Genomic DNA, 72089 nt, shown 5'->3' with positions numbered 1-72089 from the left:
AACACAACCCACACAGCCTACAAAGCCAGAGCCTACGAGGGGCCAAGTCATCGAGAGCTAGTCGAACCAACTCGACTACAATCTCGTCGGATCCGACAAGTTCCATTGTTCCCTTTGTAACCTGTGTTTTCCACCATATAATCCCACATCAACTGGATTAGGTCTATTACCTATCAAGGGGCCTGAACCAGTATAAATCTCGTGTTTTGTTTGCTTGATATCGTACTACGTAGATCCTTGTACCAACATACCCCAATACCCTCTATATCCGGTCTATGGGTATCACCCGTCGATAGTGGTGCGCCAGGTAGGGGCACTTGGTACTCAAGGTTCTACTACTATGCCATCCAGCTTCGTCGACAACAACGTCAACACCAGCCTCAGCCAAGTACTCCCTGCTTCAACAATGCTGGTATGGACTCAAGTCGGTGAAATCGTCTTCCCGGTTTACACCACGACGCCGATCTCAACCGGTCCCCCAATGACTGGAAACGAGAACGCAGTGGCTACGAACCAAGGCGACCCCATGTCGAAAAATCCTCCCGCTGAGACGGAGAACGGAACATCGACGACATCCGAGCTCGAGAAGGATTCTGATGCGGCCAAAACTTGTTCTTCTGACATGAACCGCGAGCCGACAAAGATGACTTCTGAAGCCACAAGGTCCTGGTGTCCTATCCACAAAACCAGGAAACACACTCTGCAAGACTGCTGGGTTTTCCTCAACGTCCGTGCTGAGATTCGCGCCTGCAAAGAACGTGGAATTCAGCGTATTTCTCCAACTCGTGATGTCTATTGTCCTATTCACAAGACAAAGAATCACGACCTCTCGAGCTGCAAAGTCTTTCTCGGCGCCATGAAAGCTCCACCTCCTAAGTCATACGTCCCCATCAGGGATAACGGCAAGGAACAAGAAGCGACTCCAACTTCAGATCGATTCGTTGGGGTAATCAACATCGATCCTCACGAATCATCAGTCTTACACCTTCTCGAAGACTATGGGTCATCGACAACGAGCGCGCCGCGGGAGGTATTGGCTATCGAGGACGTTGGCACGTCAGCACACGCCAACGCAGAAGCGGGGAATCAATCGACTACTCCAGCCCAGCACATTAGGGCCGTTCAAGCTATACTGAGGGAAACTCCCTACGATCCCGTTCTGAACGATGACCTCGAGCGTTGGACAAAGCGACTACGGGAATCGGTGACCAACCTCAGCAACGCGTTTGAAGAAGCTGCTACCGCAGCACACCAGGAGCAGCCACCAACTAGCGATGCCAATGGTGAAGACCCGGAACGGAGAGAATCACCTCAACGAGCTACCCCTCTACCTCGCGGCACAGGCGATCTCCGAGATCAAATCAACGGCCGCCGAGAAGCACGATGCACATGAGACAATGTGAATCGCTCTCGACGTCATGTCTCTTCACGGCGCCATGATAACGGAAATCGAGGAGACCGCTCAAACGAGGACCGGGACCAGGACAACCACCATTATCACAACGATCGTGAACGACAGGTGCCAGACGATACTGGTCGTGGCCGCCGCCGTAACGACGACGATGATGGAGATCGACGCCGAGACAACAGCGGGAGACGACGACAGGATTCTCGAGATCTAGGCCGTCATCCTCATAATCATACGCCGGAACCAAGCGACCCATCGTCATCGTCATCATCCGCGTCCTCCTCATCATTAGACAGACATCCACGAAGGACACATGACCGCCGACAACCCACCGCCCCCAACGCTGGGTGTAGTGCTTTTGGTCGTTCCCTGCGTGATATCCGATGGCCTGAGAGATTCCGACCCGGAGCAATAGAAAAGTATGATGGGAGCATCGACCCAGAGGAGTTCCTTCAAGTCTACTTCACAGTACTCTATGCTGTCGGAGCAGACGACAACGCGTTAGCGAACTATTTACCAACCACGTTGAAGGGTTCTGCACGTTCATGGCTGATGCATCTTCCTCCCTACTCAATCTCTTCGTGGGTAGACCTGTGGCAACAATTTGTCGCCAATTTCCAAGGAACATACAAGCGCCACGCGATCGAAGACGACCTACACGTGTTGACACAGAACTCGGGTGAATCATTGAGGGAATATGTTCGACGTTTCAACGAGTGCAGAAACACAATTCCCGAAATCACCGACGCTTCTGTAATTCGCGCCTTCAAATCTGGTGTCAGAGATCGCTACACTACCCAGGAGTTGGCGACAAGACGCATCACAACCACTCGGAGATTGTTCGAGATTGTTGAGCGATGCGCCCACGCAGATGATGCGCTAAGACGCCAGAACGATAAGCCGAAGACCGGGGGAGAGAAGAAACCAGCCACGGACGCATCTGAGTCAAGCAAGAAGAAAAATTGCAAAAATGGGAAAAGGAAAGCTCAAGCGGAAGTCCTTGCAGCAGAATACGCGAACCCTCCCAAGTGCCCAGACCCACAAAGTAGTGACACAAAGAAAGCATGGTGCCCCATACACAAGACGGACAGACATTCTCTGGAAGATTGCCTTGTTTTCAAAAAGTCGCTCGAGAAGCACATAGCATTTGAAAAAGGCAAGCGAGTACGCGTCGTTGAGAAGAACGAGGAGACGGCTCCTCATTCGGCGGTTCCACAACGTACTCCTCCAAGCGAGAATACAAGAAAGTAGAACGTGAAGTCTGTTCGACATGGCAGGGGGCTGCACCCAAGATGAAGTGGTCTGAGCAGAAAATAGAGTTCTCAGAAGAAGACCACCCCAAGACCGCCGTTATCCCAGGACGATATCTGATCGTGGTCGAATCCACTATTCGGAACATCAAAGTAGCGCGAGTCCTCATCGACGGTGGCAGTTCAATCAATCTTCTTTTCACCAGCATTTTGGACGAGATGGGAATTCCGCAAAGCGAGTTGACACCAACTGATCAACCCTTCCATGGATTACTCCCCAATCATCGTCCAGACCTTTGGGCAAGATTACGTTGCCCGTAACTTTCGGCCAAGCTAACAACTTCCGAACAGAGCAGATCACCTTTGATGTCGCTGAATTCGATACAGCTTACAATGCCATCATCGGAAGAACTGCACTTGCGAAGTTCATGGCCGCGTCTCACTACGCATATCAAGTGCTTAAGATGCCGGGACCGAAGGGAACAATCACTATTCAGGGGAACGCAAAGCTAGCGGTGTAGTGCGACAAGCGGAGCCTCGACATGGTCGAGCAAATGCCCAGCCCACCCGCCACGACTGAGCCACCCAAGAAAGTGACCAAGACAAACAAGACGTCGAAACCTGACGGCGCCATCAAGATCGTTCCACTCTCCAGTGCCAACCCCGACAAGACCGTCAAGATTAGGGCGACACTAAACGAGAAATAGGAACTCGTGCTCATCACCTTCCTCCGCGATAATGCCGACGTGTTCTCTTGGCAGCCGTCCGACATGCCGGGGGTCCCCAGGGAGGTGATTGAGCACAAACTCATGGTGCAACCCGATGCCAAGCCAGTAAAGCAAAGACTGCGGAGATTTGCACCAGACCGAAAACAAGTCATACGAGAAGAGCTCGATAAACTTCTCAAAACTGGCTTCATCAGAGAAGTACTTCATCCAGAGTGACTAGCCAATCCAGTCATGGTGCGGAAGGCCAACGGAAAATGGAGAATGTGTGTCGACTTCACTGACCTCAATAAGGCATGTCCCAAGGATCACTTTCCTCTCCCTCGAATAGATCAACTGGTGGATTCAACAGCCGGCTGCGAGCTATTGAGCTTCCTCGACGCTTACTCTGGCTACCACCAAATCAGCATGACAAAAGAGGACGAAGAGAAAGCATTCATCACGCCGTTCGGGGTATTTTGCTATGTTAAGATGCCGTTCGGACTGATAACCACTGGGAATACTTTCTAGCGCACGGTCCAGGGAGCACTTAGCGACCAGCTCGGCAACAATGTCGAGGCTTACGTCGACGACATCGTTGTCAAGACCAAGACAGGCGACTCATTGATTGACGATATGAGGGAAACGTTCGACAATCTCCGACGATATCGCCTCATGCTCAATCCTGAGAAGTGCACGTTCGGAGTACCGTCGGGCAAGCTGCTCGGATTCCTTGTCTCTAGCAGAGGAATAGAAGCAAACCCCGAGAAGATCAAGGCAATCGAGAACATGAAGTTGCCCACAAGACTCAAGGAGGTACAAAAGCTAACCGGATGCATGGCAGCACTAAGCAGGTTCGTCGCTAGGATGGGAGAACGAGGACAACCTTTCTTCGCTCTATTGAAGAAACAAGACAAATTCGTATGGACACAGTAAGCCGAAGAGGCATTCATTGCACTCAAGCGCTACCTATCAAACCCCCTTGTACTTGTTGCTCCCCAACCTAATGAAGAATTATTCCTCTATATTGCCACCACGCCATATTCCGTTAGCACTTTCATTGTTGTCGAGAGAGAGAAAGTACAACGACCAGTCTATTACGTCAGCGAAGCTCTCCACGACGCAAAGACAAGATACCCACAGATCCAAAAGCTGCTTTACGTGGTCATCATGACATCATGGAAGCTGCACCACTACTTTCAAGCCCACAGAGTCACAGTTGTCTCCTCTTTCCCTCTTGGCGAAGTTGTGAGAAACAAAGACGTTGTCGGCCGCATTGCGAAATGGGTAGTCGAGCTAAGCCAGTTTGATGTCCACTGTGTGCCACGAACAGCCATCAAGTCCCAGGTACTCGCCGATTTCGTTGCCGATTGGACTATGCCAGATAACAAATCAGACAACCAAGGCGACAACGAAACATGGACAATGGCGTTCGATGGCGCACTCAACAGCCAAGGAGCAGGGGCATGATTTATCTTGACGTCTCCCTCCGAAGATCAATTCAAGCACGCAATCCACCTCAACTTCAGGGCGACCAATAACACAGCAGAATACGAAGGACCACTCGCCGGGATATGAGCTGTAGCTGCACTTGGGGCCAAGCGACTAATCGTCAAAGGGGACTCCGAGCTAGTCGCGAACCAGGTGCACAAAGATTATAAATGCTCTAACCCCGAGTTATCCAAGTATCTCGCAGAAGTTAGGAAGCTAGAGAAAAGGTTCGATGGGATCGAGGTCCGACACGTCTACCGCAAGGACAATGTCGAGCCAAACGACCTAGCACGACGTGCGTCCAGACGAGAACCGCTCGAGCCTAGTACTTTTCTCGACATCCTGACGAAGCCATCAGTGAAAGAGGTTAGCAGCGAAGTTAGCCCGGACACCCCCGACATTAGCTCGGAGGTCACCAAGGCAGAACGCGCCGTTGCTGACCTCGAAACCACAGACGACTGGCGCATCCCACTAATCAAATTCATCAACAGTGAGGAGTTGTCCGAGGACGATACAGAGGCCGAGAAAATAACCCGTAAAGCAAAGATCTACTGTATGGTCGACAACAATCTATAAAAGAAAGCGCCAAATGGGGTACTTCTCAAATACGTCTCGACCGACGACGGCAGACACCTCCTCCGCGACATACATGAAGGCATATGTGGGTCACACGCCGCCGGTCGGACATTGGTCGGGAAAGCTTTTCGACAAGGCTTTTTCTGGCCAACCGCCCTTAAAGATGCATGCGACATGGTCCAGCGATGTGAAGCCTGTCAATTCCACAGTAAACACACAAAGCTACCCGCGCAAGCGCTCCAGACTATCCCTCTGACTTGGCCATTCTCGTGCTGGGGGCTAGATATACTTGGACCATTCCCACGAGGACAGGGCGGCTACAGATTCCTATTCGTGGCGATCGACAAATTCACCAAATGGATCGAAGCAGTACCCACGGGGGAAATCAAGGCCGACAACGCCATCAGATTCATCAAAGGGATATTTCGCAGATACGGACTACCGCACCACATCATAACCGATAACGGCTCCCAGTTCATCAGCGCCGATTTCCAGGATTACTGCATCGGGCTGGGGGTCAAAATATGCTTCGCCTCGGTCTCTCACCCTCAAAGCAACGGACAAGTCGAGAGGGCAAACGGCATAGTACTACAAGGGATGAAAACCCGCGTCTATGACAGGCTCATGTCACACGACAAAAAGTGGGTTGAAGAACTCCCATCAGTACTATGGGCCGTACGCACCACACCGACAACGTCTAATAAGGAAACACCCTTCTTCCTCGTGTACGGCTCTGAGGCCATGCTCTCGGGCGAGCTACGACATCAGAGTACACGAGTAGAGAAGTACTCCGACGAGAACCAGGAGGAGCAGCGAGACATCGATGTAAATCTTCTCGAGGAGCATCGTGAACGAGTTGCCGTACGAGCAACCAGCTACCAACAGGCCCTCCGCCGTTATCACGAGAAGCGCATTCGAGCACGCATACTTTCGATCGGTGACTATGTCCTCCGACGAGTTCAAAGCCAAGCAGGGCGAAACAAACTCTCACCAAAATGGGAAGGACCTTACACGTTCACACAAGTCTTGCGGCCAGGCGCATTCAAAATCGCAGACGGCGACGGTCGCGAATTAGCAAATTCTTGGAACATTGACTAACTACGTAAATTCTATGTACGAGTCAATACCATCCGTACCTGTAAGACACCTTACAGTATCAATAAAGCCTATTTTTAGGCCCATATCACAATCAAAGTGTCTTCGCCCGATGATCCCTTACCCTGATGACACCTAGCGTTGAAACCTATCCTTATGTCTCTTTACGCCGTCTAGACAAGGCCTCCGAGGAACTTAAGGGATCTTCAGCTAGGGACGCCCAGAGCCGATAAGGCCTTGTCAGATCCTGTAGAGACGAAAAACCATGTAAGATCTGGTCGTGTAAGAGTTCTCGCCGTGCGTATTAACCAAGCCATGAAATCGGAAATCAACTTTCCAACTTCACGGCTGGGGGCTAGGATCAGAGCTTATTCAACCAAGGTGGGTCAAAGGTCCAAGAGCCTTATCCTTCGAGAAAATTCCTCCGATGACAAGACTGGGGGCTAGGGAGAGTGTACAACTCAAACGGCTGACTAAAGTTGTTAACTGAGAACGCACTCTTACACATGATATCCAGAGTAAGAGTCATTTGTCAAAGATAGATTTCTTTATTCACAAAATACTTCTTACAATTTTTACACAAATCTTTCGCTACATTACATCTTTTTCCTAAGATAATTGTCACAGGGTACGAATACTACCAAGAAGGCCAACGCCAATCCATAGACTGGAAGATCTTCTCGGCCAACGGCGACATCGACATCGCTAGATGGTCTATCTCCGTCGGAGTCCTCCGAGAACGAGCAAAACCCTCACGGAGAAATTCGAGGTCCAGGCGTGGGCGATGATCTCGTAGGCAAGCCAACACATGACCTCCGGCGTATCGGCTTGATCGACGACACTCCTGCTTCAAGGCCTTGTCGATACGCTTGCCGATGCCATCGAGCTGGGCACAGGCCCCGTTCAGCCATGAGATATACCCGGCCGCCGACTCCTCGGGATCTCCGCAGACTACTCGAAGCTCTCTGCATACTCTAGCCATGGACGTGCAGCAACTCTTGAAGTACGAGTTAAACCACACCTCACGACCTCGGAGCGTTTCCACAGCCTGCTCTTTCTTCACGGCTAGCATGGTTCTCTCAAGTTCCGCCACTTCAAACTTCGTCTTCCAGTATTGGATACGACGATCTTGGCTAGCAAGGGCACCCTCGAGATATGCTAAACATGATAACCACTAAGTCAAGCTATACACCTCTTTCGAGAACATGGCTAACCTAGTCGGGAGGGCATTAAGGGGTGAAGGGACTACCAACCTGAGGAAGTTGTCGCCATCCCTGCCTCCGCATCAAGGGTTTGATCCACATGGTCAGGCGAAACATGTGGTTCAAATTCGAGTACCGGAATTATCGCTAGTGACTCGGGCTGCCCGCGCTGCTGGACATCCTCGTCATCAGCATCTCTACAAAGGACAAAAGTTCCCGAGGTCAACATACAAGAGTAAACCAGGATGGTAATCGCACGCACGAAGGCGGTCAGAGTTCAAGTTTTACACATTATCTTGGAAATACAAGAAGTCCTACTCTTCAAAAAGGGGGAGAACAGACTCCCCCAGATCACCGACTTCTTCCATCACCTCCTTACGCGTGTCGCTGGCCGCCCCCTGATCCAAGATCTCGCGCAGATCGAGTTCAGGATGCGACAGCCTCACACACGTGAGGACAAGACACGCCCCGGTGTAGATCCCGTTCGACGTCTCCTCCGCGATCCTGGCTGCATGCTTGGAGGGGATCTCCCCCATTGCCGTCGCCAGTTCCGCGAGGGAGGAGGTCAGCGAGAACTCATCGGGATTCACTGGGATCGTGGACTTGATGCCGCACTCCCCGGCGAGCTGGTGGAGTCCAGTGTAGGTGACTCGCAACGAGCCCCGGATCTCGGACAGGTTGTTCCCGAGTTTCGATATGCGGTCCTCGAGCCCCTTCCGTTGTCGCTCGTTGCCGGCCACCAACTCCCTCATCTTCGTGATGTCTTCACGGGCTTCAACCAACTCGCGCACCAGTCGGTTAGCACGTGCGTTCGCCGTCGCTGCCTCCGACCTCGCCTCCGCAATCTCGCGGCCAATGCTGCGAGCACCAGCTTCGAGGAGGCGCCCCATCTCGACTTGGAGCTCCTCCCAGGTGAGGACGGTGCCCGGCAGATCACGATCTACCGCGGGATCACTGACTGGGCCGCTAGGCGTCGCCTCCTGGCTCCCAGCTGCGGGCACGACATCCGTCGTGGCCACGGCAGGCGACGCGCTGGAAGTCCCTCTGGACTTGGCTCGCGCAGCCCTCGCCCGCGCCTCCCTACGGGACAACCACGGGTCAGACAACGCTCGAATAAGGAAAATGAGAGTCTAAGATTTCATCTGCTTACTTCTCGCCGATCGTCACGATACGTTGTCGTCGTGGAGGTGGGGGAGACGCGTCCGAGGCCTGAAAGACAATCAATGCGAAGTAAGGCAAAATCTTTCTGGCTGCACGATCTGACGAACCAGATAAATTACCAAGGGGGTTGACGCCTTGCGACGATGTCCGCTTATAGACGAGAATTTCCTCGCCTTTGTCGGAACATTGCCACCGCTAGTGGTAGCAGCATCAGACGCCTCCTTGGCGACCTTCTCTTTCAGAGATGTCGCCACCTGATGGTCCGCGAGCGGACCAATGATTCAGTCAGAGGAAAAGCCTACGCTTAATCAAGTCATAAAGTGATTTCGAAAGGAAAATGCAGGATGCCTATCGAGTACACTTACGTTGATAGCTTCATCACGTTCAACCGCCCCCTTCTCACAAAGGGGCACGGGGATGTCACTCGCTGTAGTCGGACCACTGATCATCACCTGGCCGACGCGAAGCTCCATGGTTTCGCTGTTCTGACCTGTCAATCGAGAACCAACCTTCGCTAAGTCAAGAGGAATGCGAACATAAGCATGCCAAGATAAATGCGAGAAAGATACCCCGAGGAGAAACCCGGGTCGCGTCCTCCGGCCCGGAATAGTTATAAGCTGGATGGGCCCGAGCCTGGAGCGGCTGGATCCGCCTACCGATGAAGTCTGCAACGACTTGATATCCCGACAAGCCCCGAACTCGGAGATCATCAATGATGTCGATAAACGACTGAAGAGAGGGGGTCAAGGGGGGCTTGGCGGTCCAAGACGGGATCTTGTCCGTTTGATCTTCGGGAACAACGAAGACAGGGTTCGAGTCCTTGATCTCAAGATAAAACCACCTATTCCGCCACTTGCTGCGAGAAGCAGGGCACTGGAAGGGGATATAACGTGACTTCAGGCCATCCCGAAGTCGGAACCCGACGCAACCAGATACCCTGTTGGATTCCATCCAACGCAGCTCATAGTAGGAGTGAAAGAGATCAAGAAAAGGCTCTACCCCAATGTAGGCCTCGCAAAGATGGACAAAGATGCTAAGGAAGGCGATGGAATTGGGGTTCAAATGAAGAAGAGAAAGACCATAGAAATTCAAAACCAGGAGAAGAAACTCGGAAGGTGGAGGGAGAAAACCGCAGAGAACATAATCTTCGATCGCAACCATGCGACCCAAGATGGGCTGAGGATTAGTACCTCCTGCTTCCCTCTCCGTGGTTCCATGGCAAGGAAGGGCGCCGTCCTCCTGGAGCTTCTTCAACGTCACAGTGGTGGAAGCCGATTTGCCGAGGTCCATTGCTGATTGAGGATCGCCGAAAAACGAGCCTAAGTTGATGAACTAGGGTTTCTTGTGGCGGCGGAGAAGGCAAAGAGCGCTTGCAGCCGATGTGTGTTCAACAAGGTTGGCGGACTTCAAAATGGGCTCCCAAAATTCCTTTAAATAGGCGCACTACCGACGGTGCGAATTCCAAGGAACAAAGAGAGATGCCCGCCGGAAATTTCTGGGTTCGTTACGCGCGGCGGTTTTCTGGACTTCAGTTTGAAATTCGCTCGTGACCGTTGGACTTCAAGTGGCGTGCTCGACTACGGTCTATCTCCGCGGTCCTCGCACCGGGAATGACAACAATCTCAACACCCGAAGTCACAAATGGTTGCACGAGTTCATTTTAAGCAGAAGTCGGGGGCTACTGTCAGGGTTACGGGTTAGGCATACCCTCTACCCTTCGATATATGTTACATATCGGTATGGCATACCCACGCGCATGTGGATATTTCCTGTATATTCTAAGGAAAACTTTCACGAAATCTACAGATGGGAAGAATCCTACTCGGACAGGACTTGGTCGTTGACGTATCGTATAGGGTCTAATACCTCCGAATTCTACTTGGAGACCTCCAGATCTGCGATATAAAAGGGACCCCCCGGAGAGGGTTTAGGCCATCGAATCTCAGAGCCAACACAACCCACACAGCCTATGAAGCCGGAGCCTACGAGGAGCCAAGTCATCGAGAGCTAGTCGAACCAACTCGACTACAATTTCGTCGGATCCGACAAGTTCCATTGTTCCCTTTGTAACCTGTGTTTTCCACCATATAATCCCATATTAACTGGATTAGGGCTATTACCTATCAAGGGGCCTGAACCAGTATAAATCTCGTCTTTTGTGTGCTTGATGTCATACTACGTAGATCCTTGTACCAACGTACCCCAATACCCTTTATATCCGGTCTACGGGTATCACCCGTCGACAGATAGGGCTACTCAACAGTCAGGCTGGTAGATTCTACGAGTTGGATCGGATTTGGATCAGATTTGTGTTTTTCTAGACCCCGACGATCAGAGCGACATAAGGCAAGTAGTCTAACCGGTGGTGTCACAACGGTCCGACCGGTGGATAGGATTCGATCTAACCAGTGTTGGTCCAGCGGTTCAACCAACGACACTCCATCAAGTTAGAGCGTTCTTTTTATTAAAAAAATTGTTTTTTGTGTTACTACCGTTCACCTTCTATGCTAAGTTTGTTTCTTGTATTCGATCATACAACCCCTTTTTCTCAATTGATTTCCGGCACTCTCTCCTTTCTTTTCCCTCAATGTATCTTCCAGTGTTACTGTTTTTGATCCAATGGCATTCTAGCAAAGTATGGATGAAACAAGAACCCTAGTGGTATAACAACAATTAGACGAGATGTACTGGCAGATTGACAAATACAAGAACCCTACCTAGTGGCGCTTATGCAATATGCCCCCTAGTAAAATAATACGCAAGTTTTCAAAACAATATGGTCAAATTGTGTATGCCAGTCAATCGTGCTTTGTTCAATGTTGGTAGGACGTGAAAACGACGGAAACTATGCATGTAATGGTGGAGCTTCCAAAAGTATGAACAATGATTGTCCCACCTTTAAAAGGATGTATTTTAATTTTCAGGCAGCCAAATAATCCATTATACTATATTTTAACACAAATCATTTCATATTATTCACAAATATACGGAATTTTGCCACTTTTAGTACAAATTTAGTTAGCCCTGACAAGTGACACGTTGAACGATTCATTGGACGCCCGAGGCAATGTCTTCCTCCGTCTCGTTTTAAACGCAGCCATGAGTTTTCATGTCCAACTTTAATCGTCCGTCTTATTTGAAAACTTTTCTAAAAAATAAAAAACAAAAATATAAGTCACGCATAAAGTACTATTCATATTTTGTCATCTAACATTAATAAAAATACTACTCATAAAATATTTCAAATAAGATAGACGATCAAAATTAGACACGGAAACTCAAGGTTACGCTTAAAATAGGATAGAGGGAGTATAGTTTTTCTCCTTGGGATTTTAAAATCCTTCGTTTTGGTGGATAAATGAAATGGCACTAATAAATTCGTCTCGCAGTTTACGTACGGAATCTGTAATTTGTTTTGTTATTAGTCTATGTTTAATACTTCAAATGTATATTCATATACTTAAAAAATATTTTGGCACACGAACTAAACACGGCCTAAATTCCATTATATTTGTAAACGGAGGGAGTATTTACAATGGAATAGAAAAAACATCCACATACACATAACAACGTGAAGCCTCAAGTTAATTCTCTATATTCTAGCTCGTTCAACCAAACAGAATATTAGTTTTGTTACTTCATATAGAACGTGTTTCACGAACCTGAAACGTGGTTCCTAATTAATTCCAGTTTCGAATTGCTTGATGAACTATACGACCCTTCCGAGGAAAGCTTGTGATCCAAGCAGGTAGTGCTCTGCCCATATGCATGGTCTTCTACAACGTTCTAATGAGTGGCGATTTGACTTACTTGGTGAAGGTCATTTTCCTTGGTAAGCAGTGCATATATCCTGATTTAACAATGCTGTCACTCAAGTTAAAACCGGCCACCGAATACAAGCAAGCGCACTAGTTTCCTCAATTAGAGACTCCATAATTAAGCTGCACTTAGTTAAACATGTATTATATTTATCATAAAATTTTAAACTCCGGTTTGAGCAACCCCGGTTAGATTTTATACGGCACCGAAAACGAGAAAGTTCATTAGTGGTGACTAATGAACTATTAAATATTTTAAACATAAAAAATAGATCTATTTTATTTTCTTAATATATAAGGGTTTTCACAAAACACATCCGTTAACAGTTTAAAAAATGTGCTAACGAAACTTTGAATTGCTCAAAACAACTCAGCCTTACACACAGTACCACAACGGTATTATTGCTTCCTAACAACTTGGGTATGTCCTGTGAATTGCAGCAAATGAAATATACGTCCACCTATACCTTCAGCCATTGGCTGGTTTAACTTGAGTGACATGTTAGTGCAGTACATTGGAAATGTCACTAATATCCATTACTTGTGGTCTGCAATCCTTCAAAAACTAAAATAGCACAATGTTTCAACTTATGTGTTTGCTGATAGGCTGTTTATGCACGGCCAAGCATCTTTGTGAATGAGACCACTAGTTTCCACTAATGGCTTGATGGCGAGGCTGCTGTCAGGTTGGTCAGATACAGTTCGTTATCAGTCCAGTTAGTGTTGTTTGTATTCAGGAGTTCATTTTGCTTCCTTATACCAAGTCACTATGCTGTCTATGCACATGGAGTCCACGTCACTCTTTGAAAATAAAATGCTCTTAAGTTCAATAGTTCATCAAGCAAAATGTAAATAGATAATCGTATGCATCGTCCCATTATACAAAATCACACTCAATACTATCACTACTGGAAAACTGATCTTTCGTGGCTCGGCCAAAAATCACATTAGAACATCTTTTTTTTTTGTCTTGGTTGAAAAGCCCAACGCCACTTTATGATCTTTAATACCAATCGGGGATTAAAGATCATTTTCAGTCCCAGTTCAAAAAGCGTCTAGCCCCTACTATTTTTAGTCCCGACGCATTTTACACTTATCCACTCCTCGATCGCAAACTCCTCCTCCCTTTTCCTCCTTATCTTTAACTTCCTCCTCCTCCCTTTCCTCCTCTCTCCTCTCTCTTTCCTCTCTCTTATCCTCTCCCTTTCTTGCAGCAGCAGCAAGGAGTGAGCGAAGGCAGCCTGAGCGGGGGCAGTGGCGACCCGCGCGGCTTTGGCTTCGGCATTGACGAGTGGATTATTTTGTTGATTTATTTGTTGATTTATCTGTGAATTTGTTGACTTATGATGTTATTGGATCTGTAAATTTGTGAAGTGTATTGTGAATTTGTGATGTCAATTTGAGTATGTTCATTTTGATCTGTGAATTTGTGGATGAGTTTGTGATGTTTCTGTGAATGTGGATGATTTTATTATTAAGTTTGGTTTGAAATCAATATGCAAATAGCAAAAAAACAATGGAAAAAACCATCTGGGACTAAAGATCGACATCTTTAGTCCCGGATTCGTGGTCCCGGTTTGCAACTCGGAACTAAAGGGGTTGCAAACCGGGACTATTGTGGGTTTCTCCTGTAGGATCGAATCACATGAACTAAGCCAACCAGAGGGGGGTGAATGGTTGAGATACTCAAAAATCAAAAACTTTTAGCGGAAATAAAAGTTACCCTCGAAATCGATGGATCGCGGTCTGACCGAAGTAGTAGCGCCGGTCTGACCGCCTGAATATCGTCGGTCTGACCGAGGTTGTAACACCGGTCGAACTGCCGAGATCAATCGCCAGCTTCTGTCGCTGCCACCACCGCCGCCGGTCTGACCGCCTCGCCTTAGTCGGTCTGACCGCCGGTAGGTCGCCGGTCTGACCGCTGGTGTGATGCTGGTTAGAACGCCGAAACCCGGTGAAACACAAATCAAAGAACTCTCAAAGTAGATGACAACTTTATTGCTTCTCTCTGTGTTTACAAAGTGCACCAACAACACTCCTTACAAAAATCTTGACTAAACTCGAAACCCTAACTAAACTAGCAACTCAATTGCTCTCAAAAGCGATACCGGGAAGCCTCACGCTCCCCCTTTATTTATACATGAGGTAGGCAGCCTAAAGCCACGAGCCAAACTCATACTAAGAGTCCTAAACACCTTAGGAAACCCTCTAGTACAAGAAAGAAACTTTACATAACCAATCGTACCAAATTTGGACTCCTTCCAAATTCGACTCCGCATCCCATACGCACACAATACCTCCATCGTATGCCGTATGGAATCTCCATCAACCACGTGCATCAACTCTAGCCTTAGTATCCCGCATGATATCTGACCACCACGGACATTGTCTTACCACCAAGCCGACTCCCGGTCCATCACCGCAAATACTCTCCCGAGGCATCGAGTCACCTACACATGAAACAACAAAGAAACCATATTCCGAGACCAAGCTATCTCCAACTTGACTCATTGTTAGCAAACAACAGTATTACATACGTATAGTATTCATCTAGAAGCCATAACCATGAAACAATCACGGATATCCAAAGAAACAACCCGAAACCGAAACCGACACAGTGTCGGCCGGTCAGACCGCGGGCCGGCCGGTCTGACCGCTCACATAGAGCCGGTCTGACTGGCAACCACCGCCCGGTCTGATCGGTCCCGACAAACCAATAAACCCTGTTTATCACCTGAAAATCAATTATCTCCAAAACCACTTCGAAGATAAATTCCAAATATCAAAACCGACAATCACATATGCCAATTGTTCATCACAGAATAAGAACCAAAACACACGTTGATGTTACATCTCCAACCGTGTATCATCCAACAGAAGCATTTAATGATATAAAGGATCATAATTATTTGATGAACAATGGAAAAGGATCATATACCCTGAAACTGTTACTTCAATTTTTTCTATCCACACATGGGGTGGGTTAGCTAGTTTGTGTTCCATAGTCTGCAGCCATTCAAGATATAAAAAATTCAAAGACTTAGAAGTACTTCCCTTCGTAGAACACAGGAAAAGATTCCAAACAAAAATATACGAATAATTTTATAACGCAGCACATAGTAGCAAACGAAATCATACAGTGCTCAAAAGATTTTCTTGAAATCCAATTACCTGCCTGAAAAGGTGAAAAATATTTAACAATGTGATCAGATTTCTAGTATCAAAATTTTTAGTAGTACTCTCATTGGATTGACCATGCAGTTTGTGCTAGTACTCCCTCGGTCTCTAAACTATCATCTTTCTAGCTAGCTAAGCGCTTGGGCTAGTCTAGGGGCATAGCTAGAAAGAAGGTATTTTAAATATGAAGTATTACTTACTATAAAATTATTGATGTGTCAAGAAATTTCCATCAACATTTTCGAGTGCAAAATAAATGTGAGTGGTCCTTACTTAGTGCTAATAGTGTTCAAATTATTGTAATTGTGTTGCGAACGTAGAAGGAATAATGAAACAAGAAAACAAAACTGCTTCACGAGAGAGCCATGCATGCATGGAGCCAATCATGGAATTTGTACAGTCGTACTTGGGATTTTATTGACGCTGATCGTTCCTAATAATAAGCACGCAGATTATGTGGTACATAGCTCGGGGTGAATATTGAGCCAGCTCAGCTCGGCTAGGCTCAGCCTAGCTAGCTTGTTAGCATACCGAGTTGGCTCGGCTCGTCTCGTTATACTAACGAGCTAGGAGGCTGGCTTGGCTCAGCTCGACAGCCAGTTCAAGCTGGCTCGTTTAGCTCACGAGCCATATCAACATTTGTGCCCATATTACATGTCCAACAAGTTAGGGGATAAGGACCATGATTATTTACATGTCCATCAATCCTGCATCTATCCATACTCCATAGTTAACATAATATGATAATAACATGTCCATCGTCTGTGCAAATATGCAAAAATTCAAGTATGCTATGCAATGCAACTAAATTAAATATTACTATCACAATCCAGACCTTCATATCCATCAAACCAACACAATTCACAGAATCATAAAAGTTTGTGCCAAATTGCCAACATCAGCACCAAAATATGCATGCAATTCTCCTTTCTTCTATCAAGCAGCATCAAGGCAACACCATCCTCCTCAACATCAAGACCATCAAAGAATTACAAGTTGCTCGGCACTGTTGACGATCGTTATCGACCAGTTTCGACCATCAATATTATCCAATGTATGAAGACTAGCTATGCTTGCAATGCATAAATTCCAAATAAAATATCTACTTCCACTATATACTATGCTACTAACATCTATGTAGGAGAAGCACATATAAATGGAGGAGAATCGACAACAAAATAGACGATCAATCAATCAGAGGCTGTCGAGATCCAGACTTATGGATAGATGGGCTGAGAACTCAAAAAAGACATGATCAATTAAGCCCAAAATTCCATGTTTTGGATTGAGGAGTAAATGAGGAGTCGGCCTACCAAAAATTGGGCCGTTTGGGCCAGATCATGGTTCGGCCGAACCCCCATCACAGCCGTTCAGGCTGGGGTTTGGCGTGGACGCTCCAGATGAACTCCTAATGGCGGTTGGGGGGCATTTCTGACAATTCCCATGCTCTACAACCGTCATACCTGTCTATAAAAGGACCTCACCTCCTTCACTTTCAACACAGACTCAAGCAAGGATAAAAGCTCTCTATATAGTTAGTATTAGTGTTAGTGGAGTAGAGTTAGAATAGTTCCAAGTCCGCGGAGGCTTCGGGGAGTTCGGTAAAGGTTTTATAGCTTTTCTTTTCTTCTTTGTAAGACTTCCATTTATCAATATAATATTCTTCTTTATACAAGTTCGGTGCTTTATTCCAATCATAGAAAACGAGTACCAGTCTTAGTTTATTCATGAGTAGTATAATCTGTGTAGTTAAACCTTCTAGGTTTTGCATTGATGCTGGTATAATGTCTAACTACTGGGTCATTTGTCTGCTTAGGCTAAGCCAAGAGCTATGGCTTCAGGACTTAGTTGCTCTATACCGATTGCAAGGATGTAGAGTAGTAAGTCGTAATTTAAGCATGGAGCTTAGGTTACTGCTTATCATTATTTGGGGGTATATTCTCTGGGTGATTTGCAGGCCGCTGATGGTGACAGCTCAGTACGGGCGTCTCCCCCGCAGTTTATATTGCTACATAGAATTTCCTGGGGTTGGATACTCCTCCATATCCCGCTTCGGTTGGAGGGCTATGACAGGTTGTCATAAGGAACTCGGCAACCCGGGGTAGTTTTGCGATGCATCGGGAGGGCATAGAAGCTTAGCTATGCTGTATTGTTAAAGGGGTTATACTACATAGTGTATACTAGTTAGAATATACTAAGATGTTGTATACTAGAAGTACAGGAATAGAACATATCTAAACTACTACCACTTAGCCATAATTAGGAGATGTAGGAGTTGGCTAAATCCTTAGTTGTGTGTCACTCTACCCTTAAGCTTGACTTACCCTTGCATAGACTTTGATGTATACAAGTAATATATAAACTATTAGCACAGTACTCTCTTATCATATCTTCCCTTGGGATAAAATAAATACGATACCTTGGAATACTCCCGGGTGAAATGCTACAATGGTATATCCGTGCGCTTGCGGATCACATCTGTAACCATAATATACCAGGACTATTTCTTGTGCTATTGCTGGGAATTATATTTCCAGTAGTGTCGCTAACAAATACCAACAGGCACCACACCATGTGGAAACTCCACAAACTCAGTGTCATATTCATCATCTCCCCCTTGAAAAAAGAGTTTAATAATTAGCATTGGTGCATTAAATACAAATACACAAATACAAAGGCATAAGAAAAACAAAACTGATTCGAAAACAATCCAAATGAGCAATATATACCACAAGTATTTGGATAACTATTCTCATTTTGAGCGTCTCTTATCCAACTGGAGCACAAACCAATGCCTGAACTCATATAGTCATCGGTAACACTACCTCCGGTGCTAAAAGTGCACTATGATAAAACACTGCTAGCTAGAATAGCCAAAAATTTCTTTGCCATACTCAACACAACAGGAAACCTATGAGCATTTACCTTCCAATAACCAAGTAAGTTGAATGCATTATCATCTATGGGCACAGTTTCTTCATCAAGATCGATGAGTTATTCAGACTTTGAAGATTCAGTAGCATTAAATTGCAAATAGGACTGGAATCCACTTGGAACAATAGAAGCCAAAGAGCTGCATGTATCCTTCGAAGATGAGGCTGAATGAGCACCATGTGGGTATTGTCACCTACTTTCTCGCGATAGATCTTCTCGTACGTCTTTTATAGCTTATCCAACTCACCAGTAATGGCATCAAGCTCTATGCTAGCTCTTATGCAGTCATAAATTTCTCCGAAGAACAATTTAATGTACCTCATTTTGATCAAGGACTGTAGCAATAACCATGATATTGTTTGTGCCCTCCCAATATTTATTGAATCTCTAACATTGCATTAGCCATATTCTTCAAAAATACATTACTAGACCGTTGTGCCACTTTGAATACAATCTTAACTCTCACTATGTAATGATAGAAAATATTGGTAGTGGGGTATGTTGACCCTAAAATTGCAGTACATGCCCCAAACATTGTCCCTAAAAGTGGTTTAATTTTCTCCCTGTTTTCTTCCAAGTTAATGGAGTTGAGCTACACAAATAACCGAAAGTCGTATACATGATCCAGTCACACCCATGGTTCGAAATTTCGGTTTGAAATTTCCGAAATTTCTCAAATTTCGGGAATTTCATCCCCACCGGCATGCTCAAATCTCGCCTGAATTTTTTTTTTTGAAATTTTTTGTGAATTTGGTCAAATTTTATTCAAATTTATTCAAAATCAGTCAAAATTTCAAATAAATTTGGCCAAAAAAATTCCGAAATTTCGGTCCCCCCGGCATAACATCCAATTTCGAAATTGAAAACCTTGGTCGCACCGCATGAGTGACTGGATTGATGGTTTAACTCGGTTATTAATTGAGCAATTAGAAGAATGAAGATTTTTCTGTAGCTGATTAGGTTCAGTGACTGATAAAATAGCAAGCAATTATAACATTAGTTAATCAAATCGAACCACACTACTAGTGAAAACATGTGAGGTGTTGCTTGGGAACCAGTCATAGGAGCCAGATTTCCCAACCGGTACCCAACACAATGATGACTTTGGTTGCGAACCATCCATAGTTTAGAATATGGATGTAGAACAGGCACCTATAAGACATATAGGTGTTGGATTTTAGGCAAGAACTGATACATATATGGCATTATAGGTGCCTGTTCTAAACTAAAGTGCCCCGTTGCTATCCATATAAATGTTAGTTCTTTAAAACAACTATCACCTACCAATAGCATATAGGTGCCGGTTGTTGACTGATCTACACACGTGGGAAAGAATATACGTGCCGGTTTGTAATAAAAACCTGCACATTCCTTTCAAAAATTAAAAACCTGCACCTAGATGTTGGCAAGAAAAATAATTACAGGACCTACCAATTTCACATACAAATCATACAATCACAAAAATTCCACATACAACATCCACATCCACATTCAAATCTATGTACAACATCCACATTCACATACTAACACACGCAAGTCTTTTTCTGTACACACCGTGCATACCAACCAAAAAATATTTAAAATTGTACATTTTCTATTAGTAATACTATAATTATGTGTAAAGTCTCATATTTAAATTAATTATATAGGGAGAGACAAACAAAATCAATTTATGACATATTTATACTCTCAAAACTGTCAGAATTTTTATCTTTTTCGTTATGGGTAAAATATAATGAATTTGGGGGGGGGGTGAAAATATTACATAAGTGTAATATTATTGTAGGTACATAGTACAATATTTTCTAAGTTTTATTGTGAAATTTGTTAGTCAGTATGCACAGTGTGTAAGTGATCTTGTGTGCACATGATATGTTCCACACATCAATAAAGTTCATATCATAACTATTCAAATACATTACACATAGAGTAAGCTTACATAATACTTCCATAATTCATGCATAAATGCAAATTAAATACAATTTTTGCAAAAAAATCTAACTAGTTGGTTTTTCTCTTGTTCGAGGAGGAGGCGCTGCCTGGCGCTGGAGCCAGATGCCACACTTCTTCCCCGAGCCCGGTTCCGCCGCTATGCGGCCGTGCATGGTGAGCACTCCCAGCGCCGGCCACCTCGCCTCCTCCAAGCCACTGGGGAATCATTACTACTACGTCGCCTTGCCATCGCAATCGCCCGCCGGAATGAAAGAAGAGAAAGGGGATAAAAATTCTCCATTTCCTTAGACCGACATGTGGGCCTACCCCGGTCCCACCGTCCCTAATCCGCAACAGTAAGCCCTCCTCCAATCCCTCTCTTATCAGTCGATGACATATGGGCCCATGGCATGGTCAACTATGACCCTGGCCCCACATGTCAATAGCACATGCCCTTTTCCTTAGAGAAAATAATTTGAAATAGGGATATGAGCCCGTAGACCCCAGCTGTCAATGATCCAAGTCTCCCAGAAGGGTAATATCGGAAAATTAATTTAAAATGACTTGAGAGATTATTTGTGTGAAGAGAAATATGAATTAAAAATTGAAAACTCATAGGTAATTCAAATAAAGTCCAAAATCGGGTGAAACTTGTCTCTAAAGTTTTGTAAATTCAAGCTGTTGAACCCAAATAGGAAATAAAATAAACTAGGTAATTAAATATCCATACCAAAAATAATGTTAACTCCAAGTAATGGGAATAAAGACAAACATATAAATTGCAAAACACGCTACCATGAGACATGAGGAAAATCTTGTTTTACAAATCATGATGAAGATGAAATCTTTTCACAACATTTCAGATATGCAATCCCGTTTGATACCAATACTGTGACTATTATAAAATAAGGGAACCATCTCTAACTTTACTTTATCTATGTTCAGAATTTCATTATATTAGCATTTGCTCGACGAGATCATCAGTAATTAGTAAATGTGAACATGGTGAGCAAAGCGTACTTTATCTAACTATGAAGCTAGCGTACGTTCACTGACGAGCTTACATATAGAGTAACTTCTCTGCTACGCAGACATCCCTGTCTACAACATCACACAAGCACGGCATGCACAACTTATAATTACTTAGTCTAAGCTCTCCTAAACTACTAGTATATTAACCCATGCCATGCTATATCCACTCCACAACCCAAAGCCATCAGCCAAACGACTACAGATCAGAAGCACTAGTGAGCAACACACTCTGACAAATCCTGATCAACCATGGCCATCCCCAAGGCTCTGCTTTTTGCCATCCTCAGCTGCCTCTGCCTCTGCAGCGCAGTTCTAGCAGCTCATGAGCAGAGCGACCACGCAGCCATGGTGGCGAGGCATGAGAGGTGGATGGAACAATACGGGCGGGTGTACAAGGATGCTACTGAGAAGGCACGTCGATTTGAGATATTCAGGACCAACGTCGCATTCATCGAGTCGTTCAACGCAGGCAACCACAAGTTTTGGCTCGGCGTTAACCAGTTCGCCGACCTCACCAACTATGAGTTTCGGGTGACGAAGACCAACAAGGGATTCATTCCTAGCACGGTTAGGGTTCTTACGACATTCAGGTATGAGAATGTTAGCATTGACACGCTTCCAGCAAGCGTGGACTGGAGAACCAAGGGTGCCGTCACACCCATCAAGGACCAAGGCCAGTGTGGTAAGAAAATTGAGGCCACTTTGCTGCCGCAACATTTTACAAATCATCTCTAAAATGTATTGCATTGAAAGTGTAAACATGAATAATTATTGCAGGTTGTTGCTGGGCATTTTCGGCCGTGGCAGCCATGGAGGGTATTGTCAAGTTGAGCACGGGCAAGCTTATCTCCCTCTCTGAGCAAGAGCTTGTTGACTGCGATGTCCATGGCGAGGATCAGGGCTGCGAGGGTGGGCTCATGGATGAGGCCTTCAAATTCATCATTAAGAATGGTGGCCTCACCACTGAGTCTAAGTACCCATACACAGCGGCAGATGGAAAGTGCAAGGGTGGATCCAACAGCGCCGCAACAATCAAGGGCTACGAGGATGTGCCAGCCAACAATGAGGCCGCACTCATGAAGACCGTGGCAAACCAACCTGTTTCTGTTGCCGTGGATGGAGGTGATATGACATTCCAGTTCTACTCTAGTGGCGTGATGACCGGCTCATGCGGCACTGACTTAGACCATGGGATTGTAGCCATTGGCTATGGCAAGGACGGTGATGGTACGCAATATTGGTTGCTAAAGAACTCCTGGGGCACGACATGGGGTGAGAATGGCTTCTTGAGAATGGAGAAAGACATTTCCGACAAGAGGGGCATGTGTGGACTTGCCATGGAACCTTCATACCCAACTGCGTGATTTCAACATGTGTATTCTAATGCCACATATGTATGCACATAGTAAATAATTATATGTATCATGCATGTCCAGTGCATAACTGCATCTCAATTTATGCTACCATGAATATATTGAAGTTAAATTTGGTGTCAAAAGATTACCATGAATAATTTAAAGAGACTATCTAAAAAAAATCACAAGTCCTTTTTGTGGAAAAGTTTCCAATGCTATTATATTATAATGGTAATATAATTACACTGTAACTATACTGTAACTGCATTATAACTTTTATATAACTTGTATATAATCAAGTATTAAAGAATTGCATGTAACTTTATAAATAAGTTCTATAGAGGTTATAATATAGCTATAGTGTACTTATACTGTTAGTGTGGAGATTATGGATACCCCATATCTACATGACAGTTGTAATTTAGTCGGATATACGGTACCAAATATAGATGGAATATCTCTATGAAGACTCAGGTTAGGTTCTAAACTTGTGTGTCAAGGAAATACCCGGGATCTTAGTCGGCTACGATTGTATTTTATCTATAATCCCATATTCCGTTAGGATATGGACTGTATTTTGTAAAGCGGACTCCTTCCCCTATATAAGGAGGGTCCGTGTGCCTCTTGGGGCGCGATTCTTTTTCCAGTTTATACAATCAATAACACACTCGGCGGAATCATCCCCGGACAGGAGTAGGGTATTACTTCTTGAATAAGAAGGCCTGAACCTGTATAAAATTCCTTGTCTCCAAACCCATCCACTTTCCTAGCTTGATAGCCACCCCCTTTTATTATTGCCGAAATCTTGCTTCGATAGTTGGCGCGCTAGGTAGAGGGAGCGTCAAGTTCTCGCCGACTAAGTGCGATGGGTTTCGTTTCCGGCATCGACGACTTCGCCTTCCCTCCCGGGCAGGCGTTCCGGTTCGGCAGCCTCAACTTCATCACCAACGACTTCGGCAAGATCTCTCTCCTTGACTCGGATTCAAACCAGTCGGGGAGAGACCAGGTCCCCGTGCCGTTCGGTATTCCGAACTCGGCCGAGGCCTACCCCAAGATCATCTCTCCCGAGTCGGCTTCAAACCACTCGGACGAGATCCAATCTACTCTTCCGCAACCAGATCAAGACGACGAGTCCTATCCCTCAATCTTGATAAAACTTCCTGATGATTTGGCCGCTGTCTTCACAGTCAAGACATCTCCCACTCGAAGATCTAGGCAAGCTCTGGCTTCGGCCCCGATCCGATCTAGATCCAGGGAGGTTGGCGTTATACTCCAACCTCTCGGGACAGTCTCGACGGAAGAGTTGGATGGTTACCTCAGCTCCCCCGGCGTCAGTTCTCGACCAACCGAGATCCTCGACTACGACGATTTTGGCTACCATTACAACCACAACGACCTCGACAACTTCAACGACAGCTATGAGGATAACTACACGCCCCTCTTCTTCGGCGTATTCATGGCTGACAACGAAACGGAGGAACAGCGCCAAGCCCGAGAAGCGGACCAAGATCGTACACAGCAAGAAGCTGAGCGTCGCCGACTGGAGGAAGAGCGACAGCGACAAGAGCAAGAACGACTACAGCGTGAGCAACAAGATCGCGAACGGATTGCAAAGGAGGCTGAAGATCGACGACAACGCGCCTTGGAATCTGGGCGGCGAGCGAGAGAACTCATTAGGCAACAAGACGTCGATGGGACAGCGGTCTTTCGCACCCCCCAGTAGAACGCGGTTGCAGCGATCACTCTCCTCGACACCCTCCTCAAGGAAGAAGCACTCAACCAAGTTGATCATGTAGTCAACATCTTGAACCAGACGAAGACCATGATCGCTGCCTCAGTTCCAGCCAACTCCGCAAGCACCCGCACCCCGACTGGTAGCCGAGTCCCTCATCTTCGATCTCAAGACTATCACCAGCCAAGCCTCAGCATTGCCGGCGCCGAATCTAGTCGCAGGAGCAGGGGACATGATGAACGGTCTGTTCGCTCGCCTCCCGAGCGATATAGGGAGCGCCGAGTTGAACGACCACACTCCCCACATCGAAGGCGCCCCATCGATCTTCGCGACACCATCAACCAGCGCCGCGCAGCAAGAGGCCATCATTCACCGGATCGCTACGACGACGACGTGGACGGAGTTGCTGCTTTCACAAACGATCTGCGTCGAGTGGATTGGCCAGCCGGCTTTAAGCTGGCTGGAATCGAGAAATATGACAGCACCACCAACCCTGAGTCTTGGCTCACCGTCTATGGTCTCGCAATCCGCGCAGCAGGAGGAGACAGCAAAGCCATGGCGAACTATCTACCTGTGGCCCTAGTGGATTCTGCCCGGTCATGGCTTCACGGGCTACCCCATGGCACGATCGGATCATGGGCAGAGCTATGCGACCACTTCATCGCCAACTTCCAAGGCACTTTTGAACGGCCCGGTACACACTTCGATCTCTACAACATCGTTTAGAAGTCTGGAGAATCTCTTCGAGATTACATTCGACGCTTCTCCGAGCAACGCAACAAGATCTCCGACATCACCGACGACGTCATCATCGCCGCCTTCACTAAAGGCATTCGCCATGAGGACCTGGTTGGCAAGTTCGGACGCAAACCTCCCAAGACGGTCAAACAGATGTTTGAAAAAGCCAATGAGTATGCCAAAGCCGAGGATGCTATCACGGCATCCAAGCAATCGGGCACCACTTGGAAACCAAAGAAGGATACGCCGACCGCAGGAGGGAGTGTAAGTAACAACCACAAGGATCGCAAGCGTAAGCCCGAAGAACTTGTGGCCACAACCTCTCCATCTCCCCGACAACGTTCCCGCGTCAACACCTTCGACAAGATAATGAACTCCTAATGTCCGCATCATCCCAACTCCAACCACGTGGCCAAAGATTGCTTTGTCTACAAACAGTTTGCGGAGCAATACGTCAAGAACGCACGTAAGCCCTCAGACGGAGATCAAGGCACATCAAAGAAGAAAGATGATGAAAACGATGCCCCGACCGGTTTTCAAGATCATCGCAAAGAACTTAATCACATCTTCGGCGGACCCCTGGCTTATGAATCTAAGAGAAAGCAGAAGCTAACAGAACGGGAGATCAATTCGGTTCAGCCTAACACGCCCCAATACCTTCGGTGGTCAGAGATAGCAATTAAGTTCGACTACTCGGATCATCCTGACCGAGTGGTCCACCCGGGGCGGTATCCCCTGGTACTAGACCCAGTGGTTCGCAATGTCAAGCTCCGACAAACTCTAATTGATGGTGGCAGCGCACTCAACATCCTTTTCGCTAAGACCCTAGATGATATGCAGATTCCTCGCACGGAATTAAAGCCGAGTAATGCACCCTTCCATGGTGTTATCCCAGGATTGTCAGCTACACCACTCGGCCAGATCACTCTTCCAGTTACCTTCGGCACTCGGGAGAATTTTCGCAGAGAAAATGTTTAGTTTCGAAGTTGCTGATTTCGAGACAGCATATCATGCTATACTCGGACGACCGGCTCTAGCCAAATTCATGGCCGTCCCACACTACACCTACATGATGATGAAGATGCCTGGTCCTCAAGGGGTCATATCACTACGGAGCGACATCAAGCAAGCCGTCACATGTGACAAAGAAAGTTGCGAGATGGCCCAAACCCACGAGACCACTCTCGCCCGCGAAGAGATCCGACTGGCTGCGACCACGGCAAGCGAGGGAGAAGTGCCTGCAACCAAGCTGACGAAGACCGAAGAAAGTGATGCCAAGACAAAAAAGATTCCCTTAGATCCCTCCGATCCTGACAAGACTGCTGTAATAGACGCTGAGTTAGATTGTAAATAGGAAAGCGCGCTCATCACTTTTCTTCAGAATAATAAAGATATTTTTGCGTGGAAACCATCCGATATGCCTGGTATTCCCAGAGAGGTGATTGAGCACTCTTTACATGTTAAGGAAGACGCCAAACCCATTAAGCAACGACTCCGCCGTTTTGCACAGGACAGGAAGGATGCGATCAAGGAGGAATTAACCAAGCTGTTAGGAGCAGGCTTCATTAAAGAAGTCCTTCATCCTGACTGGCTAGCTAACCCAGTCCTGGTTCGGAAAAAGACGGGGCAATGGCGCATGTGTGTCGATTATACCGATCTCAACAAATCTTGTCCCAAAGACCCTTTTGGGTTACCTCGCATTGACCAGGTGGTTGACTCAACGGCCGGCTGCGAGTTACTCAGCTTCTTGGACTGTTACTCGGGATATCATCAGATCCGGCTAAAAGAATCCGATTGCTTGAAGACCTCGTTTATTACGCCCTTTGGGGCCTACTGCTACATCACCATGCCCTTTGGATTGAAGAATGCAGGAGCAACCTATCAACGCATGATTCAAAGATGTTTTTCAACTCAGATCGGTCGCAATGTTGAAGCTTATGTTGATGATGTAATCGTCAAGACCAAGCGGAAGGATGACCTGATTGCGGATTTAGAAGATACTTTTACAAGCATTCATGCTTTCAAGATGAAACTAAACCCGGAAAAGTGCATCTTCGGAGTACCGTCAGGGAAGTTGCTCGGATTTATGGTATCTCAAAGAGGCATACAGGCCAACCCGGAGAAAATCAACGCCATCCTCAACATGAAACCGCCAAGCTCCCAAAAAGACGTCCAAAAGCTGACTGGTTGCATGGCGGCGCTCAGCCGGTTCGTCTCACGACTCGGCGAGCGGGGGATGCCCTTCTTCAAGCTGCTGAAGAAGACCGACAATTTCCAGTAGGGACCCGAAGCACAGAAAGCCTTTGAAGACTTCAAGAAACTTCTCACCACCCCACCAGTTTTGGCCTCGCCACATCCACAAGAGCCGCTACTATTATATGTGTTGGCGACCTCCCAGGTTGTGAGTACGGTCCTGGTTGTCGAGCATGAAGAGGAAGGCCATATTCAAAAGGTCCAACGTCCAATTTATTTCGTTAGCGAGGTCTTAGTCGACTCCAAGACAAGATATCCTCAGGTTCAAAAGTTACTATATGGTGTCTTAATTCCGTCAGGAAATTATCTCACTAGTTTCAAAGTCACTCGGTCACGGTGGTCACATCGTTTCCACTCGGAGATATACTTCATAATCGCAAAGCAAATGGACGAATTGTGAAGTGGGCCTTAGAGTTGATGTCTTTGGACATATCGTTCAAGCCACGAACTTCGATCAAGTCACAAGCGTTAGCTGATTTCCTTGCCGAGTGGACCGAGTGCCAAGAAGACATGCTAGAGGAAAAGATGGAACATTGGACTATGCATTTTGATGGGTCGAAGAGGCTTACAGGCTCTGGAGCTGGGGTTGTCTTGATTTCCCCGACTGGAGAAAGATTGAGCTACGTATTGTGGATACATTTTTCTGCGTCCCATAACGTGGCGGAATACGAGGTGCTACTCCATGGATTAAGGATCGCAATTTCTCTATTCATTCGCCGACTAATCATCCGAGGAGACTCTCAGTTGGTTGTTAATCAAGTCATGAAAGAGTGGTCTTGTCTAGATGATAATATGACTGCTTATCGACAAGAGGTACGCAAGTTGGAAGATAAATTTGATGGACTCGAGCTCAACCATGTCCTCCGACATAACAATGAGGCAGCCGACAGGCTGGCCAATTTTGGTTCAAAATGGGAAGCAGCTCCTTCAGATGTGTTCGTCGAACATCTTTATGAACCAACCGTGCCCAGAAAAGAAACACTTGAAGCCATGGATACTCAAGGCGTAAGCATAATTGAAACCGACTGGAGAGAACCTCTCATAAAATTTTTGACCAAACAAGAACTCCCTCAAGACAAAAATGAAGCCGAGCGGATTTCCAGGCGCAGCAGACTTTACATTATTCATAAGACTGAGTTGTACAAGAAAAGTCCATCAGGAATATTGCAGCGTTGCGTATCTCTAGAAGAAGGGAGACAATTGTTGAAGGATATACATTCTGGTATTTGTGGTAATCATGCTGCTGCACGGACTATCGTCGGCAAAGCTTACCGGCAAGGTTTTTTCTGGCCCACAGCTATGTTTGATGCTGACAAGATTGTGCGGACATGCGAAGGTTGTCAATTTTTTGCCAGACAAACTCATCTGCCAGCCCAAGAGTTGCAAACCATCCTGTTGTCCTGGCCGTTTGCGGTCTGGGGGCTTGACATGGTCGGCCCGTTTAAAAGGGCAGTCGGCGGTTACACATATCTCTTTGTGGCTATCGACAAATTCTCCAAGTGGATTGAGGCTAAACCGGTCATCACGATCACAGCAGATAAAGCTAGAGATTTTTTCATCAACATTGTGCATCGGTTTGGGGTACCTAATCGGATCATCACTGATAATGGCACTCAATTCACTGGCGGAGCATTTAGAGACTTTTGTGAGGACTTTGGCATTAAAATTTGTTATGCCTCCGTCGCACACCCCATGAGTAACGGACAAGTCGAGCGCGCTAACGGCATGATACTTCAAGGGATCAAAGCACGCGTTTTTGACCGACTACGTCCCTATGCTGGCAAGTGGGTAGATCAGCTGCTGTCCGTACTTTGGTCTTTACGCACTACTCCCAGTCGGGCTACCGGCCAGTCGCCGTTCTTTTTAGTTTATGGTGCAGAAGCAATGTTGCCGAGTGAAGTGGAATTTGAATCACTACGATTTCGGAACTTCAACGAGGAGGGCTATGAAGAGGGCCGAGTAGACGACATCAATCGACTAGAAGAAGCCCGAGAAGCAGCTTTAATTCAGTCGACTCGATATTTGCAAAGGTTGCGCCGTTATCATAATCGGAATGTTCGATCGCGAGCCTTTCTAGTCGGCGACCTGGTCCTGAGGAAAATTCAAACAACACAGGATTGGCATAAATTATCTCCCTTATGGGAAGGACCGTACATAATTGCTGAAGTCACTCAGCCAGGTTCTTATTGACTCAAGCGCGAAGACGGTACTCTCATCAACAGTTCTTGGAATATTGAACACCTTCGTCGATTTTATGCTTAGGCATTTCGTTTGTATCTTTCCTCTTTGACTGCTAACTTCAAGTTTTTCCTTGAAGTTTTCAGTCAGGGGGCTACTATGATAATAATGGAGTGTGATTTTTATCAATTCAATTTGCTTACTTGATTTATCATTGCCCTGTTTGGTCTTTCGACTTAGCCAATGAGGATTGAAGGTTTTTAATAGCTTTTGCGGGTTTTAGGCTCAATAAGGCTTGACAAAGGCTTTTAAGAAATCAGAAGCTAAGTATGGAACACCAAGCATAGCATAAATTCATTAGTATTGTACAAATTGAGCCTCCACCATCATTGATCATCAAAATCATTGTTATATCAATCAGTATCAGTTTTTTCATCATCAGACTTATCAGACCCAGTCGGCCGAAGGTCGACATCTTGGAATCTCTCAACTACATCAATAGCAATCTTGTCAGCCGCTTTCTACGCATCACTAATGAGGTCAAGAGTAGCTTCTTCGCTCGTCCCGTCTGCAAAGCCATCAATGGCATCAATGTCAACTCTTGGATAAAGGAATTTGGTCATCGCCAATGCCAGACTTGCTCCCATACTTCCAGCTTCTTTGATGTTCTTGAAGTAAGTATCTGGAGCGACTTTCAGCTTGTCGAAGATTTCGGCAGCATCAAGTGTACTCGAACCGGCGTTATTGAAGAACATGGCCTGGATAAGTGGAGTAGCAGCATTAGCGACTTTATCCCTCGCTCCTTCAAGCTTGTTGATCTTGTCAACTAAGACATCAAATTGTGCTTGAGACTTGATCTTGCGGTCTGCGTCAACAGATTCACATTAATGAATCAGCATGTAGAAGATAATGGCTTTTGAGGTATTGATTATTGGTACCTTCAACCTCCTTTAAAGCTAAATCCCTCTGTCTTGCCAGCTCTGCCTTGTCATTTTCCAGGTTTGGATCTGCTTCTCTAGTTGAGATATCTTGGCAACTTGCACTACATTAACTTTGGTTAATCAAGATTACAGAGATAACAGCACAAATCAGTTGGGCAGAGTTTGCGCGAACCTTTTGATGAGCCACTCAGTTCGAAATTGGACTCCTGGAGCTCAGCAATCCGATCCCTCAGATCGTGTTCATTCTTCTTGGCAAGTTCTCTGGCCTCGTGCAGTTGACTCCTGGTGGCTTCGAGGGTTCCAAGATGAGGAACTAGTCTCTCTAGGGTTGCGGTTTTCGCCTCGTTCCTAAGATGAATCCTCTGCGGAGTAGCTTAATCAGCGCTCGAGCCAGACGGTAAACAAGATGGCTGAGGTCAGGCGTCAAGGAACTTACATTTACAATGCGAGTTGCTTGGTTGAGTGCCTTTTTCAGTAGGCATACCTCTTCGTCTTCTTTTTGCCGGTTTATTACAATTCCTTGAGGTTGCAAGTTGTCATCCCACCTCTTGACCAAAATAGAAGGGCACGAATCTTCGGCTGCTTGTATATGGGGAATTTCTTCTTCATCACCGATCATTGGTCCTAATGCATCCATTGACAAAAGTTAGACAATCGATCAGAGTTATTTGGGTCAACATGGTTTCGGACAAAGTGTTTACCTGTAATGATTTCTGGACGAGGACGAGTGGATTCGGATACTTTTAAAGGGGATCCAGATCTCCGGTCATTGCTGGCGTCTTGTCCGCGAGGGTTGTCTGCTTGGGTTTCGACTTCTGGAATCTCTTGGCTTGGCCCTGCGTCCGACTGGTTTCCAATCGGGGGCTCCTGATTAACTCCGGCTTCGGCTTCGGCCGACTGGATTCCAGTCGGGGGTTGATCACCGGATTCTACATTATCGGTTGCCGATTGATTGTCACTCGGATGATCCTTAGCAATTGGCTCGGTTTCTTTGGAAGAACTTGTGTCCACGTTAGTTGGGTCAGAGTCTTTCCTAGACGGATCTATATCAGATGGTTTCCTGCAAATTTGATTATCAGTATTATTGCCGCAATGGGTGCGCATCAATGCAAGAGAGATCGTTATATGAGTTGCACCTAGAAGACTTCCTGATCTTTGGCACAGGGCGACTGGATGTTTTCTTCCTTGGAGTAGCCTGTTTTGGTAGTTTCTTGGTTGTCTCTCGGTCTCCAGGCCTCCTGGCGGTATCATCGGCTTCGTCGACACTTAGGACCAGCTTCCTCTTTCGAGAATCTGACTGGCCGATTGGGTCAGAAGCACTTGGCTGAGTTTCAGACCAAATTCTTGGTCCTCCGCTCCCTTGCCCAGTTTGGTGGCGAGGCGATTGGCGTTGAGCGATTGGGGGATCCGACTTCATCAAAGCAAATTCCTGGGTGTAATATCCTTCATTGTTAACTGATTCAACAAGAAAACAAGATCATATTTTGAGAAAGGTTGAAGTGTATGAATACGTATCGATGGAGGAGGATTAAATGCATTGAACGGTACGACTGGCAGCAAGTGTGAGTAGCTGACAACGATGGCGTTTGAGAAGATCTTATACATCCTTTCCTTCATGACCTTGAAGTCAAGAGAATCTAGATCTTCACAGTTTGGGTCATGCTTGCCGTCAAATTCAAAGGCTGTGCGAGATCTTTCTTTGATTGGAGCTAACCGACACTTGATAAAGTGCCGGGTGATCTGTTCTCCTTGAAGGCCCTGTTCTTTCAGCTTTATCATCCTCTCCATCAGTTCTACTGCTTGTGCAGCTTCATCTCCCGTTGGCAGTGAGTTCCAAGTATCCTGATAAACTGGAGGAAGACAGGAGTACTCGGGAAGAACAGGCTCGGGGTTTTGAACATAAAACCAATTTGTGTGCCACCCTTTATTTGAGGTCTTGAAGGGCATGGAGAAGTATTTTTGGCTTAGTGTTCCACTGAGTTGGAAACCAGCACCCCCAACGACGCATGGTTTACTCTTATTTGGTTGGGGCTTGAGGAAGAAGATGCGGCGGAACAAGGCAAAATGAGGCCTAATGCCCAGAAAAGCTTCGCAGGCATGAATAAAATTGGCAATATGCACTATGGAGTTTGGATTCAGATGATGCAAGCTAATCCCGTAGAAGTTCAGAATTCCACGGAAAAATCTTGAGGTTGGAAGAGAAAATCCGTCATACAAGAAATGAGCAAATACCACGATTTCGTGTGTATGGGGGGTCGGGAATGCCTCACCAAATGCCGGTCACCACCCGATGATCTCTTTTGCTGGAAGAACGCCGTGCGCCACCATCTCCTTCAGACTGTCTTCTGTCACATCGGAGGGCGCCCACTGACTCTCGAAGCTTTCTCTTTCTTCCGCCATGAATGTGAACTGGATGGTCTGATTTAGCTCGAGATACGGCTGGAAAGGGATGGGGAATCGGAGCGGTGGATGCGGGGAGAAATTTTGTGAAGTTTTTGAGGGTGGATTGGAGCGGATTGATGAACCCTAGTTTGCCCGGCGCAGTTTTGCACTGTAGCAGGAAATGGGGAAAATGGCAAGAGTCTCGACGGGGAAGACGAAGAGACGTTTTTCACTTCGGTATTATTAGGGTATCGGGAGTACTAATGGGCCTGGGCCTGTACAGTACTTCAGCCCAATACTATAATCAGCATGGCCTGTTGTGATCTCTAGGGACTTAGGCACCTTTTGCTTTGGCAATTTGTGTTCACGATGGTGTGGCCCAATGCTGTTAAAATCCTTTTTAACGCGATTCAATAATTCTTTGGAATTATTATGAAGCATATAAAAAGGTGCCCGACAGAAAGGTGTTATACCATTTTTTGTAAGCTTTATTAGGCTGCAAAAGCTGTCTGGGTTGATTTGAGATGACTGGTTTATTAATAGTCATTCTTTTAGCATGTTATATGCTTATTTTGGTTATGGTAAGGGTCACAGCCTAGGCTATTAGACTCATTAATTACCATGATTTTCTATCCTGTTTGGTGGGTCATTTTATGAGATTTTTACTCGGATTCCTATCAAGCATGTCTATTTTTGGACCTTTGAGTGTTTATCACTCGGCCCTTCTTGTATTTTTTGTCCTTGATATGTTCAAGTTGAGAAGCAGTCGGCTGGGTATCTTACTAAGTACCATGCGTGCTTCGCTATAAAACCACTCGGTTCTTGACTATATGTTTAGTTTTTCAACTAATCACATAGTCGGGGGCTACACCTAATTAGGTGCATCTACTCGATGCACCATGTTTTATTTTCGCCCTTCACAGTTTTTGATTTTTAGTACTCGGCAAGCTGGAGCAAGTTGAATTGAAGCACTCGGACTACTGTTTTTTGTTTCGAGAAGGTTATTTTGTCAACTGCGAAGGTCTCGAGGGCTACTGTGGAGATTATGGATACCCCATATCTACATGACAGTTGTAATTTAGTGTCACGCCCGGAAATTCACTAGTAATTTCCGAACTTATTTGTGCATAAAATCCTCGTCCAGGAATCAGCCGAGGTACACAAACTGACAATTTAATATACAAATCCATCATAATAATAACATTACATACTTACAAAAGAAAAGAAAACAGCAGCGGAATAACGGTCTAGCGATGGCTTCAGCTCCACTCCCACAGGCAGCTCAACTGGGGTATAAGCCAAACGTCTTCTCCTTCTGGATCCTTTTTCTTCAACTGAGGTTGATTGATTATTGCAAGAATGAGCATATGACATACTCAACAAGCCACACAGCAAATATGCAAGTGCACAAGGATACCAAAGGATGGCATAATGTAGGCTCATTTGCAAAAGCAGCATTTAGCAAAGAGTTAAGAGTAGTAAAACAGTAGAGTAATTAATCAGAAATTTTAATCAACACTGAACAGCACACCCATGCTGCTCAGGCCCAACTATCCTAAACAACCATACCCGGCTGTACAGATCTAACTCCAAACCAGGAGCTAAACAAATTATTACCAGTTATTGCATCAATAATTATTTGTGAGAGGTGTGAGACTAATCACGAAAAACATTGCTCAACCCGCCCATAACCGCAGGCACGGCTATTCGAATAGTTTTACTCTGGCCAGAGATGTACCACTGTACCCACAAGACACGATTCCACACATGTTGCCATGCCCCGAAGTACCACCACGGCACTGCAAAGGGGGAAATCGTGACAATACCCTTCACACAACACAACTCACCATAGTGCATCATTCCTGGATCATAATCACCCCCTCAAAAACCAGAGGCATGGACTCCCCAGCGACCCCCACGGACTTATCGCCTCTTCTCAGTCTGGTGCCCCGTAATGAATCATGCTATACAAAAGGTAAAGCCGTTGCCCCACGCTGGCTTGTAGTTGGCACGGTTAATGTCTCACAACAGTAGCTCGCGAACCGGTCCTTAATTGTCATGAGCACAACCATCAAAACCATATGCTCACAACCCACCTTAACCAGGTTTTAATTATCAATTAATTAATATAACATAACACGATTAACCATCGTGAGCTACCATTAAATATAACCATAAATAATAATATAGTATATATGATTCATCCCATTAGTGAGCTACTGTTTCTAAGCAGGGCTAAGCAACTGTATATATATAGTTTTTAGCTGAACCAAACCAATATATAAGGTTCAAGCTAATCAATTTGTTACCCAAGGTATCAAGGAATAGGGCATTCAATGCAAATTGGCCATAACAAAGGAATAGATTCACACCACCCGGTGACATTCAAAAATAAATGCACAGTTGAAATAAACAGAGAATTTAAATATAGGATCAACATGCTCAAAGGATTGTGTTTAGGATCTGTGTGACTTGCCTTGCAATAATCGGTCTTCAATTAATCTTCTTGAACACTTCCAACACACTCACGAACCTTCGCAACGACGGAAACGACAAGCTAACACGCAAAACGAAGAAAAAGACTAATAAAAACTAAATAAACAGTACATATAAAGTAAACAAACATGTAGATCATGATTTTAGATGAATTTAGCAACTTGAACCACTCAAATCGGAGTTACGATGATTTAGTTATGAATTTCCGAAGATTTAATCTATTTGCATCTAGAAAAAAAACTGGAAAAAGGAAATATGACGTCATGGTGACGTCATCATCGCCGGCATGACACGGGCGACGACCTCGCCGGCGATAGAGAGGTCGGCAGGGCTAACTAAAGGCATCTACACGTAGAGGACGACGACGCGAACTCACCGGTACTAGCAAACGCGATGGACGACGACGAATGGTGGCCGGCGGCGAGGTCCGACGGCAGCTCGGCTCGGGTCAACAACGACGACGGCGCTCCGGCGGTCTTTGGCGGCTGCGAAGGGGCGGCCGGGGTTCCTCTCCTCCGTGCGCACCCGACGGCGGCGACGGACGGCAACGTCGACGATGCTAGCGGCGGCGCGACGCGGCTGGACGGTCGCCGGCGATGACGGCGGTAGGGCAACATGGCGGCGGCGCTACGAGGCACGGGAGATCACGGGAGAGGGGGCAAACGAAAGAGGGCGACTAGGGAGTCCTATTTATAGCCTTGGATTGAATAGATCGGACTCCTCCCGCAAGAAATCGCTCCGGGAAATCAAAAACTCGGTTTTGGAGATAAACTCAAAAACGAGTTCGATTCGGATAAAATACTCAACGATTTGCTCCGATTTTTAGGGGTAAGAATAGAGGAAGATAAGAGGAATATTACCCCTCAACTAATTTTGCAAACGGAGCACGGGATGCGGCGGATTTGGTGGAGGAAGCGGCGGCTGCACAGGGCACAGGACGGCAGCTCGGGCTGCTGTCCAAGCTTGAAGACGACACTGTAGCAGGGAGGCCAATTAGACTTTCATCTTGGGCTGGCTGAAAAACAAAGGAAAGAAAGAAAGAGAAGGGGGAACTCGGCTGGGCCGACTTGGGCTGCACAGCCGTGCACACAAAAGAGGGAGATGGGCTGGAAAGGGCCCAAGATTAGGAAGAGGATTATTATTACTTTTCCAATTAAATTAATCACTGAAATGATCTTTGAATTGTTAAAAATACTTCCAATGCTCGAATAATTTCAAGAAAAATCCTGAAAATACTTGAACACCATAAGTATTTAAAAAAATTATGAGCAGACCATTTAATGATTAATTTAATATGTGAATAATTACTGAAATGTTCTTTGTATGATTAAAATTAGGAATTGAGCTCCGAAAAATCCGAGAAAATTCCAGAGAGTATAATTAACCATGGAGAATTTAATAAAAATTAAATCCATCCATGCTTTATATTTAGGAAATTTTATTTCCCACATTTAACTTCACTTGTAAATTAATGAACATTTAATATAAATTGTAATAATAATTTATTAAATAATTTATAAATCCTGAAACGAAAATCAGGATGTGACATTTAGTCGGATATACGGTACCAAATATAGATGGAATATCTCTATGAAGACTCGGGTTAGGTTCTAAACTTGTGTGTCAAGGAAATACCCGGGATCTTAGTCGGTTACGATTGTATTTTATCTATAATCCCATATTCCGTTAGGATATGGACTGTATTTTGTAAAGCGGACTCCTTCCCCTATATAAGGAGGGTCCGTGTGCCTCTTGGGGCGCGATTCTTTTTCCAATTTATACAATCAATAACACACTCGGCGGAATCATCCCCGGACAGGAGTAGGGTATTACTTCTTGAATAAGAAGGCCTGAACCTGTATAAAATTCCTTGTCTCCAAACCCATCCACTTTCCTAGCTTGATAGCCACCCCCTTTTATTATTGCCGAAATCTTGCTTCGACAGTTAGTTACAGTGTAATTACATTGTAGTTGCACTATAAATCAATAGTACAGAACACCTGATGGCTGCTGGTTGGGAACCCTACTTAGGTGCTGCATTTCACAACCAGCACCCTATTAGCAGGACTGATGGGAAGAAGCGTCGGTGTTGGTTTAGGAATTGGCACACCTTTGAGGTTCCACGAATGAAATAAATAAAGTTGGCTCAGTTCGATGCATCGGCTCAAACCGAGTCGATGTTTCAAGTGTCCCTTACCCCACAATCGACGGTGATTGGATTTGGTGGAGGCTAACAAGGATATTTAGACCACCGCTCTCCAGCTTGGGAAAGAGGAGGCGGAGGCAGCGCAACTAGCGAGAAGGGTGTCAGCAACAACCGAATCTGGTGGAGGCTGATGGGAGTTATAGGCTACCTCTCGCCAGCTTAGGAGAAGGGAGACAGCTCCGCCGCTTGCCGTACCAAGGAGACAGAGACGACGAGAGAGGGGTGACAACGATGATAGGAGACAGGAGAGGGAGACAAGAGGATAAGGGTGAGAGTTCGGTTGCATGTAGTTTGGCTCGACACTTCTATCTGGTATATAAGTGCTGGTTTTTCTAATAGTGTCAGTTTTTAATAGATCGGCACTTATAAGTTGTTATATGTGTCGGTTTTTAGTTTTAGACCCACGCGATGGGTTAGATGAACCAAGAACATGAGGAAAAATATGTAATGTAAACCTTGTTACGATGTTTGCACCATATATTTTCCCCACACATGAGGGCGTCCCATATTAGGGGTTTTGTATCAGTAACTACAATTTACAATTAGTACATTTGAACTGTTTTTATCAAAAAGAAAAACTCATAGAGTTTTTTACAATTCCCTAATTTCAAAAACTTCCAAGACACAGAGTCGTTGTGGTTAATAATTTTGTTCCAAATTTGGATAATCATTTAGTGAACATCTATAATCGTTTTGTTCTTTCTATAAGTAGACCACACTATTTGTAATTATGGCTATAAAGAAGTCCTCTTGTTTATCCATGTCATCAAAATGGTTTTAACCGTTAGTTGAACATTACTGACCTATTACCTAAAACAATATCTTTGCTGACCTATACTTATGCGACAATATAAGCCCCCACTCCAAGTGTCCTCTCAACTTGACGAGCTGTTGTTGGAGCCAACAGCCTGATGTCTGCACCATGTTTAATCAATGTTTACTTGTTTTTCTTTACTTTTTACACACTACTACAAAACACCACATGGAGACTGCCTTTATAGGTACCAATTTGCCTAAAATCCGCATGTACCTATAAAGATTTTTTTCCTCTTTTTATCGGAATAAAATTAAGAATCAGTACCTATCACCACTCATTGGTACCGGTTCATAACACAAATTGGCACCAATAGTTTCCCAAGTCATAGGTGTCGGTTTTTATAATAAACCAGCAGCTTTGAGTTCGGTGCCATAGGTCTGGTTTTTAGTTTTATTGTGAATCAATACATATGGGCATCACAGATATACTGGTTTCTAATAAAAACCAGCCACCTATATATGATACCACAGCTCATATTTGTGTATTTTTTACCTAAATTTTTAATACGAAGTCCGATGAAGATGAACTTTATAAGAAATTTGTAGAGTTCGATGAGATATACAACTTTGTAGTAAGTGACTCTGTGATTTGAGGTCGTTTGTAGTCTGAAAATGTGTTGTAAATTCTCAGATCTATTTGAGTAAATGAAATTTTCAAATTTCTAAACGATCTCAGACGGAGACAAAACCTATATGAAAGTTCTAGATTTGGATGAGATCTACAATATTGTAGTTGATACAATTTTAATTTGAGCTTATCTATGGTCTTAAATATGGATTATAATTTTGGATGATAGTAATTAAAAAAAATTGCTTGGAAGACAATAATTGTTCCTAGGTGAGATCTGAGATGGTAAGAAGGTTTTGAATATAGATAGAGGTCTTGGGTTCGAACCATGTTTGGCACATTTCATCATGATATGGGATAAGAAAATCATACGGCTTGTGTGAAGTGAGGTTTGACTATGATAGGCTGCCAAATAAAATGTGAAATACTTGGATACTCCCTTAGTCCTAAAATAGAGTAACAAATAAAGGGAATTTGGTTAGATATGACATATTATATATTTTGAAATACTTGGATACTCCCTTAGTCCTAAAATAGAGTAACAAATAAAGGGAATTTGGTTGGATATGACATATTGTATATTTTGAGACAAACAGAGTAACAAATAAACAAACAGTGAAACTTTGTGATATTGCACATTTATTCGTCTTGGTTGACGTGATCTGGTGATATTGCACATTTATTTGTCTTGGTTGACGTGATCTGGTGACCACTTTAGTACGAAGTTCATGTGTCCTAAGGGCATCCACAATGTACTAATAAAGTAGTCAAAAGCAATAAATGCACTCATCCAACCCGGTAGTAACCATTGTGGGGTAGATAACAACAATAACCAAACCACTGTGGGGGTAGATATCAACAATAACCAAGCAGTAGTGCTACTGCCAGCTAGAAAGAAATAAATACAATATATGTATAGTGATTTCAAGCACATGCACTTAAATAATAGAGTAGCAGTTATAGATGTTACATTTGTAGCTGTGCAAACTTGTTGCAGCAACGCTACAACTTCATCCTCTACAAATACAAGCACAACTCATTCATTTTTTCTGCATTTTATCAAACAAGATGGATGCCTCCAACAAAGGTTTTTTGCACATGCTTAGCCAGGGCTCCCCAAGAAATGGTAGCCAAAAATCCACTTCTCCACAATTCCTTACAATTTTCTCGCAAACACGGTTTGCTCATTCCACAACGCCCACTTTTGAGAACTTCCATCCTTTTGGGGCTCCAACCATCAACTATATGGCAATTCTACTCGAAGCTTCCACGGTTTTCAGCGGCAAACACATTGGTTATAATCTACACACCAGTGAGCTTTCAATGTTTTCGTCTACCAGAAAATTGGGTGTACTCACCAAATCAAATTATTGGGTCTGCTTCTTCCCACGGATCAGAATCAGCCTCTCAGTGCCTGCAAGACATGAAGAGAACAATGTGGCTAATATCGAAGAGTCAAGTGACAACAATGAAGAGGGAGGGAGGAGAGGGACACAAGTTAACTAGATTAAAGAGGAAAACATAGGACTCCTTAGCTCCAATGTTTTAAATAGTGGGCTAAGACATTTAGCGGTTAGCTTCTCAAACAGACAAATAGCTATAGCGGGCTAAATTGAGCTATAGTAGCTAAATTGTACATGAGAGCAAATGGCTAGAATCCTTCTCAAACAGCTTTATAGCGGGAGATAGCGCAACTATAGTGGGAGATTTAAAACCCTGAGTTAGCTCTTGTCTAAACAATTCAGTGGATCCCATAAATGGTAATGATAAGAAGTCAGAATAATACTAGAAGGTTGTTGATGCAGAGTTTAACATCAATAAATCTAGAAGTAACCGCAAAAGGTCAGTCGTGCAATGCAAAACACATTGGGGTGGTGTTAAGAAGGAAATTAGAAAATTTTGTAGAGCTTATTCTCAAGCTAGAAACACCTGGAGCAGTGGATACTCTGATGATATGATCATGGAAAAAGCTCATATTATTTTTAAGTCAGAAAACAATGAAAAGCCTTTCATATTGGACTATATGTGGAGAGAACTGGAAGATCAACCAAAATAGCGAAGGGTCTTAGAAGAAGATAACAAGAATAATACGATTAAGATCTCTAAATCAGGTGCATACACATCATCATCCAATCAAGACACGGAAGAGGAGACCAGCCGCAAAGAGAAGTGCCATGAGGGACATAAAAAAGCCAAAGCCAAGCTAAAAGGGAGATGTAAAAATTTTGCACCTTCTCCTTTGGGGGGCCAGCCATGTCAAGACTTTGTTCCTTACTGTGAAGCTAGAAAAGTAAAAGTAGAAGCGATACTGAAATCTGCAGAAGCAAGATCGAAATCAGCTGAAACAAAGAAGGAACAAACAAAAATGGAGAAGTATCAGGCACACTTAAAATTGTTGGACAAAGACACTTCAAATTTTAGTGATGCAAAACTGAAGAGGCATGAAGCTACATAACTTGCTGATGAATAAATGATCACGAAGTGATGTTGTATCCCTAGTACTTAGTGTGCCACTATGTGGTCTATGGTCAATTAGCTACTAGGATTTAGACTCAGCAATTATTAGACTTGTGAACTCAGTGATAAGTTTGTAGGCTAAGTAAATGTTGTATTGTGAATTCAGTGAATGATATATGTATCTTTTTACCTGCAGAAGAATTATGTACTGATAATATGTAGCCCACAGTCTTAATTATCTGAATTTGTTGGCCCATAATTTCTTAACACTTGATCATAACAGCAGCCTGAAAAATACATATGCAGCGGCAATATATAATTAGCACAATTATTTATAATCTTGTAGTTGTGATAGTTTAAAACAGTTGTAAAAAAAGACATGGATGTTTATAAAACAATTGTTTAAATATATAAAAAGGAAGACATGGATGCTTATAAAACTATTGTTTAAATATATGAAAAGCAAGACATGGCTACTTAGAATCTAGTTGTTGGAATACATCAGCAAGGCATGTCTGTTGAGAATCTAGCTGTTGGAATGCATCCAAACAGTAAGACATGGATGTTTATAAAATTATTGTTTAAATAATGAAAAGGCATCCTCTCTACTCCCATACATTGATTCTGCTTTTACTTTTATAGTTTCATTGTAAGGAACAAAGTATATGGCTGGTCCGTCAAAGCAGAAGGTGCATCATTTTTACCTCTCCCTTTTAGCTTGGCTTTGCCTTTTTTCTATCCCTCGTGGAGCTTCCCTTTGCAGCTAGTCTCCTCCTCCATGTCTTGATTGGATGATGATCTGTATGCACCTGATTCAGAGATCTTAGTCCTCTTATTCTTGTTATCTTCTTCTAAGACCCTTAGCCATTTTGATCTTTCAGTTCTCTCCACATATACTCCAATGTGAAAGGTTTTTCATTATTTTCCGACTTAAACATAATTGAGCCTTTTCCATGATCATATCATCAGAGTATCCACTACTCCATGTGCTTCTAGTTCAAGAATAAGCTCCACAAAATTTGCAAATTTCCTTCTTAACACCACCCCAATATATTTTTATAATATGTTTGTTTTGTGTTGAAAATACTACTATATTTTTCTATAAATTTAGTCAAACTTAAAGAATTTGATTAGAAAAAAGTCAAATGACTTCTAATATAAAACGGAGGGAGTATTTGGTAACCATTTGCTTTTACCAAAAATAAATGGCAATATTGGTACTTTGTTTTCATTCTTTTTCTAGTCATACTTATCTAAGTTTGACCAAAATTATAAGAAAACATAATATTTTCAACATGAAACAAATGTATTACTCCCTCCTCCCTAAAAAAAATATTACTCCCTCCGTTTTATATTATTAGTCGTTTAATTTTTTCTTTGTTAAACTTAAAGAAGTTTGATCAAATTTATAGAAAAGCTTAGCAACATCTACGACATCAAATTTGTTTCATTAAAAGTAACATTTAATATATTTGGATAACATGATTGTTTTATATTAAAAATATTGCTATATTTTTATATAAATTTGATCAAATTTAAAAAATCTGACTATAACAAAAAATCAAAGCGACTTATAATATGAAATGGAGAGAGTCAAATTATATTTAATGTTAGATTTAATGAAACTAATTTGGTGATTTAGATTATGTTAGTTTTTCCTATAAAGTTGATCAAACGTAAAGATATTGGACTTGAAAAAAAAGGTCAATATGTTCTTATATTACGAGAGAGAATAGTGCTCCAAGCCAACAGCAACACACGTAAAGGTTTGCGGCTGTTGCAATGCAAACCCTTCTGATCAAATTCAACACAGGAACCTGTGGTGGAGTTTCAAACTCCAGCTCTGGCTACAAGTATTTCATGTTTTCAACCAAATTTGAGACTGGAAAAGAAACATGTTTCGGAATCACATGAATTTAGGGGAACTATTGCACGGGGCGGATCTACAGTGTTACCACCACCAGTGTCAAGCGACACCGACGAATTTCAGCGAAAGCTATGTTTAAAATGATTATCCATATATTATAACACTATATTCTAAATATAATTAATATCCTATGACACCGATAGACACGTTATGACAACGACGAATTAAATTTCTGGATCCTCCAAGCTTTCCAATCCATCGGGCCTCAAGCAAGCCCATCTGTTACATACAATATATTGGATCGAATGGCGTGCGTCCCTGCGAGGCTGCGACCTGGGCTCTACCATCTTTGGCGATCGATCTTGCGACGACAACACACCGGCGATGAGCTCGAGCCGGCCAGAGGCCGACGAGGATGGCGACCGCCTGAGCGCGCTGCCGGACTGCCTCGACCACACGATCATGTCCTTCCTCCCGGCGCAGCAGGCCTTGCAGACGTGCGCGCTGTCCCGGCGGTGGCGCGACCTGTGGCGCTCCATGCCGTGCGTCGTCATCGACGGCCACGAGTTGAGGTCCACGATTGCAAACTCCACGGCGAGCTGGTTGAGCTGGACAAATTAGTTGGAGGATTTTACCACCAACCTGCTCATCGCCCACAACGCCCCGTACTGCCTCGACAGATTCCAGCTGCATCTCCCAAACTACCGTGACATCGTAGGACAACCCGACATATATATGCCTCGACACATGAGAAGATGGATCATCAGTGGCTTCCGGTGCCGGCCCGTGGTGCTCGAGATTAACCATTGGCGAAACCGTTGCCATTCACCGTTTCAGGCTGCCTCTCCTCGGCGCCATCTCTGCTTGCCGCCTGAAAACTTTGCATCTTTCCAGCAGGGTTTTCAATTTCGAACTTGGTTTTTCAGCCAGGGGAACCGAAATTTCAGAAATTTCGAATTTTTTTTTGGCCGAAATTATTTGAAATTCTGACTGTTTTGAATGAATTTGAACAAAATTTGATCAAATTCACAAAAATTCGCAAAAAAACCAAAAAAATTGGGTGAGATGTGAGCTTGCTGGTGGGGGGCGAAATTACCGAAATTTCAAACCCTGCTTTTCAGCATGGTTTTGGACGGCAGATTCCGCGAGTGTATCCGTTCTTGGTGCCCCGTCCTGGAATCCATGGAGCTCAAGAACTGTACGGTTCGAGTTCAGTCAGATTGTTTGTGGCACACTCAAGAGTTTGGCCATTCATGACTGCTCTGGAAGAGATGCTTTGGCTGTCACGGCGCCAAAGCTCACCTCCTTTCGCCTATGGTATTCAGTTATTGGTCTCGTTGTATTTTTAGTGAATGAGATGGATTCCCTTGTCGAAGCATTGAACTGAAGAAACGAATCTAAATGTTTCATTATGCTTGTATGGATAAAAAACATCCATGTCGATGATGATAAACAACAAAAACATTTTTTACAAGTTTAAGGTGAGAATCTTTGTTCCATAACAAGAAGAAAAAACATACTATCAGTCATTAAATATTGTTCTAGTGTTGAAAAAAATGATTATTAATATGAAAAACTCTGTCAATTGATAAATCGACAAGCCTTACTTATTCGCTTTAATATCGATGCCAGAATGTAATAGTTATTAATCTTTGGACTGAAATATATATAAGACCAAGTTCATTTTATAATGTATTCCTTTCGTCCTAGCAAGTTTTATCTTTTAGCATGGTTATTGAAAGGAGAGGTAAAAAAACATGATTTCTTTCTTGAGGCGCGTTAGGTACAAATTTAAACTTTACGAGATGTTATATTTTTTAGGGAGATTTAACTATTTGCCGCTCTTAAATTTGGTGTTCAACTATTTGCAACCCATATATTATGACATGTGGACCATCATGTGTCAATGATGTATGGGCCTACATGACAAATCATTTTTAATTACCACATATAAGAGTTGCAAATACTTAATTTTTCCTAACGACAGAGGGAGTACATTTCTTTTGCACTATAGTTTGTCCCAGCTCACAGCTAGCTTCTATCTATTATATTATACTTTGAGCCTGGCACTCATTACATTATTGACCTTTTGTTTTGTCAGATGCATCTATTTATATTTGTACTATTACTTCTTCTATCGCATCTATAATGACTTCCAAACTAATTTATAATGTTGATCATGTCAGACTCAATTCTCCTTCCAATTATTATAGGAGAAGCATTGTAGCAAACTATAAATATTCCGACATTTCAAAAGCTGACAACCTTGCGCTTCTGTGCATGTGATCTGGGCGAAAATTTTTATATATTGTCGAGATTTTTATAGAATGCTCCTAATCTGGAGAAAGTTATATTGGCGAACTGCAAGGTACTTCTATTTTTTTTTATGTTCATCTTGTTACTCTGCTTTTGGTCTATCCTCTCACAACCATCATGAGTGGTGCTCCAATAGATTCCAGATAATTCGAGAAAGAGTAAAATAATGGCAAGGCTAATCTTGCACGGTCCTTCTAAGCGCGAAAGTGTGATAATGTTCGAGTCCCAGGACTTAAAGCTTATCATGATCACGTATAAAGATGACAATATCAGTGACAGTATTGAACTTTTGCTGAACAGCCGCAGAAAACTTGAGAACAACACAACAATACTCACAAAACATTGAGTCCTTTGCGTATTGTATTTGCATTCTCATGTCATTTTCCATTGTACTATGACTTGCTTTTACCAATAGTAAGAAAAAGCATGAGATCTTTTACTGTGTTTGCGAGGTACCTAGAGGTATTTATAGGTGGAACAACGTGCACGGTTGATCAGGAGAGGAGCAATGTACGGAACAAAATTATTGTAACATGATGGCAGTGGAGTAATTAACTTGTAAAACATGAGCATTATACATGAATTGAATACAAACATCCATCTGTCAGTATATTGTTGTGCAGATCAGTATGCCATGAGAAAAAAAAAAGTAAATCACCGGTATCCGTTAATTCAGTAGTGATCAATCCAATTTGTACCAGATCGCATCTCCATTACTCTTCCCTTTGCTTTGATCTTGTTATAGGGTTTGAACGGTTCACCGGAAGGAGACAGAGGGAAGAGTGTTGGCATAGTTGAGGGTTGAAGAGGAGACTAGATCGTCTGGCCAAAGTCAACCTAGTGCATATGTAACTTATCCTATGCTTATTTACATGTTTGATTAGTTATTTATGTAGTTCATAAATTCCTTATATAAGGGATTGGAATTTTTGTCAATTTGTGGGATAGTAAATGAGATTTTCTCCTACGGTGTTCTTCTAGGGCCTGCTTGGTGCAGCTACAGCTCCTAGATTCACCTCTGTTCTAGCTAGAGCCCAACCAAACGGTCCAGCTCCAAAAAAAAAAAGTGGAGCGGAGTAAACCAGATCGCTCCTACAAAGTGAACTAGCTATGTGGAGCGGTATTTTGGTCACTCCACAACTCCAACTCCGTCCCAATTTCAGAAGTACCCATTGACTTATAGAGAAATTACCCGCAAATGCCATTCAACTATCCCTCCATCCCTCCTCTCTCCCCCACCCAGTACTGCTTCACTCCTCCTCCCTTGACATTCGCGACACGCGGGAGGATAATGACGGTTGTGTGCTCCCCTAGCAGATTTTTCCAAGCAGTTCAATGTTTATCACCAGACCATCTTAGGGAGATACGATCATTAGGTTTTGGCGGCTTATTACACATGAAAAAAAATCAGTTGTTCGTCGAATTATGTTGGTTAAGGTTGCTTAACGATTCAACATGGAAAAGAATAGTTTTGTCATAGGGGGAAAGGATATCCCAATGAACCTATCATATGTGGAGAACATTACGGGTCTACCCATCTTTGGAGAAAAAATAGAAATATGCAAAGACGGTCCTATCAGCGATGATTTGCTACATGCATATAAAACACCAGGGGGGAATTGTATCACTTTCAAAAGTCTAGAGACTAGCATCTTATCCTCAAAGGTTCCAGATGACCACTTCAAATGACAGTTTGTGCTATTTACAATAGGACAACAAACAACATATTACCATGTTAATGCAATGTATTTTGGCTTTGGTTGAGGATGTGGAAAAGATTTCCAAGTATAACTGGGGAGAATTCACAATGCATCATTTATTGGACTGCATTTCTATGTTCAAACAGCATGACCATGTTAATCTTTAGGGTAATCTTGCCCTTCTGCAGGTATATTGTACTATCCAAGTGTGATCAACTCAATTGTCAAATTTGCATACTAAATATTTGCTTAATCTCACTCTTTTTCTTGGTTTGTGCTTAGTCCTTACAATTCCTTATTTATATTTTTTGTTGGTCATTTACTTGTTCTAACTTGCTTTACTTTACTTCTACAGGTTTCAACGATGACTATGTTTTGACAAAAGAGGATAACGAGGCAGTACAATTTGTTAAGAAAAATTATGACAAATCTGTGTTTGTCGACATTGAAGATGCTCTTCTAACTAGTCATTTTCTACGACCAACCGTCGATGGAGGTTGATCATATATCCAACCTCCATCGACGGTTGGTCGTAGAAAATGACTAGTCAAAAGAACGTCTTCAATGTCGACAAACATGGCAGTCATAATTTTTCTTAACAAATTGTACTGCCTCATTATCCTCTTTTGTTAAAACATAGTCATTGTTGAAATCTGTGGAAGTAAAGTAAAGCAAGTTAGAACATGTAAATGACCAACAAAAAAATATAAATAAGGAATTGTAAGGACTAAGTACTGACCAAGAAAAAGAGTGAGATTAAGCAAAATATTTAGTATGCAAATTTGACAATTGAGTTGATCACACTTGGATAGTACAATATACTTATATACCAGCAGAAGGGCAAGATTACCCTAAAGATTTACATGGTCTTTTAAAGTAGAAATGCAGTCCAATAAATGACGCATTGTGAATTCTCCCCAATTATATTTGGAAATCTTTTCCACATCCTCAACCAGTGCCAAGTACATTGCATTAACATGGTAATATGTTGTTGGTGCCAACAGTCGTCCTATTGTAAATAACACAAACTGTCATTTGAAGTGGTCATCTGGAACCTTCGAGGATAAGATGCTAGTCTCTAGACTTTTGAAAGTAATACAATTCTCTCCTGGTGTTTCATATGCATGTAGCTAATCATTGCTGATAGGACCGTCTCTGCGTACTTCTATTTTTTCTCCAAAGATGGGTAGACCCATAATGTTCTCCACATATGATAGGTTCATTGGGATGCACTTTCCCTCTATGACAAAACTATTATTTTCCATGTTGAATCCTTTAGCAACCTTAACCAACATAATTCGAGGAAGAACTGATTTTTTTCATGTGTAATAAGCCGCCAAAATCTAATGATCGTATCTCCCTAAGATGGTCTGGTGATAAACTTTGAACTGCTTGGACAAATCTGCTAGGGGAGCACACAACCGTCATTGCACCATTCCGCGTAGCAAGGATCTAAAATAGGTGTCGGAAGGAAAAAAAATATTTCAATAGCTCACATAATTATGTAAATCGAACACATTTCAGTGAGTAACAAAATTAAGTAAATCAGGAGAAACATGCATGTGACTCACAACAACAAGAATTATGTAAATCAACACAAACACATTCGAATGACTCACAAAATTAAGTAAATTAGGAGAAACATGCATGTGGTTCACGAAAAGAATTATGTAAATCAACATAAACACATTTAAAGACTCACAAAATTAAGTAAATCAGGAGAAACATGCATGTGATTCACGACAAGAATAATGTAAATCAACACAAACACATATAATGACTCACAAAATTAAGTAAATCGGGAGAAACATGCATGTGATTCATGACAAGAATTATGTAAATAACCACAAATTCATTTCAATGACTCACAAAATTAAGTAAATCGGGAGAAACATGCACAGAATTCACAACAAGAACAATGTTGCCATGGTTCATTGCAAGATTACCTCATCTTCAATAAAACCATCTAGTGATTCTCCATTTTGTTGGCTCGCCACATCTGTCTGCTATTGCTTGGAGGAGCTGCCACCATTCGAGTCGTCGGAGGAAGGCTTCATGGTTGACACCTTGACGGGTATCGTTTGGGTTGTGAAAGGAATCTACAGGTCTAACGTGAGGCAAATTTAAAGGTGAACAAATGGCTCTAGATATTTGGCCCGTGGAGCGGAAGTTGCCATAATTGGTGGCATTCTTCAACGGAATGCAATCTGTTGTATGCATGCACACGCTTATCTGCCCAATAAACCGATGTGCTATCAAGAGGTGGTTTCATTTCTACCCAATAAATTGACATGCAATCAGGAGGTGGTTTTTCGACGTGACACAATACAAAATAAAAAGTTATTAAATTCCCTAAGACATTTAGTAAAATAAGGTTAATCAATAATTTGCACAAAACATTTACTACAAAAATAAGTTAGTTAATTCGACATTACTTTCTATCTATTCCATTACTATATTACATTATTACATGAATATCGTCTTTATCTAGTTAATTAAATATGTAGTACCTTTCAGCATCCACACACACCTCTGCGCGCTATACTCCTATTAATGCACACATGCACATATCACCTATATGTCAGTAATCCACGTCGGAGGTCAATACTGCAGAGCACACTCATTCCTATGGATGTATAGAGTTAGAAATACCTAGCAAGAAGAAAAGTTGGATGTAGAGCACTTGAGCATTACTAAAATTGTCAAATTAGGCTGCTTTGGTTCTGATGTAGAGCACTTGTTTTTCGCGCTTCGACAAATGTTGAATGTAGTTGCTTTAACAAATCCTAATAATCCATTTTTCAGGTTTGAAGAATTTAAACTCAAGTGATCCTTCGTTAAAGGTTCACCTCGTTTTACGTATATATGCTCCTCCGTCTCATTTCCCCTCCTTTCATCAGTGGCCTTTGTCTGTACTAGCACTCAACACTCTATCGAAATTTGAGATATATACTCTCTCCGTCCCATAAAAAATGAATCTAGGACTAGATGTGACACATCGTAGTACTAATAATCTGGACATATATATGTCCACATTCGCAGTACTAAGATATATCACATCCGGTACTAGGTTGGTTTTTTATGAGACAGATGAAGGGCTGCCATCTTCCTCTTCTCCAGGATGTCTATGGCACCGATGACCAGATCGATGGTGCTCGCCGGCTCATCGCCAGACCCAGGTGTGGCGAGCGAATCTGCGACAACAAGTCAGGCATGTGCTTCTAATCAACTGAAAGGTCATATGTTCACACCTCCATCATCTTCGTTGGTCTCACGTGAACCGGTTACTACTGAAGCTGGGAGGGCTGGTGATGAAAATGAGGCTGACATCGATGACGAAAATGACAATAATACATAGTTTGAGTACCTGCGACATATATCACTAGGCAAATGTTAGTAAATAACATACATTTTTGCTAACATTGATTGTGTTTGCCTATTGGATTCAGGTCCATGTACTAGCTAATAAAACTACAACTGATTCAATTTTGGCAATGTTTTGGAGTTGTAATCCACAAATTTTCATTAAAAAATCTAGAAATTGAACAGTGTACTATGAAGTAGTTGTTTTCTGATTTTGTCCAATACTTAATTTGGCTAGCTGACCTCATTTTTTGTGACTATTTTCGGCTAACCTGCAAAGTGATCTACATATCAGTGCGCACACTTCGAAAGGGAACAAAACTATGCGATCCCCATAACCTACTCCCCCTCTCCCCCCCCCCCCCCGCCCAAAAAAAAAAAGAAAAAAAACCAAAAAAGGTAAAAAGAATTCAACTTCTGGGTCCAAACCACCCAAGAAGAAGAGACAAAAAGGGGATTATGCCGGCTCTCCTATCATAACTGTATGTTTTAAGTCAATATATGTATTTGTTATCATTTCCTATTGATTTCATGCTTAGAAAACTGCTATAAGGAAACCAGTGGATAATGGGTCACTATTAGGAACTATCTTGCATTCATTTGATCTGATGTCACTGAGTAAGCAAAATACCCTAGCCAATAGACATCCATTTGCAATACATCAATTTCTGCCCCTCACTATATGCCATAGTATGAGGAGTAACATAGTACAGTACAATTTATACTTTAAATCCTTGTCATGTGTGATGAAAGATAGCATTTCTACAGCATAGGGTGGGCTCAAGATGCAGTCCGTGTGACTTCAATGCAAACATAAAAGACCTCAATCCTAACCAGAAAGAAAAGGTTAAAATATTAGGATTCGGAGGCTTATTAAACATTAAGTGCTCAAGTGTTTTCAAGTAGCTTCGAATATGGTTTCTACAACACTATAATATGTTAACTGACGTTATAGAACTACCAAAAGGTAAAATCCCAATCATTCCTAAATATGTCAACATTGTGTTAAGTATCTCTCAAACTGGAGGGACAATAAAACCAAACAGTCCAAAGCATGAGTCTATCAAGACACTAAAAGCGGGGTTTCATTGGGCACTCAAATTTTTGTGCGACAATTACAAAGTGCATTTGAAGGACGTAACACGGATAACAAGTTCATCACAACTTTTATGTTGATTACTTTGTACAAGATCATTGCCCCAACAACATCAAACCAACCTAGTATGCAATATGCCACTATTTGCTTGGATGTTAACAACATTGCAAAGTACGATTGGGCTGAGCACATGCTTTCAACTATAAGAAATGCAGCGCTGTAGGTGCAGGACAAGATTAAGAAGAAAGAAAATATTGATTGGATTTTAGCATCCACATATTTTTTCCGGGTACATATCTACATGCTTAATCTCTCCTTTATACCTTGTTTTTAGTATTGTAACATCTCACTGCTTTTTTTCCCCTAAAATTGCAACTTTTGTATTTAGATTATGTAGATGCACCTAGATGTAATGTGCCATGGGGAGAGCCTAGGTGGCATTTTGGACACATCAAGCATTAAAACCATTGAAACAGGCTGATAAGGGATCTGGGCTTTATGCAGTTTATGGATTATGCAAGGTAATATGACCAATCCTTCAATGTCGTCTCATCTAAATAGACATGCACCTTTTTTTTCCTAAGTCATTTTACTTTACCAGCTAAAGAATGTAGAAGACACATAGAGAGAGACCTCTTGGTGACAAATATATAGGGAAAGAGAGGGAAATAGAGTGTCGCGTGGCGGACACAAAATGTTCCAGCGAGGAGGTGACATATATAAAGGAAGACAGAGGGAGATACAGTGTCCAATGGAAAACACAAAATGACTAGGAGAGGAAGAAAAGAGAGGGAACAAAATAGGTGTGTCGAGGCCATCACTTTGCATAAGAGGGGTGCAAAATCACCACCCACTTTAGGAGATCGCAAGACCACCAGTTCACGTAAATGAGGCGAGAATCAACAACCACCTCACCAGACCGGGGCACGAGACCGCGGGCGCCCACCACCCGAAAATTTCACAATTTGGCCATTTTTTGGAACTTATTTCAAAATAGGTCCTTGCTAAAACTATCACAAAAAATGAACCCCAGGTTTAGCACAAGGGCTGACGGCGCTGAGCTTTCAGTCCTCAGCGCCAGACGCATTGGCACTGAGGTCGTGATGGCCAGGACATGCCATCGAATGGTTGGCGGGGCCGACATGCCGACACGGCGAAAGACAACGCCACCCGCATCGGTGGGGCCCACAGGTAGTGGACTTAGCCCCACACGGCGGTCTCTTTCTCTCCTCGCCTCAGTAGCGCCTCTCTCTCTCTCTCACACACACACAAATATGACTGCAGAGTTACTCGATCAGTGTGCATCGCTCGTTCCATGTGAAGCACCCAAACGCTTCTAAGAAGTACATGGTGGCATGCATTGGTAAATCATTAACAATGTGGGAGGTTCGTGCAAGGAAGACTAAGGATGGGAGGTGGAGGGTTACCATTGTAGGTGTAGAGCACACGTGTTGTAGTGGCATCGGACAAGCACTTGCAACTAACTTCGAAGTTCATCGGTGACAGGTTGCAACCATTTGTCCGAGCTGATCTGACCTTGACTCCTGCTGCTATAGTTGAGGTCGTGGAGGCCATATGGCACCACCATCAATCTTACGGTAAAGCTTGGCGTGCAAAGTAGGTGGCTATGAAGAACATATGGGGAGATTGGGATGAGAGATATGTTCGGCTACCGACGATCCTAAATGTTATTAGGGCTAAGAACCCCACAATGCGTTATGTTGTTGAGCCTCACCAAGAAAGGTCGAGAACAGTGGATGGGGTAACGAGGCATGTATTTGGGCATGACACATGGTTCTTTGGGCAGTGTGTAGAGGCTTTCAACCACTTTGTGTCCGATGATAGCAATTGAGGTACCTTCTTGACTGGTTCATTAGTATGGTTTGGAGACGCTTGATTGGACTCAATAGAAAAGTGTGCATAATCTCATATAGGCACAGACATTCTGCACAAAATCAACAATGTCATCTCCCAGGTCACCGTAATGTACATCATAGATGGTGCACGCGACACTTATGTGCTAACTTCTACCGTGCGGGGGCAACCGAATGCCGAATGAAGGATCTAGAGTGTATTTGTTAAATAAATGAGTAGATAGAGTTCGAGAAGGAAGTGAAGCATCTCATTGATTTCCTTGAGTCTCGACTAAAGAAGTGGCTACTATACATTATGTGATAGAGGCATAAGTGGGCACGGCCCTGTGATGTTGGAGGTCGTAGATTCGGCTTCATGACTAGCAATATGGCAGAGAGTTTCAACAATATGCTCAAAGGCATTCATAGGCTACCAGTAACATCCATCGTGGCATACACGTTCAACAAGTGCAATAAGTGGTTCGCTGATCGGTACATGGCCACGATGGCTGCAATACAAAAGTGTGAGAGGTGGCCGAAAAGAATTGAGTTTCAAATACAAAAAGTACATACTATGGGACAACATACGACTTGTTTCTACTTTTCTACAGCAAAGTACGATGTGACTAAGCAGGGTGGAGTTACATCAGCTGGAGCACAATGGGGGTGGCCGACACTATTGCATGGTTGTGACAACCAACACTTGTACATGTCAATATCTGGCATTGCATCACATGCCATGCTCCCAATGATCAGTTTTGTAGACTACGATGTATGGATGAGGAAGTGCCCCCTCAGATGTGTTTCGAAGCTACCAATGAAGCTGTGCAATGCTCGTACTCCCCTAGGTTCGAGCCATGCCAAGATCCCACTCAATGGCCAAGTGATGACGGTGAGGAGTTCATACCCAACTTGTCAAAGATGATCGATACTCCTGGCAGAAGAACTAAGAGGTTCATCAATGACATGGATAAGAATTGGTCGGTCATAGAAGTCGAATGATGGTTATTCCGAGCATACGATACTGTTGATGTAAAATACGAGGCCTGGGAGATCTGCTTAACTCCAGTGCAGGTCCAAAACTTGCCTTTGGGTGTATGAGCGTGCCAGTTGATTTGATCCTACAATCAACAAGAAAGAATGACAAAGAAACCGTGGTTAAACCTGTAAACGATAGCTGATCGGCTAGGTGCCGATGACATATCATTTATCTTTGAGCCGATGTCATAAACGCATCGATCGGCAGTCATTAATAAGTAAGAAAGAACTAAATCTACTCGATCGGTTGTAGGTATTAACGATATGCAATCCTTATGTCGATATATACTTGAATTAAGTGATTGGAATAGATCGGTCGCCATGCCGAGACAGTATAAATCACTTAGATTGAAATATATACTATCAAGAAGACTATATATGTTCATAACATAGCCGATCAGATAGATCTAGCATGTATCGGCTAATACTCCGATACCACTCTATGTTAATATATTAAAGCAAGTAAAATATACCAAACGAAAGCCTAATATATTTAAATGCAACAAGATCTTAACATAAAGGGCAGATTTAACATGTCAATGAAGCATATGAAGAAAAGATGGTTAAATCAGGTAAGATCGGCTGAAACCCCGATACTACCCTAATCGACAACCAAGAAGCACGCTAGAGATTGAGATTCTAATCACGACTCATAAGATCAAACTCAACTGATGCAGCTATAAGTATGAAAAGAAGGACAATATCTAGACAATCAAGCCATTGAAAGTGTCATAGAGTGGTAGATACCTTATATAATCTAAGCCAACATCAGTATTTAACCTAATCGGCTGCCCTCTACTGGCAGATGTTAGCCGATTGTAGGTTAGATAACGATATTGCCGGAGATTATGTAAGATATATGATAACTCGACGAATTACATAAACGAAATTAGAGTATCATAAAGATGGAAGCACCAATCCCGAGAACGCAAGCCGCCATAACAAGTTTTATGAAGATCGAAACCGATGCAGCTCAACCCGAAAGCAATAACTCGTCGAAATAAAACAAAAGCAAAAAAGGGTGGCGATGCGCTGAGATTGTATTGAACGTGTGTTAATTCGATTACATGGGGTTCGGGTCTATTTATACCCGAGAATTACAAGAAATGTCCATCTCGGACACGACTCTTATCTCCAACAAACTCTAAGATACCATAAGTCTTTGCGGCAGACTTTTGCCCAAACATATCTCTAAGGAAATTGCATAAAATATCCTAATTAATAGATACAATTGCCTTCTTAGGACTCAATCCGTGTGTGGCAATTCACGTGAAGCACATTAACTCAACCCGATGATGCACACCGAGTCGTATTGTCGGAATCAGCTGTATCGGCTTATCAAGTCTGACTTGAACTCAACCAACCCTGGTCGTAGCCGATTTGGACTCCAGCTGATTCTTACTCTGTTTCCGAAATGATCTCCATCTTCGATTCCGCTTCGATCTAATCTTTATCCCCGATACTCAAATTACCAAATTTGATCGTTAACACATACCTAACAGGTGTTTCATATGCCATGAAGGTAGTCATAATAAAACAACATGCCCTAAACACGACAAATCTTTGGATCGGCCAAAAAACATTGGCATACTTGTAGGGTGGTCGACGTTTCTAGTAGACAGGTTATTAGAATGCGCAATTTACTTATATTTTTCTTTGATTCACTGATATGTACACATCTCTAATTTGTGAATCTAATATGTACGATGGTGGAGACCCTAGTTCTACACCTGCACTACAAGGAGATGCACTGAGCTCACAGGATCATGGAGGGAGGGGTAACATACTCTTTGCTTATTATTTATTGAATTTATTGTAGAGTTGTCAATGCATTTAACTTTTTGTAACGTTGTTCTTTATACAGGTTATGAGGACGCTGCGGATTCAAGGGCACACGGGAGACGTGATGCCGTTCGACAACCGGTATATCCCTCGTCTACTGGATGCAAAGTTGCTAGCGTTCATCACCATGGCTCAGAGGCCAATGCCTATGTACAACACTGACAGCACTCGTCGACCAGTGGCAACAAGAGACACACTTTCCACCTCCCTTGCGAGGAGCTGACGAGATTGTACGAGCATCTTAACGACACATCTAGTTATCTCTTTATAAACTGAGCTGTTGGCTCCACGAAACACACGAAAACAGTCAAGGATTTGCCTCCTCTGTAATGCGACATCACTCATAGTCTACTCCATCCCGTCTGCTGGTGTGCAGCAGCAATTGAGAGGGTAGGTCTCCGAAACCTTTGGCTTCGATATCCTACACCAGAAGAAGGCGTTAAAAAAGTTTTTGGGAAGCGCTTCACGTACTCGCTCGCTAGTTGTTCATCCACCATGACTCGTCTTCCTCTACGCTCGGGCATTACGCGTCGTCGTCAACACCCGGTATTGTGCGTTGTTCGTGTGGTGAGTGCTGCTCCGCATTAGCGGATCCTCTTCCATTGCAGAACCAAAACCATCGGCGTCTCCGTTATGTTCCATAGATTTACTTATGTGTAGCTGTCTAGCATACATTTCTAGATCAACAGCAGTGGTTTTGCTAGATTACATGTTTCATGTCATGATATATTTATGAAATACTAGATTAATTCTACACGTGATGTGCATATATTTCAGACACATCACCACCGATGCTTGTGCCGAATTTGATGAAAATGAAAAGGGTGTTTGGAACAGCCGCGCATGCAATTGTGTTAGAGGCATTCTATGTAGCATATATATTTGTTTTTGGCAAAACCAATTAACCAAATAGTTTCCAAACCGAATGCATGGCGAATTGGCGATACATGAGAAAAAAAACGCAATAGTATATAAGTGAGAAGACTCGAAGAAATAACTGAGAGGCTGAGAGCAATCGTGAAGATAATAAGGTACTACACTCCAACTATTTTAAGTTCTAATTAGACAGTACTAGCAAACAAGCGAATGTCTACCGGAGACAATGAACTAATTAAATTAAAATATTTGGTACTACTAGCTCTTAAGACTTAAGCTATATATGCTCTAAATTTAAAGTTGCTAGAAAAACATATATGGAATGAAAACGACTCAAACCTTGGTCAGTGTGATAGTATATTCCTCTAGTTTTCTCCAATTGCACGAGAAAAGTTTAATAAGATTGCAGAAATCATCATCTTGATAAGTGATCTCGATATGTTTCGAGGCGCGAGATTCCGAAGTTATCAGACCTTTGCACTCGGGAGGAATCTTGTGTCTATCCACCTTTGTTGATCTTTTCCTCTTTCTGGGAGCTACTGGAAACTATTCAGGCATCACAGAGATCAGTATAATTAGAAGATAGATTAACACGGCAGTGTAACAAGTGAAGGAAAATAGGAAAAAGATACAAGTAGTATACCTTGCAGTTCTGCAATATAACTCTCTCCAAGCTAGGAGCTTTCTGGAGAAAACTCAACAGTATATTCAAATTTAGGCACATATTACATTTATATAGGTGCAGGGTAGTTAGCTTCTGAAACGTTGGAAAATTTGGAAATTCTCCATGGGGTGAATCCTGAGGCAAATTGGAGCAAAAATAAGTAAATATGACAATATCATATACTCTATCCATATCAAAATACAAGAGATTGATCAGATGTGACACATCATAATACTACGAATCTGGACAGGATCTCCTACATATAAACATCTTACATTAATTTTGTTGACATATACAAATTTATAAAATTATATGTGGATGAACTTTATAATAATAGTGTACAAAAGTACACCAAATATAAATTAAGAGTTTTGTCAGGTTGGTTAACTGGTGAAGGTGGCATACATTGTTAGATACGAGATAATACCTCCGTGTGTTTCTGCGGAATGACTATGTAATGATAAATGGATTTTAACAAACGTGCAAGCTAAGGAAAAAGAAGGAAACAAAATAAAGGAATTGAACTCTTCATATCTGGGAAGATCAATATAGTCTTTTCGTAAAAAGTAAAAGCTAAATGAATGTATCATAATTGTAATGATGAAATACATGTGAATATAATAGAATTAAATGTATTGCTCTTTAGTTTCATATGACCTAAGATCCTAAACCCTCTAACGGATCGGATGATCCAATGATCAAGATTTCTAAAGCGATGTGGTTTAGTGCATATTTAGTGTTTTGTTCATAACAGAATTAAATGTCATTTAAGTTTTTAGTTTCACATCACCTATAATACTTGCCTTCTAACGGATGATCCAATGGTCAAGATTTGTATAGTGATGTGGCATAATGCATGTTCAGTGTTTGGTTCCAACTATATAGGATATATAGATATATAATCTGCAGGGTGGTTGGGCAGTGGAGAAAAATAAGTTATTCAGTTAAACGTTTTTCTTTTCTTTTTTTTCCTGCTTGGTTTCTCTGTGCGAATGGCTGAGAATATAGAGCTGTTTCTCTTATCCTTCTTAATATAATGACACATTGACACATGGATCTCCAACGGTTTCTAAAAAACTGTCGAATGTAGAAAAATATGGGTGCATATTTCGGTCCAGAGTTTAATATAACAAGTAGGAGTAGATTATTATTGAGTAAATATAATTGCATCGTCGGTACACAAACTTGTCAGGTGGATGCAATCTAGTGCACGAACTTGTAAAATGCTCGTTTTGGTGCATGAACTTGTCTGGTGCGTGTGGAGGAAGGCAAAAAGGACACTACATAGCTAATCTTATTGATTTAGGGGCTGATCAGGATACTGTATAAATATATACCTAAGAAGGTTGCTATTAGATATACACCTCTTCAATAAAAAAATAGAATAGGATATAGTGATAGTAGAAAAATTTAAAAATGCGAGCAATGATATAAAGGTTAGAAATATATGAAATTCATCATTTCCATAACGAAGGATAAAGTAGAGACCAAATTTATAAATATTACATTTCTTATACATGCTTACTACACGTATGCACGTCACATACTAATCAACATTAACTTCGTAAAATTAACATTGACAAGTTATTTTGGTCCTTGTTCGCACGAAGTAGACAAGTTCATGTACTAAAACGAGTGTTTTATAAGTTTATGTACTATGTACCACCAATACAATTTACTCATTATTACATGAATGGATTTTAAGCCCTAGAGGTCGTTTCTTACATGGATTAAACAAATGTAAAATTAATAATTCTTAAACAGTTAGAAAACATGGATAAATCCAACTACCAAAATGACATACTTTTGCATGAATAAACGAATGCACCAAGAGGATATATATTCAAGCACGAGGATATATATTCAAGGACTATAATAAGAGGATAATATAAATACCATTGATCGAGACCACGATAACTTGAGATTTCTGACGCTGGCTAGGGCACCAAGTGACTTGCATAGATCGTTGTCAAAGTTAATCGGCTCGTAGGACTTCTCACGGATCGATGCTTCGATCAAGTAATTCATTCGATCGACCAAGCGTACTCTAAGTTCATAATAAACTGTAATTCTCAGGAGAAGGGAGGTGAGCCTTGGCGTCTTGATAGCCAATGTAGTACCCTCCAGGAAGCAACTTCTGCATCCATGGATGGCCAAACTCTTCAGCGTGGCAGATTCAATCTTGTTGAATTCGCATGAGCAAGATTTGAGCTCCATGGCTTCCAAGACTGGGCAGGATGAACAGATGCACTCACCGAAGCAACCGTCCAGAACTAGGCCGGAGAGATGCAATCTTTTTAGTCGGGAGGTAGAGACAGATGGGAGCCAAGGCAGCCTGAACAATGGCACGCCGACGCCGACGGCGATGTCAGCGGCGGCGGGTCGGTGCCGGAATCCGCCGAGGATGCAACACTCGACCAGCCGTGTGCCCTTCCATGCGCGGATGTATGGTGCGGTCCAAGAGTGGGCGAGATGAAGACGAAACCTCTCAAGAAACGGGGGCTTGAAGTCGATCACGTGCACGTCGTGGAACTCGAGTAGATTGCTGGCGAAATCCATCAGCTGCCTCCACCTGACTTTCCGGCTGAGCTGTCCGGTGGTGGCCGTACTGGCGCCGCCGACGAAATCGTCGTCGTCGATGTCGATGCAGGGCATGGAGCGCCACAGGTCGCGCCACCGCCGCGAAAGCACGCACGTCTGCACTGCCTGCCGCGCCGGGAGGAACGACATGACCTTGTGGAGGAGGCAGTCCGGCAGCGTGCCCAGGTAGTCGTCGCCGCGATCCTCGCCGGCGTGCGGCTCGCCCATCGCCACCGGCGGCGTCGGCGCGGTAGTACTCCTCTCGGTCGGGTTCTTTCTTCCCGGATCAGATGCGTGTCGCCGCCGCGAGATCGCGAAAGACGGTAGGGTTTCGAGTCGCGACGCTCACTGACGAGATGTATTTCAGGGCGCTCTCACGATCGTAGGACGTGTCCCAGAGTCACAGCCCAAACAAATTCGTACATGAGGCGACTCAAATCCGACTCGGTCTCACGGTTTCGCGCCGAGAAAGGCCGAAGCACACTAGCGTCTTTTGGCGATCTTAATTAAGGCGCCAAGCCGGGCGGTCACGCGCGTAGTCTGCAAATTCTGCATCTCCGCGACGAGAAAGGAAGAAACAAACACGCCGGCGAGGGCGACAATGTCAAGCCAGCCGCACGCCGACGAGGATGGCGGCGACCACCTGAGCGCACTACCCGACTGCCTCCTCCACGCAATCATGTCGTTGCTCCCGGCGCGACGCGCCGTGCAGACGTGCGCGCTGTCGCGGCGGTGGCGCGACCTGTGGCGCTCCATGCCGTGCCTCGACATCGACGGCGACGAGTTCACGTCGTCGACCACCGGCAGCGTGAGGTGGGACAAGTTCGAGAGCTTCGCCACCAACCTGCTCCAAGGCCACAACGCCCCGTTCCTCGACAGGTTCCGGCTTCGTCTTCCCAGCTCATGGCACGTCAGGGGAGGTGTACAGCAACGCGACATCAAATCACATTCACAGCCCGACGTGCGACAGATCGAGCGATGGATCAACCGCGGCGTCCGGTTCTACCGACCCGTCGAGCTCGAGATCACCATCGGCGTTGGTTACGACCTCAAGCTTCCAATCCTCGCGGCGCCGTCGCCTTCTCCCACCGACTGAAATCATTGCGTCTATCTCGCCTTGTTCTGGACCGTGGCTTCGGCTACACCATCCGTTCATGGTGCCCGGTCTTGGAAGCCATGGAGCTCAACTCCTGCATCTTCGAGTTCGACGAGATCACTGGCAATGCGCTCAGGAGTTTGGCCATTGATGGCTGCTCCCGACGTGGTCTGCAGATGCCTGATGATGCCTTGTGTGTCACGGCGCCAAAGCTTACTTCCCTTCGGATCAAGTTCTCGATACATGATTTCAGCGTGTTTTTGGTTGATCGAATGGGTTTCCTCAATGATGCGTCGATCTGTAAAATGTTTTGGTCCACGACCAACTTTGGAAACAATGTATGCAGTTTGCTTGGAAGTCTACTAAACGTGACAAAGCTTAATCTGTCGTGCATTCGGCTATCGGTATGCATAAGTACCCCTCTTTTAATGCTTGAATATTAATTACTTGTTCGCTTTTAAGATTTATTAGATGGAAATGTGCTACAACTAATTAATTGTACTAATCTCTGTACTGACATATATATATGCACCCAAGCTCTTAGCTTCTGTATTAAATTCCTTTCGGCTGCGCTTCAATTTCTCTCGAGCCTCACTACTATACTCCCTCCATTTCATATTATAATGTCCTACTCCTACTCAATTATTCTCCAATTTTATTACAGGAGAAGCATTCTGACAACTCTACAAATGTTCCGACGTTTCACAAACTGACTACCTTGTGCTTCGATGCATGTGATCTGGACAAAAATCTAGATATATTGTTGAGTTTTCTGGAGAATGCTCCTCATCTGGAGAAAGCAATATTGCAGAACTGCAAGGTACTAGTTTTCTCTTATTTCTGTTTGTCTTGTTACTCTCCATTTTGTTGGCTACTTGGTTTATCTTCTCACGGTGTTCGTGTGTGATGCTCTCACAGATTCCAAATAATTCGAGAAAGAGGAAAATAATGGCAAGGGCAAATAGGACCATGATTTCTCCCGAGCACGAAAATGTGACAGTTTTGGCGTTTCAGTACTTTAAGCTTATCAAGATCGCATATAAAAATGACAATATCAAAGATGTGATTGAACTTTTACTGTGCAATTCGACAGAACTTGAGAACAACACAATCATCCCCACAAGACATTAAATTGTTTGAGTTGTATTCGCGTGCAGCTTGTTGGTATGTCACTTTTGAATTGTTTTTTACCAATTGTATGCCCAAATTTATAATTAAGGGTATTTCCTGCTAGGTACGCTACTATGTCCTTTTTCTCGTTTGAAATTGAGAAAATCAAGCCAAATGTCCAGTACGACTATGCGGAGCCAAATTAATTTCTATTCAAAAATAGAATTATACTAGGTGCACCATCGTGCATTGCTGCAAGTTGTATTGATACATTAAAAAAGATATGTTATTTGAATTTATGGTTTTTAACGTCCATACCTGAACTTTTTTGAACAGTCTATACGGTTTGATCCAATGGTTAACAATCGTCTTGCCTCATAGGGAGTATAAACGTCATTTATTACCTTTTAACTCCTATGGAGTAATCATGTAGTCCACTAAAAAGGAAACTAACTGACTTTGCTTAGTTGTAATATAAAAATTGTAATATAGCGAATGTCTCCGGGAAAAAGTTCCAAAATTTTGAATTATACTGCATCACTATATCAATGTTAGGAAAACTCTGATCTCTGACGAAACATTTTTGTCAGTGGAAATGGTCATTTTGTCAAACAAGAATTTCTACGATGACGAAACAAAATTCGTCATGTATATCATGTCACATAACGAAACTCAATGGCAGAAAGGACGAATTTCATCACAGAGAAGTGCTTGGTTGCAACTTGCAACCATGATGAACATATGTATGATGAACATTTGTTTGTTTATCCGACATGCAGTGCCCTGGGTGGTTACATCATCATCCAATGTGGGTTGGATAAACGAGTGATGACATCGGAATTCCTGTTCCGCCCCACTGCATTTGGTCCGGTCCATTAGTTAGATTCAGCAATAAGTAGGCCCAGTTTTCTAGGAATAAAGTTCACCTGCCATCCCTCAACTTTACGCCAGGTTTGTTTGACATCCCCCATCCATCATCATCACTTAAAATTAGGGATCCGGATAGACCTCCAGGGGTCCGGTCAGATCAATTTTGCATTTGAATGTCAATATCAGTAGTACCAAATTTGATCGTAAACAGAAATCTCAATCCTTACATCGAACATATCGTGTTTGAGTTACATTCAGGCCATCCTTGATTTTGTTTTTATGGCTTGGCTTTGATGTAAGCTAGGTTCGATTATTCACAAAAATTAGTAGCATGTCCTGAGTTGTAACGGGCTATAAGTAGCGATGACTATAAGAAGATTAGGGATAAAATATTTGGTAGTTACCTATAAATGCTACGTGTAGGAGCGCTTTGCCTGCCGTGGAGAAGGGGAGGGAAGTAAGACAACTCTACTTTTAACAGTACTACAAATTGTTAAATATAAAATCGATTTTGTCATAAGTGGGACACCGGGTTAATTTTGTTCTGGATTTACATTGACTCGGTTCTTCATCTATCTATATCTATACTAATATAAAAAGGATAAGTTGTGCCTAGCAACCCTACAGGTGAAATCACCTCCTCCCATCTCATCCGTCCATCTACCATCTCATCTCATCTCCACCGTCAATTCGTTTCGCTATCCTCCTCGCTCCACCGATTCCAACGATTATAGCGACCTTATCCTCTCCACCGTCCACGCGCGATTACTCCGCATGCGCCATCTCCGCCGCGCACCTCGCCTCCGCCGCATTCAATCCATCGCGCATCATCGCCACAACGACAAATCCTCATATCCGACGCTCTCTCCCAAGCGCCGTCGCTGCCTCCTCCACTCCGCCTCGGTCCTCCTCGCTCCTCCCTGGCTCCCTGCGTGGCGCCGCTCCGCCGTCGTCCCCTTGCTTCGCTCCCCCTCTCCTCCTCCTCGCCTCCTCACTCCTCCCCGCGTGGCGCACGCCGCCATCGTCCCCTTCCGCCGCCGCCCAGACGCCGCCGTCGTACCCTTCCACCGCTGCCCGGACGCCGCCGCCCATACGTCGCCATCGTCCCCTTCCACAGCCGGAGCCGCGGTCTTCCCCATCGGCCACACAAATCGCGCCATGGCAACTCACAAAATTCCCCACGCGTGGACCACCAAGGCTCCATCGCGCTAATCCCGCGGTGGCTCCCCTAATCATGATAACGCCGCCGTCGCGCCTTTGAACGCTGCTGCGCCATCCGTCATCATCCGCACTTCCGCCGCCGTCGTCACCGCAATCAGTATCCTGGTGGTCCAGGGTTTCCACCAGTGCCGCTACCCCGTCTCGCCCTGGTTGTGCATCCTCCCACCAGCGTCGCAGCTCCGTCGTCGCCCTGCAATCGGTGCCTCATTGGTCCAGGGCTCCGCTGGCGATGCCACCCCGTCGAGCCACGGTGGCCAAGCCTTCCGCCGACACTGAGCCTCCATCTTTGTCGCTGCTCTGTGAGTCCTCTAGTGTTGCCGCCGTTGGAAGGGGATAGACTCAGCAGCTAGGCCTCCCAGCCGTGTGCCTCCCTCTCTTATGTTGGTGATACCTGATTCAACTCAAATCGACTCTTTTCAATCCCCATTTTTCCTCTTTGTGAATTTTCCCCATTAGTTCTCTAGCTGAATTTTCTTATTCAAGCTTAATGGTATGCATCTCCTTTTAGTTATGTTATTCGGTTCTTCTTTACCTTTGTGGATAATTGCAGGCTATATATTACGTGATTGGTGCTGCAGTTTCATACATACTAACATTATAGTTGTCATGTTGAATATCTTGCAGATTATCTTACAGAGAGCAAATTCAACCATGCCTGGTCTCTTATCTTTTTTATTTAGTCGAAAAATAACAATTCCTTTCTTACTGAAATGGAAAATGCATGAAACCCTGCACTGCAATTTTCTGCAATGACAGGGTAAATAGCCATATCAAGCCCGTTTGTTGCTGTTGGGCTGCCTGCCTCTTATTTTTCTTTTTTATTTCTGTGATCATCAACAATTACTGGATTGTCGTCCTTTATGGTCTTTCATTTGATTCACTGCACGGTTGATGAGTTCACTCATTTGCTGCCAATTGTTGTTGACTAATTTCTTTTTCATATTTTCTTTTATCTAAATATATTTATTCTGTACTTCTATTGGGCCATATATAGTCTGATTTAGTGTTTGTCATTTCAGGTGACCTTGCTTCTTAGCCAATTGGAGCATAAAAGAAAAATCCAATAAACATGAAAACATGATTTAGTATTGGACATCATTTCTGAAGGCTTTTGCACTTAAGAAACGCGAATGGACAACAATAAGGTATGCAGTAAACATGATACTTCTGTGTGGCTCACTACTTCACTGGTCCTACTACTTTAGAGCTATATATTTTTGTGTGACTGTAGATGGGTTCCATTAATGGATGGCTGTGAGAACTAACATTTCAATTTTGTATATATGGTAGAGCTTCCTCGGGTGGTTGGTAGCAGAACAAGATAGTATAAGTTTTCAGGTTGATAAAGCTAAAGCAAAGCTAAGAATTAAACATGTGTAATGGAAGTATCAGGAATTCAGAATGGTAGTTGGTGCATATGGAATGGATTTGATGACCGAAAATTGTGTACCCTGTGAAGAATTCATTGTTGGTTTTAAGTTTTAACTTCATACCGTTATCATTTCAAGGAAAGGTCTTGCAATCAATCTTCAGAAGAGCTGAGAAAGGTACAGCTTAAAACTATTATTTGTTCTATAGTGAAGTTGATGTGTGTATACTAAATAAAATCGTCAGAATGAGCAAACGCTATAAACGAAAATCAACCTTCAAATATAATATGTCTAAGCTTTAAATGTTAATGGCCACTTATGCAAAATGCACTAGGTAATGTTGTTCTTCATTTTCAGGAGTGATTTGTAAATTAGGTTAATGAAACAAAATATTCCACGTTTTGCCCAATTTCTATAAATTTGAGTACCTGAATTCACTCACACCAAATGGATTGCCACATCTTTTAAAGGTCAAAGTTAATTGTCTTGTCATATTGCTGCGCAATCTCGACCCGCACAACGGGTTGTGCAATGGAACTAGGCTTATGATTAGAGCATTTCAGAATTATTCCATTAGTGCTGAGATTGTCAGTGGTGCACATGCTGGGAAGAGGGTCTTCATACCACGGATTCCATTATACCCCTCGGAGGATCTTTCATTGCCTTTTAAGTTCAAGCGGAAGCAGTTTTCCATCCGTCTTAGTTTTGCAATGACTATCAACAAAGCTCAAGGACAGACAATCCCAAATGTGGCAATCTATCTCCCTGAACCTGTTTTCTCTCATGGTCAACTCTACGTTGCACTCTCTAGGGGTGTCTCGAGAACAACCAGAATTTTGGCCAAGCCAAGGATAGACATTGACCCCACTGGAAAAAGCACAAAGAACATTGTATATCGAGATGTTTTATTCTGAACAGGTACGAGATTCTTTATATTCATGTCAACATGACTTTCTACTTTCCTGAAATTGAAGGTTCACTCATCTAATGATTTAATTGTGCACCTGTCACTTGCTATTAATGTTTTAAAACTTGCTCCTGTCACTTAATGGCATTTCAATTAATTTTGCCAAATACTACATTTTGATTGAGTAATTAATATTATATCTGCAGATTGTCTAAGGTTGATTAGAGAGTACCATGTTCAGATTCTTCTGAAGGCCCAGTTCTTTATATTATTCATTGGACTGTTGAGCTTGGTTGTTTCTGGAGGACCAGGTTGCATGGATGGTGAGTATCATATTGTTTACACCAAGTGTTCATTGATATGGAGGAAAACCTGATGTACTGATGCACAAGAGTATTTCAAATAATCTTGCCAAATATTATTTTCTGATTGAGTACTTAATATTATTTGTGCAGGTAGAATGTGGTTGCATTGAGAGTACCATGTTCAGATTCTTCTGCTGGCCCTGTTCTTTATAATTTTTTTTTCACTGGACTATTGAACCTGGTTGTTTCTGGAGGACTACGGAGCATGGCTGGAGTATCATATTGTTTGCACCAAGTGTTCGATGATATCTGGAATATCATATTGTTTACACCAAGTGTTCGATGATATCTGGAGGATAACCTGATGTGGATTATGAGCTTGGCTTTGTCTTGACAAATAATAGATGAGTTGATGCTTGTAAGAGAGGTCTCGATGATCTGCTAATTGGCACTATTTAGTTACATGGGGTGAAATAATTTTGTGCAAACATAACTGATGTATATGACAATACGTCTCTGATTGGGATCTTGTAAACTTATTTGATTTGGGAAGGACTGCAACACATGAAATTTTTATTGGAAGGACAATTCAGAAACATAATTGGGAAATTTGCTATATTATTTTATGATCTTATCCTGGGTTGTACCTGAACTTAATATTCTGACATGCCGGTTAATTTCTGAGTTCATTTGCTGAACTTGCTAACTAATTTTAACCGGTGATGTGCCTGAAGTTTATATTGTGACATATTGGTTTATTTCTGAGTTCAATTTCTGAACTTGCGGACCAATTTATATCACTCACATTGGCATGTTGAAGTTGTTTTCTCCAGGACTCCAAGTGGTCTCATTAGCTAATGATGGTAAATAATGCTATAATTTGAGGGCAACATTATGTATTCTATAGTGATGTTGTGTTCTACGTGGACATGAATACAAAAGAGCATGCTACTCAGAAATCAGGCTAGAGTTCAAATGATGATTTTCATGATCTATAAAACATTTACTTTTTATTCTTGAAAAGTGCACTACATAGATAAGTTATATTTATTATTCTATCTTTTATGTATATAATACCAAAACGTGCCTTGCACGTGTACGATAACTAGTGCTAATATAAAAAGGAGGAGTTGCCTCCTTGCAATCCTACAGGTAAAATCAAGGAAAACCAGGGCCCACGCACAAACACGTCGAATCCCCATCCCATCGCCACGGATTCCTCTGCTGTCCCCGCCGCCACTAACCCCGTCGCCCCACTCCCTCTATCACCGCATCCGCATGTCGCTTCCCCCTCAATCACTCTGACGATAGCTTCCTCTTCCTCTTGATCTCGCCCTCGATGACGCGCCACCTACACACGATTTCGCCTTCAACAAATTCACTCGGCCTCTTCCTCCGCTCGATCTCGTTGGCTGTCTCCTTCACCGTCACGAAGCCTTGCCGCCCGCCTCCATCGTTCTCCTGTGTCGCCATCACCAGCAAGACCTCGCACCGCCGCCGTTGTGACCCTCGATCCACGCCGAGCTTCCGCCTCCAAGGCTACAGCGATCTCTTCTTCAGTTCTCAACTTACTACCGGGTGAAAGATTTGCCTCCTCTGTGTACTAGCCTCATTCTCCTCAGGTAACATCCTCTCTATGTACTAGCTGCTTGATGGAATTCCCACATGAGAAAATTTCGTGTATTCTGTTTCAGGTTGTGTAGAGTAAGGGAGAAATTTCAGAACTATGTACAAACATACTCCAATGATTTTGCTGCCATATACCTGCTCAACTATTTACTAGCCATCATCCTTGTCAGATGCACTAGATGAGAAATAAGAGTATCGAACTCATCTTCTGGTCAATGTGCCATCATACTGCAAAGGAAGGCACGTTCTTTTCCATTTTTTTTTTCAAATTTTAATGTTGCTCAGCTCTCTGTGCCTCACACACACTTTTTGATTTTATTTTTTTACTTCTATCTATCGTTTGTTAATAATATGTGTATTAAATATATTTTTACTCAAATAAAATAATTTTAGACCTTCATTTCATTAACAGATCTAATATTTATGTATGATGTTTGCAAGGACGATAAACAGTATTGAAGGAACTGCAAATTACTCTCAGATGATCTTTACAACAATGGATGAAAATGATCACTTAGTGTTGGGTTCCAACAATATGATCCACTTATACTCTGTAATCATGATGCATGATTTCTCACATGTATGCCAAGTTTATGCACTCCAAATCCAAATCCTGTCAGTGAACATCTAGATACACTATTCAGTTTCATTGAAAATAAAAAAGAAGTGGACCAGCTATCAGACAAATTACAGAGTCCATTACTCTCCCCCAATCTTCCTCTGCAACATTTTCTGGTGGTGATATTCTGAGTTCATGTTTAACCAACAAATCAAGGCGCTTGCTTGGTCTAGAGTTCCACACCAATGGTTGTAGTGGTTTTAGCGATGACCATGAATATTTAACTATTGCCTAACCGGTATGCAGTCAGGGTGCCACGTCTTAGATCCATATGGTTAGCTCTTATTCTACTGCTCACTTTGCTTCTTGCCAAAGTAGTTTGATGGTGTTTTGGTTTCAGCCCTCTGTCCCTGGAACAAAATAAATTTTGGGCACCATGCTCTACAAGCTGGATTTTGACATTTTTCTACCCAATTTTTTGCGAGTTTGATTGGTGCTAATTAAATGGTTTTCTTTTGGTGAAACACAAACTTATCTCTGTTAGTAATGGCAAGTCAGCAAGGATGACCACCTGTACAGGATTTTTTAGACCGGTCATGACTGGGAATAATAAGTAAGGATATGATGATATACTACCACTCAGTCTAGGAACTCATGGAGGTGCGTAATAGTTATGATTGTTACATATAGGCTAGCAAAATGGTATTTTTTGTTATTTTTCCATTAGAAATTTTCCATATACATGATTATGCTCAATCAAGTTATTACATATTGTAGGATAATTAATGACAAAAATATGCTGAATCAAGTTGTTATCTCAGGTTGATTTCACAGCAAAATTATACTGCCTGAAGAAAGATACTTCAGAGAAAGATTGAGAAATGAAGCTTGCACACGGTGACAATACCTAACTCTGAGATATTGTTTCACATTCACTCTAAATTAACATGATAATTCTAAAATAAATTATAGATGCAGCTGTTAATTTCATTTTAAAGTGCAGGAGCTGAAATCTTTCTTCCCCAGGTCAAGAAAGAACATGAACCTTAATGATCAGGCATAATCCCAATATTCTATATTATGTTTCACCCATCAGAGGTCATGTGGCAGTCTATGTGCCTCTAACTATTGCATCGATTAATAGTTCAACATATTCTTTTATTGATCCAGTGTCAATCTCATGCAGTGATTTTTCTTATGAATATACATATGCTACTCTACATGATTCAGCTCACAACACAAAAACAACGTGATTACAAATTTATTTGGTGAATATTCAGTTGCATACATTAAGTGTCATGATATGTGTAAACATATATGAATAATGGTTTCCATTGCTTCTTTATACCACGCTCCACAAAAGTGAAAATAGTGGTGTTAAAGATATTGCTGTTAAATTATAGAATTCTCTTATGCAAATGCCTATTTTCTAATATGATCTTATGCCAAGAATCTTTGATGTCGGTGTTGTGGTCAAGTAAGGGGAAAAAGTGTAGCTTGAACCTCCCGATCTCAGCTGTTTCTGACCTCTAAATTCGGGTAAAGGCCAACTGATTGAAGCAACAAGTGAACTACAAAATTTTCTAGGTTTGCCATCATTTCAGAAATTATACATTATTCTTAGAACCTTGGTTTTATGTGAGCTGGAACTGTTGAATCGTACAAAATATATTTTGTTTCATGGTGCCTCTAGCTAAATATGGAGCTTAATTTCCTACACGGAGGGATCACTCACCTCCACCATATCGGTACGATAACATTTTGTAGTAAGATGGTTCATGTAATCATGTATTTAGATATGCTTGATTTTATAGTTGTGGAAAGAACTAATTTGTAGCTTCAAATGCAATAGCTTCATGTACAACAAAGCATTGCCATTTTATAATCTCTTTCGTTGTTCACATTTCAGGAGTTACATATAAGTA

General features: G+C 43.1%; 2 protein-coding genes, 1 long non-coding RNA gene and 2 pseudogenes across 9 annotated transcripts; 4 read left to right on the top strand and 1 right to left on the bottom strand.

The window, feature by feature from the left end:
* Positions 1-21975: 21975 nt before the first annotated feature.
* LOC127771640 (senescence-specific cysteine protease SAG39-like) lies at positions 21976-23144 on the top strand. The gene is made up of 2 exons (XM_052297565.1): positions 21976-22462; positions 22558-23144. Exons 1-2 carry the CDS (start codon positions 22030-22032, stop codon positions 23142-23144), a joined length of 1020 nt encoding a protein of 339 aa, XP_052153525.1. The 5' UTR covers positions 21976-22029.
* A 21009-nt stretch (positions 23145-44153) lies between these two features.
* LOC127770247 (MEIOTIC F-BOX protein MOF-like) lies at positions 44154-45156 on the top strand (annotated as a pseudogene).
* Positions 45157-60380: 15224 nt separating this feature from the next.
* Positions 60381-61325, bottom strand: LOC127770246 (MEIOTIC F-BOX protein MOF-like). Its single transcript, XM_052295908.1, has one exon. The coding sequence runs from the start codon at positions 61323-61325 to the stop codon at positions 60381-60383; it is 945 nt and encodes a 314-aa protein (XP_052151868.1).
* Positions 61326-61698: 373 nt separating this feature from the next.
* Positions 61699-63684, top strand: LOC127770245 (MEIOTIC F-BOX protein MOF-like; annotated as a pseudogene).
* A 1242-nt stretch (positions 63685-64926) lies between these two features.
* On the top strand, positions 64927-68610 carry LOC127770979 (uncharacterized). Of its 7 annotated transcripts, none has more exons than XR_008017051.1 (5): positions 64927-65774; positions 66019-66539; positions 66685-67682; positions 67878-67994; positions 68127-68610. It is a non-coding gene; the product is annotated as an uncharacterized LOC127770979 (long non-coding RNA). The 7 variants fall into 7 exon arrangements; XR_008017047.1 differs by having other exon boundaries at positions 64927-65884; XR_008017050.1 differs by having other exon boundaries at positions 64928-65884; positions 66414-66539.
* Positions 68611-72089: the final 3479 nt, after the last annotated feature.

Source organism: Oryza glaberrima, chromosome 4, assembly GCF_000147395.1.
Source record: "Oryza glaberrima chromosome 4, OglaRS2, whole genome shotgun sequence".
In the NCBI taxonomy this organism is placed as follows: Eukaryota; Viridiplantae; Streptophyta; class Magnoliopsida; order Poales; family Poaceae; genus Oryza; species Oryza glaberrima.
Note: the sequence above shows the minus strand (reverse complement) of the source record. Positions and strands in the feature narration are given on the sequence as shown.

Excerpts from the sequence above, each read along its gene's own strand:
- LOC127771640 (XM_052297565.1), top strand. The coding sequence starts at position 22,030 with ATGGCCATCCCCAAGGCTCTGCTTTTTGCCATCCTCAGCTGCCTCTGC. Across the intron at positions 22,463-22,557 it reads CAAGGACCAAGGCCAGTGTG|GTTGTTGCTGGGCATTTTCG; the intron begins GTAAGAAAATTG and ends TAATTATTGCAG.
- LOC127770246 (XM_052295908.1), bottom strand. The coding sequence starts at position 61,325 with ATGGGCGAGCCGCACGCCGGCGAGGATCGCGGCGACGACTACCTGGGC.